Here is a 71,126-nt window from a genome sequence, read left to right on the forward strand (position 1 = left end):
TGGCCAAGGGAGGTGAATTTCAAAGGATGATGACAGTTCAAGGTACATCTGGGGTTCCAGAATCCCTTTCCATACCATCTACCTTGACCCACAAGGCATGGCTACAGGGACAACTGGTCATCCCAGAACCTCCTTCCCTTCTCCCCTCATTCAGTTTTGGACAAGAGACTAAAGATTCTTTGGGGAAGGGTTTGGGTAAAGTGGTTTTTGTTTTGTTTTGTTTTTCACGTCAGGGCTATACAGACACTGGCCAAATGTCCAGCTATTTTCGGGAAGGACAGCGTGGAGGCTCAGGGGGTGACTTCGTGGACCCTGAGGCCCTTCTGAGGGAAGGCAAGGCACAGATATCTCAAATCCCCTCCCCGCGTCTGGAGGACGCGGCCTCCAGTCCACGTCAGGCAGGGGGATTCTCTGGGGGTGTGAAGAGTCTGGAGAACTCAAGGAAGGAGGGAGGTGCCCAGGCCCCTGTAGTGTGAACCCTGACAGTCAGATTTTCTCCTTCTTCTAATACAAGTGCCTGACTCAGCTTTGATTGCTAACATCCACTTCAAACATGGCGATCTTGAGTAAACACGTTGCCAGCCACACAACTAGATGAAGAGCCAGGCCGCCTCCCCCAACCGAGGCTTCTTTCTTTTAGAGATCTTGATTGCTTTTGATAACTGACCATTTGGGCCACCTGCCTTTTTCCTCTTTCCTCGCTTTAAATTCCCACTCTTATGCTTTAAATTCACCAATAAAGAGTGAGCCCTCGAAATCCTAGGCCCTCACCCTCAACTTCCGTAAAAGCAGAACCCCAGTTCCGTGGGTTCTCTCTCTCTCTCCCCATGACCTCACTGTGTGGCCCCAGGTGTGCCAGTTATTTCCAGGTCCGATAAGTAAAAAAAAAAAGAAAAGTAATAAACGTTTCCCCCCAAGTTTCCTCATAGTTATTGCTGAAGCGCATTTTGCAATCATAATAAAAACCACAAGGGTTGGTCCAGCCTCAACACTGGTTGTTGATGGGCTGTGACAGGCACACAACAGCCCCCTGCAGGTCAGGGTACCATGTGCCACCACTTGAAGGTGAAGGGCTTCCTGCGTACGTTGGTGCCGCAGTGCACCTCCCCCAGAAATTTGTGGTAGGCGGAGATGTCATCCACGAAGTTGCAGCAGAGGCCCAGGGGCTCCAGCAGGGAGCGCACATGTGTCTCCAGGCAGCACACCTCCTCAACCTGGGGCCCAAATGGCTTGGGGATGCCCAGGTCCTTGCTGAGCACAATCATGTTCACCTGCAACAAGGAAGCGGGGGGCCACAGCTCCGTTTAGTGAGCACCTACTATGCCCCGCCCTGTTCTAAGCTCACTGAACCCTCCCAACAACCCTATGAAGTAGGATTGTGATTATCCCCATTTTACAGATGAGGAAACTGAGGCTCGGGGGGGCTAAGCAACTCATACATGGCAGAGCTGAGTGGAAAACGAGGCAACCCGCTCCTGTATTATGTGTATGTCCGTGCATGTGCATGCGGCTATATATGTACGCATCAGCGTGTGCATTGCATGCATGCGTGTATGTGTGTTTTCATGTGTGTACATGTGTGTATATATGTAGCTATGTGTGTGTGTATGTGTGTTCTAACCTCCTTCTATCACATAGAAGACTCTGCTCTATGATAACAAGAATCCCTCCTGTCTATAAAGACCTTTTTAATTTACAAGACACTCTCCAATCTGTTAAAGGATCGCCCAGGACCCCAGGGGGCAGCTAGAATAAGGATATCACCCCAGAAGGGAATGAGGCCCAGAGAGGGCGAGTGCCTGGGGTGGGTGGGAGGCCACACAGCAACTCAGCCGGGACTGGGACCCGGGCCTCCTGATTGGACAGCCTCAGCCGAGGGGTCCCTCTCGATCTGGCTGCCCCTGACTGGCCTGGATGAGGTTTGGGGTCCAGAGTGCCTCACCATGTTTGGGAAGAAGGCTCTGGCCTGGCGGTCCTCGTCCATCTTGAAGAGGGCAGGCAGGTCGATGATGTCCTGCTCCGTCAGCCCCAGCTCCTTCTTGAGGATGTCGCGGTTCCAGTCCAGGCAGCGCTGGGCGACGGGGAAGAAGGGAGGGCAGGCGAGTGAGGGGACACCCCTGCCACCTTTGTCAACCTCACCCCTGCCTGCAGGGCACCCGGCACTCCAGGGAGAGTGTCAACCTCACCCCGGCACTCCAGCACGCGCCGACCTCTCTGGTGCCCCTCCCACCAGTAATGGTAGTAATAAAGAGAACGAGAGAGAAGATTACAGAAATAATACTAGAAAATCACAGAAGTAACACTAGTGAGGGCTCATTTACTGAGCACCACCTACTACAAGCCAGACCCTGTGCTAAGCTCTTGCTATGCAGCATCTCATTGAATCCTTAGGCTGTCCCGTGTGGTGAGAATAACAGTGACAATGATTTTGATTAATAATAATTAAAACCAATATGTACAAGAACCCTAAGTGTACTGTTCTAAGTGCTTTACATACATTACTTATTTAAGCCTCAACCTCATGAGGTAGACACTATTATTAGCCCCTTATTAGAGACTCTACCCAAAATGTAGAGTCCTTAGTGAGTTGCCCAAGGTCCAACTGCCAAAACGAGGGGCCATGGTTTGACCTCAGATCTACTCAATGCCAAAAAATGTCCACGGAGGGGAGTTACAATAAAGTCAACTTTCAAACAGCCAGTGAGGCATTATGTGAACTGTGGGAAACTCTGCAGTTGCTTCTACAGCCTCCACTCCACCCCTCCCCCTGAAATGTAGCAGCCCGTTATTGGGTTGGGTTGACTACATCCTCCCCTCCTGGTGACAGCTAATTAGTGGACCCTTGCCCCTGCCTCTTTGCTCCAGTGATTGGTTCAAGGATGGGCAATAAACCAGGATTAAGGGAATCAGCATATGGAATTCCCCTGGCTACAATAATTGGTTCAGGTTGGCACAGTCAGAGTGAAATGCAAAGCTTTTGTTTAATTGTTGGGGGCACAGACCTCCCTCTTTGTGGATGGTGTGCTGGATGGATGTGAGACCTTGAACTGTTGCAGCTATCCTCCTGTCATGAGGGCACCTGCAGAGCCCAAGAAGTGCAGAGAAGTGGAGCTGGAGCCCTGATCAACCTGTGCCTGAAATCCATCCCACTGCTGGGCTTCCTACTCACATGAGTCAATTCAGCCATTTTAAAAAACCAGTTTGAGTTTTTAAATTTAAACTTGATACTCTAAATGTGCCCATGCAGGGCTTCCTCGGTGGCACAGTGGTTGAGAATCCACCTACCAATTCAGGGGACATGGGTTCGAGCCCTGGTCCGGGAAGATCCCCCATGCCACGGAGCAACTAAGCCCGTGCGCCACAACTACTGAGCCTGAGTGCCACAGCTACTGAAGCCCGTGCACCTAGAGCCCGTGCTCTGCAACGAGAGAAGCCACCGCAGTGAGAAGCCCACGCACCACAACGAAGAGTAGCCCCTGCTCGCCGCAGCTAGAGAAAGCCCGCACGCAGCAACGAAGACCCAACGCAGCTAAATAAATAAGTAAATAAATAAATAAATATGCCCATGCAAATAAAGAGAGATCTAATTCAACTAAATATGACCCTTTTGACTGGTATCTACTTCTGGATACAATCTTTGAGATTTAGGGACTCCAAAGGTGGGATTCATCCATAGATAGAAAACTTCAGGGATCTCTGATCCCCTAAAACAAATAAAAATTCATGGCCTGTGTTTACACATGAAATTTTCTGGAGAGCAGGTCTGTAGTTGTCATCATATTTTAATGAGTGTGGGTCTCCCCCAAATGCTGTGGGCTCTAGCCTTACAGAGCCCTTGGCTCTTTAGTACTGCCTGATACACCTTCCTTCCCAGGTCTCCTATCTGCTTCTAGCCTCCACTGACCTGCTTTGTCACCCCATTCAGCCTCCACTTTAGAGGCGTAAACCAGGAAGGCTGGACCGAATGCTTATTGAGGTCCTTCCCTCTGTCATGTGCCCTGAACCCTTGGCCATTCCCTATGGAAGCCCCGAGGATGTGACAGGTGCCATTGGTCATAGCCTTGTCCCTCCCACAGGCCCCTGCCTCGCCCTCACCTGGAAGTACTGGTTCTCCTGCACGAGGCTCTCGTTGGACAGAATCTTGTTGATGGTGATTCGCTTGCTGCTCATCCCGCCCAAGCCTGTGGGGGTCAGAGGACAGGGGACAGTCTAGCTTTAGGTGTCCAGCCTGGGCGCTCCCCTTTGCCAAGGCCCCCAGCTTCTGGGCTAACTCTTAGGATGAGGGAGAGGGGCTGGGACAGGCTGGGGCACAGGAGGGCAACCCCAGGGGTAACTCCTTTCCCCAGGGTTGGCCATGTCACCTGGGCCAGGGAAGGGATGGCAGCTGTCTTGCTCTCTCTCTGGCCAGAGGGTAGGGTGGCACAAGAAGCCTGCTTCTAAGGATGAGCAGCAGACCAGAGGGAGTGTGGCAGAAGCAGGATGCCAAGGGGTGTCACCCTTCCTGTCTTCCAGACCTGCCTCATGCTTGGCCCTTGTCCTGGTCTATGCCTGCATCTGCCTCCTATTCCATCAGGATGGCCCACGTGGCTTCTGGCTTGATTAGTGATACCTAATGCTCATGGAGCGCCTGCTATGTGGCAGGTAGTCTTCTAGATATTTACATGGATTAACTCAATAATCCTCCCCACATTTCTATAAGGTAGCTTCCAGCATTAAGGATGAAGAAATGGAGGCACAGAGAAGTTACAGGACTCGTCCAAGGTCTTACAGCTAGTGGCAGAGCCCGTAAGCAGACCAGGCAGTCTGATTCCAGAGCCTAAGCTATTAATTCTTTTTTTCCCTGCCCGATGCTGGTCCGCTGTGCTTCCTAGTCCTGTAGGTTGTTAGTGGCAAAGAGATCGGTGCCGTTGCACCCTGTACCTGAGCTGTCCCCACACCATCCCTTGGACCTATTTGTACAAAGATAATAGTTCCTATATCCTTATGGGTAGCTTTGAGGGGTTAATAGAGAAAGAAGCCTCCAGAAAGTCAAGACTCATGCCTGCCAATCTAAAAAAAATTTCCTATCGGTGGGAATTAAAAAATGACGGTGGTCTTAAGTTGGTCTTGTCCATCCCAGACACCAGTCACTATCAGGAACACTGCCTTTCGACATGGAGGGTGGTAATGTATGTAAGTATCAACCGGCCTTAGGGGTGCAGACTTTTGGGAGCAGGTGGATTAGAGACGCCAACCTGAAAGGTGTCAAAAGGGAATGTAGGAAGAGCACATAGGAAATTGTCATGGCCTCTCTAACCTGGCTCACCGTCTGTGCCCCATCAGCTTTGTCTCTTTCCATGATTAGTTTAAGAGCAAAGCTCATCCCAGTCTGTCTATCCCAGTTATGTGGACGTTAAATTAAGCAGATGATTTCTCACTCCGGGACTCACAGTGATGATGTCTGACTGTGCGTCACGTTTGTCGACTCCCACTTTTCTTCCCACCCCTCAAGTGCATTATGTATATTCTTTTCTACCTCCCTTTCGAAAACACAAGCTCCTTGAACACAGATTGCGTGTCAATTTTGAACCATTTAACTCTCCTTGGGGTCTGGTGCCATTTGAAGTATACACTAGGTCCCGAAGAAGCACTAGGCACTGCTGGTGGTCATAAGGGGCAGCGGGCAGCTCGATGGTCCCGTTGGCCACAGCGAGGGTCACAGAGGCCAGGGCTGCTTCCCACCACGGTGACCTCACAGCCCCAGAGCGGGCCGGATGTCCAGGAAGTGGAGCTGGGTGTTCAGGGACAAGGCACTCATCTGCCCTGTCCTCCCAAGGGTCTCTCTGGGGGCTCAGCTCCCTGCTCCCTGCCAAGGCCCTGAGGGCACTCACCTTTGAACATGATGGCCTCCCCATGGCCCTCCTTCTGCTTCTCTCGGAAGAGCTTGTAGCAGGCCGAGGTGCTGGCCATAAGCATCCGGAATTCCTGTGAGAGACCATTCAGAGGGCCAGTGTCAGCAGAGAGGAGGTGGCCAAGAAACGTGAAGAAGCCCCCGCTCTCAGCCCCTGGGGTCCCACCTGCATATCGTCTCAAGCCACTCTCTGCCGAGCAAAGGCCCCCTGGCAGGGTTTTCTCTATTTCAGAGGAATATTTCTCACCCTTCCTGCTATAGAAACTCCTCCACCTCAGCAACGCCATCGAGTCAAAGCTCAGAGTCAAAGGTGACCTTGGACAGAGAGGAAGAGCTTCTCCAAGTGGCCAAGAGGCCAGGCCATTTGCACCAAATTTCCAGGGTTTGAAGTTGCAGCTGTTTCTTTTCACTTCTTGGGAAATGAAAGAACCCCTTTCCAGAGCCCCAAGCCCATACCCCATTGCTCTCTAGAGCATTATGGCCAGTACAGTGGCCACCAGCCCTGTGGGATTATTGGACACTTGACTTGTGGCTGGTCTGACTTGAGATGTGCTAAGAGTAAAATACACACCTGATTCTGAACACTTATATAAAAAAGAATGTAAAATCTCTCATGAATAATTTTTATAATGACTACATGCTGAGGCGCTAATATTTTGGATTTATTGGGTTAAACATTTACCTGCCACAGCAACAACGTGCAAACCAGCTTCAGCCTACTTCCTTCTTCCTCTCTGCGGTTGTCTTCCTCTAGATACCCCTCTCTGTTGACAAGAGCTGGTAGTACAGGGGTTCTGCACTATCCTATTCACTCCAGTCTCAGGGGCCAGCTCACCTTTGTGCCTGGGATGGGGACGAATGTCATGAACTCATCTACATGGCCCACGGTCAGCCAGTCCGAGTAGAGCTCCACGGGTGCCTGCACCTGCTGGGCCTGCAGGAAGTCCCTCACCACCTTGGTCATCCTCCGACCACCAGACCTGGGGTGGGGTTGGGGAGGAGACAGTTCTTCAGAAGGTTGCCCACTGTGCCTGTCTCACCAGAGGGTCTGCAGGAGGAGTTCAGACTCTAGAATCTAGCCTGGACCCAGAATAGCATTGGCGGAAAAGTCATGGGAAGGAGCCTGAGTTGCAGAGACCCTGGCACAGGCAGAAAGGTGTTTGAGCCCAAGGGGAAAAAGGAGGAGTTAGCTGTAGCCATGGTCTGTGTGAAGAGCATAGAGCCCATTCTTTGGCCACTGAGGGTGTCAGTAGGTGTAAGAAGCCAGCTTCTCTGCTCAGGGATTCCTCATGGACTGCTGGAGGGGGCTAGGACACAGGCATGATTCCAAAATCTTCCCTAGCCTATGTAACTCTTCACTGTTAACTTCTCAACTTCAATCATTTCAAGTGACACCTCTTCCAGGAAGCCCTTCCTGACTTCCACACTCCCTGAGGTCTTCAATCTCCCCATTACCCTTATACTATAACCGCCAAACCTCACAGTGGTCAACAAATGCCTCTGTGATCTGGCCCCTGCCTGTCCCTCCTACCTCATCTTCCTCCCTTTCTCCTTGTTCTGTTTGCTCTAGCCACATGCTAAACTTGTTACCAAGGTTTTGTCCTTTCTGTTCCTTCTATCTGAAATGCTCCTTCCCTTTGATCTTCCCATGGCTGCTTCCTTCTCATCATCTGAGCCTCAATTCCAAAGTCACTTCCTCAAAACCACAAAAGCCAAAGTGCCCCTGCCTCATCACTCTTTATCATGTACCCTATTTTATCTTCTTCACTGCACCTATTAGCACTCAGAAGTATCTTATTTATTTGCTTAATTCCATGTTTATTGTCTATACTGCCTCCATCCTTAATGGAAAACTTCCTGAGAGCTGGGACTTTGTCTCTTTTGCTCACTGCTGTCTCCCTGAAGCCCAGAACAATACCTGGCACAGAGAAGACTCTCAATAGATATTTGTCTCTAAGAAGACCCCCCGTGATCTCCCCTAAGGGGGTTAGGGACCCCTCCTTGGGTTTCTCTGACTCTGTATCATTCTATCACTGTACACACCCTCTGTTTCATGTCTGTGATCTCCACCATCTCCTGGAAGGTGGGGGCTGGGCTTCATGTTTAGAACCCCATGTCTGACATAGGGCTTGGTGCTTGGCTGGTGCCTGGGAAATACCTGCTGAATGGATGAGTGACTGTTGAGTGGAGGGAGAAGGAGGGCAGGGTGAGCAAATGGTCACTGTCTGTGTCAGTGGCCTGCTGCAGAAGATAGAGAATCCCATGTGGCTTATAGGGACTTGGTGCCCAAATCCTGGCTGGTCCCACATGTGCAGGTTCCTGGCAGCCCTTTTGTGAAGTGAGGACCCACAGTACTCACTCTCTCCCCAGCAACTGCTCTAAGGAAGACTCTGCCTTCTCATCGACTGGTGGGTGACCTGGGGAGGGAGTGAAGGTGTTGCTGACAGGCCAGGGAGCCAGGGACTCAGGCTTTGGGGCAGAGCCATGTCTTCTCATGTGTCTTTTGTGAATGGGCACCCCCGAGGATTTGTTGGTGTGTTCCCACTGATCCTCTTTCGGTACTTCTTCTCTGAACTCCTTCATCCCTTCCCCACTTTCTTTATAATCCCATTATATTCCCTCCCATTTTGGGAAGAGAGTTATTTATTTAGTTTTGTATTAGGTCCTAATTCATACTAAGATGTAAAGGCTAACTTGGTTTTCTTTCCAAGAGTGTCTGTATCTTGTCAGAGAGTCATGGGAGAGGTTAATTCTCCCAGCCAATCCCTCCATGTATGAGCAACCCAGTCTGCTCCTAAAGGGAAACAATAACTCCCCCTGCCCCCCCCCCCCCCCCCCCCCACTGCCCGCAGGCCCACCCTGGCTTCTCTTACAGAGGAAAGCTGCTCCCGATGAGGATCCGGCCCAGGGGGTATGTCTTGCCATTCACGGTCACTGGCGGACTGACCTCTAGGTTCCCAAAGGAATCAAGGCTGGTGACAGGCTCAAAGAGGGGCTCCCGGGTCACGTAGCCAAAATCTGGGCCCTGGGCAAGAGACACCGTTGTTAGTCTCTTGCGGCCAGGAGCCCTTAGCCCCAACCCAGCCACCCTCTGATGACCACTTTTCACTACCTTTGGTCTGGCTCTGTGAGCACTTAGCTACTAGGGGGGTCACCCATGCTCTTCTTATTCCCACTGATGAGCAGGACCCTGGCATGGGGAGGCTGAGTTTGTGAGTATGTCAGTATGAGTGCGAGAATGAATGTGAATATACGAGTGTCTGTGTGTGTGTATACATCTGGGTCTCTGGGTGTGCCTCTATTTCTTAAACACAGAGACATATTGGTGATTTCTGGTTTGGTCCTCATTTTGTGCTATTGACATCCCCACTCATCTCTTAATGTGAGTAAGAAATGGACCTTTGCTGTTGTCAGCTATTGATATGGGGGCTGTTTGTTACTGCAGTCTTACCAAGTGAAAGCTGACCAATACATGCAGGAATGGCAAATATGTAACATATATACCATCCCAACCCATTCCCAGCTAACCCTATTTATTCATATTTATATCTGGAGCCCAGATATAGCCTCAGAATCCTTCTTAGCACAGAGCCCCAACAGACTGCAGTTACATGACATAACCCCAGTGACGCACCCTGAATTTTAAGTTTCCTTTCATGATTTTTTGGTAAAAAAGTAGGGATCTTGCTTGGGAGCTTGCACTGGGGCTGGAACTAAGCTTGTCTGACACAAATCCTTGCTAATAAAGACCAAAGAGTGAGAAGATGTGGCTTATCCTGGCCCAGCTTAGAGGCTCAGGAGACAGCTGTGCCCAGTAGGGTGAATGGCTGCAGCTTAGTGCTTTCTGGCCTATGAGCCCCAGATGGCAAGGTGAGACTCGCCAGAGGCTGGGGCAGCTGGGGCTTTACAGCCTCACATGGGCAGGCAGGCATGCAGCACAAAGTTGGGCTTGGCCCAGGCCTCCAGGAATAATGCAGTCTGGGGGCCTTGGTACTAGGCCAGCCTGGAACACTGAAGGCAGGTGGTGACCTGGGAAGAAAGAGTAAGAGAAGGATCTGAGAGGCCTTGGTTCTCCTGCCTGCTGGCTGGTTTGACTATCCCTCATGTTAGAGGAAGTGGACAGTCCTCACCGAGGACAGTGTCCAGGGCTGTGGAATGAGAACCAGAACAGCAGCTAATAATAGTCATTGTATCAGGAGCAGCACGGACGCCTTATATAATGCTTCCAATCTTCACAATAAGCCTGTGAGATGGATACTGTTTCTATCCCCATTTTACAGATGAGCAAACTGAGGCTTGAGGAGGTTAAGGTGTTTGCCCAAGGTCACATTGCTGCTAAGGGGTGGAACTGGGGCTCAAGGCCAGATCTGTCTGGCATTCCAGAGCTTTGTGCTCACACCACTGGCTGTGCCATCTCCCTGTGATGAAGGGACTAGGTTAGTGAATGTTCTCAAGAAGCAGGTGTGGACCTGGCAAAGGGTTGCCTCTGAGCAGCCCTGATGTCTCACAGGAGGCTGCCCTGTGTGTGACCTTGGCAAAGCCACCTGATCTACCCAGTCTCTGTTTTGTGTTCTGTTCAAGCCTCCCCCTGCCTGTTCAGGGTGGAAGGTGAGGACAAAGACGACTAATTTTGGTTCTGTCCTCATTCAGTTGGTTGTTGAGGGCATAAAAGGAGAGTGGTAATGACCTCTAGAATCGAGGGTGGGGGTCAGATTGCTTTTTAAAAAACTCATGAACTGAAAAAAATCACAGATTTAATGAGCTTTGAAGTTGGAACCATGCTTTTCAACAATTGCTTAACTATAATTTTCCTCTCTGAAACTTATTTTGCTGTAAGTTGGAGGTGGGGCAGTGTCAGGAGTCAGGCCTCTGTCTCCCATAGCTCTCATTTCCCATGAGAGGACTCTCCACGTTTTGGAAAAGCATCAGTTATCAGAGCAGGAAAGGATGTTAGAGATTACTATCCCAATTTACGCATTTTGCAGATGAGAAGATGGAGGCAACAGACGAATTTGCAGTAAACTGATTTGCCAGGGGTGCCCAAGGCCTCCCGACCACTCTGTCCTGTAAGAGTCCCAGGATTGTGCCCTCCCTCATCCCCCAAGGTGGTCCTCAGCATCTCACCAGGAGCTGCTTCACTGGGAAATCCTTCAGGTTTCCATCTCTGGGGGAGTCCAGAACCACAGGGAAGCCTTTGTGGGGGGCCTCGATGTAGCCAAACTCGATTTCATCCTGTGGGGACACCGGGAAGAGCTATCAGACGAGCCCAGGGGGCCACCAGCGAATACTAGCCAGCCTCCCCAATTCTCCCAAGCACGTGATGGCAGTGGTTTCTTACATTTCCCTCCTTAGATAGTCTCTGCGCACCCCCAGCATGTTTGTATTCATACTGACCCCATTTTAAAAAACATAACTGGTAACATCTATACACATTTTCCTGCAAGTAATACCTTAACTGGAAGTGCATTCTTTATTTATAGATTGGCTTCTTTTTAGCTGATGTATATAGTACTCCACAGAAAGGCTGTCCAATCATATGGTCACCCCCTTGCCCCGTGGATGGACATTTAGGTTGTTTTACAGTCTTCTGCTACCCTAAGAAGCTGCAGTGAATTACCCTGTACATTTCTGTCCCTGTGTACACGTGCATGTGTGATCTGAGGACAGAATTTGCATACGTGGAGCAGTTGGGCGCCAGGGCATTGACATTAAGCTACCTCTTCTTGCCTGAGCCCTGGACCACATCCTTCCCAGCTTGGAGTTCCTTACCTGGATCCAGCGATCTCCCCGGTTCATGTATTGGAAGCAGACCTTCAGTTCACAGTTGGTTTTCTCAACCAGGTTCTTCACCTCTTTCAGGAACAAGTAATTGTCCTTCATGCTGAGAAGTGTAGGAAGAGGGGGAGGCCAAGAGGGAGGGTGAGGAGGGATGAGGGCCAGCCCACTGAGGTGGCAACAGCAGATGGCATCTCTGGGCTGTGCTGGGCAGATGAGGCCACATCTGTGTTCAAAGGCACCTTTGCAAAGGCTACTGGAGTCAAGGGCCAAGCAAACTCATCCTCTCATGCAGTGTTTACCAAAGTCATGAACAAACAAAACGAGGAGGGGAATTCTCACCCTCACCTGCCCCAAAGCCTTACATCTCTGACTCCCCAGATTTCCAAGGAAGAGCTATGCCTAGTATGGAGGCAGAGGATGGGTCCAGGACAGCAGGGGTGTGTGACCAGGTGGTGTGGCCAGTATCATCTGCAGGCACTTCTTTCCCCTGCTGTAGCTGTCTAGCACATAATAGATGCTCAGTTAAAGAATTGCTGGATGAATAAGATGAGTTGAATATCCATTGTAGAGAAAGGTTCCTGACTACATGGTATGGGCCAAGAAGATATGGGAAAGAAATGCCAGCTATTACTATTATTTTTTTTTTTTGCGGTACGTGGGCCTCTCACTGTTGTGGACTCTCCCCCTGCAGAGCACAGGCTCCGGACGCGCAGGCCCAGCGGCCACGGCTCATGGGCCCAGCCGCTCCGAGGCATGTGGGATCCTCCCAGACCGGGGCACGAACCCGTATCCCCTGCATTGGCAGGCGGACTCCCAACCACTGCGCCACCAGGGAAGCCCGCTAGCTATTATTTTTTAGAGCACAAAAACTCTGTGCCAGGACCTTGGATGAATACTTTACCTGCTTCATCTCACTTAATCATCACAGTGACTCTGTGATGTGAGCGTCTCAGAGAAGCAGAGGCACAGAGAGGCCAAGTGAGTTGCTCAAGGTCACACAGCTGGTAAGTAACAGAGCATGATCTGAACTCAGGTCTATCTGCCCCTGAAGCCCCAGCTTTAGCCACTCTCTGCGCTGTGCCTAACGCTTACCAGCACACAAACACCGACAAAGGAGGCAGCGTGTTGGGGGTCATGATCCACGGAGCAATCCGGAACGTCACGGTGTCCGTGAAGATGGGTGTCAGGGGGATCTCCTGGGCGTGGGAGAGAAGAGGAGGGGATCAAAAAGTCTTGTCAGGGTGCTTTTCACTCCTGCCTAACAAAGTAGGCGAAACCAATAACAGTAGTACCTCAGGGAGCGCTTACGGTGTGCCAGGTCCTATTTGTATATGTGAGATTTCATTTCTGCCTTACAATAACCCCAGAGGGTAGATAGTATTATAATCCTTGTTTTATAGATGGGGAAACCAAGTCACATAGCTGTCCAAGGTCACATGGTTAGTAAGTGGTAGAGCCTGTATATAAGCCCGGGCAGTCTGGCTGCCGAGCCCGTACTCTCAACCACTGTCTGACCTCGCTGCATCAAAGTTCTCTTCCTGAAATTGGCTCACATGATGGCTGAACCAGCCCCGGCCTTCCTCTGTTTTTGCTCTGGGCACCTTGCCCTTTTCTATATGTGAGTGTTATAATGTTATTGGGGGAAATTTTGATATGTCCACATTGCTCTTTAAGGAAAGGTTCGGGAAGCTTGCCTGCAACTTGAAGGAAGATGAGATGATTCCTTTGCATGGCTGGCTTTGGAAAGCTACAGGAAACCGGGCCCCTGCCCTTGGTGGGGAGGATGGAGGTGGCCTTTCCTGTATGGGTCTGCCTTTTAAAAAAATTATTTATTTATTTTTATTTATTTATTTTTGGCCACACTGCATGGCATGCAGGATCTCAGTTCCCTGACCAGGGATCGAACCTGTGCACCCTGCAGTGGAAGCACAGAGCCCTAACCACTGGACCTCCAGGGAAGTCCCCCGGGGTCTGCATTTTGAGTGTCCGCTGGAGGGGGCCACTCTGAGAGACCCTGATGGCCAGGTTGCTCCAGGCACTGGGGGAGCAGGAGAAGCCCTCTCCCCACCCCCTCCTGTTAGCTCTGCTTTTCTTGCCTTTCCCTTTTCCCAACGACTTGAGGCTGCTTTGTGAATGAGATCTCACAAGCTTGTATGCTCACAGCCACCCTGGGAAGCAGCAATATTTGTCATTTCTGTTTTCCAGATGGGGCAACTAAGGCATAGGGAGTAAATTCACTTGCCCAGTGCCTCATGGGCTCAAACCTGGGCCATCTGACTCCAGAGCCCATAAATTCTAAGCCCTGGACCACGGGCTCATAAATCTAAGCGAGACCTAGCTTCACCTTTGGCAGAGCCCGTGGCCTCCTGCCTCAAAGCGGTCCGGGGATGAAACTGGGGAGCAAACCCTGTGTCTGAGAGGGCAACCAGGTCCCTCCCTATATCTGAACGAAGCTGGGTGGGCCTGAGGGGTAGGGGTCTGGGGCTGCAGTTTTTGATGAGAGGTCCTTGTGGGCAGGACACATCCTAGGCTGGGGGGTGGGGGGCTTCTCCTCGGGAGGGGAAGGTGCTCTCCTTCTCGTCCAGTTTCCCAAAACCAAGAGCAAAGGTGGGTGAGATGTCTGGCCACAGGGAGGAGACACGGCCTGCGATTGGGATTTGGGGTTCGGCCTGTGGTCAGAGTTGGTAGAACCCACAGCTAGGGTGTGGGACCAGGCAGGGAGGGAAGGCACATGTGTGTGGCCTACTTTGCTTCTTGCGCTAACCATTGGCACTCTGTGCCTCAGAACTAGGCCCGCTCTCTGCAGGGAGGAGGACAGACCAGGGACAGGCATGAGGTAAGAGAAAATCACCTGGAGAGAATCCGGGGGAGTAGATACAGTAAGGAGGAACCCCCAGAGCATAGCTCAGAGGACGCTGGCAGACACGTGTGGATGGTGGGGCATCCGGGTCTCCAAGCCTGGACCCCCTCCCCTTGGAGCTTTGAGGGGAGTAGAGCATACTGGGGACCCCCCTGGGAGTGGCCATCTAGAAGGAGCCCCACCTGGCCCACAGGGCAGCCCCTCCTGGTAGAGGCCCGGAGCCCTCACCTCAGCCATATACTCCAGCAGGCTGACGTGGATGGAGACCAGGCCCGAGAAGCCCTCGTCGGGAAAACGCAGGCCTTCTACAAAGAACAGCAGCTCGGCAGAGCCGCCCGTGTACTTGACCACGTGGTAGAGCTTCCGGCGGCCCAGGATGTGGATATAACGCTGGCCGAAAAACGGGTCTGGAGGGAGAAGGACCAAGGTCAGGCCCCACCCACAACCGTCCGTGGGGCGGGGTCACTGATGGGGGACGCGATGGAAGAGTAACCTGTCCTCTAGACACAGAGAGAAAAGCACGAGCAGAAAATGCCACCAGAAGGGCCGTGGCCTGGTCATCTTCCCAGCACTGCAGGGCCCCAGCCATGTGGCACTCAGCCAGACACCCTTCCTGGCTTCTGGCTTCCTTGCCTATAAAGTGAGCTAACTCTCCCAGGAAGGGGACACGAAATGATAGCAGCTGAGGACCGGGCAGCCAGTGATGTCAAGGAAGGGAATTATTGTTCCCATTTTACAGAGGAGGAAACAGTCCCAGAAATAAGAAATGGCTTGTCTGGAGTCACATAGCCAGTCACATAGCCAGTAAGTGGCTGAGCTGGGACTCAAATCCCTGTCTAGTTCTGAACCCTGACCTCTCCTCTCCTTTATATAAATAAAACACCAAAGTGTCCATTTGTGCCCCAAATTCTCCTCCATATAATGCAAGCCACATTGGTGTGTGGGTCTCTGGCTGCACGTTTTTGTGGCTGGTTTCTCCCACGCTCCTGCCCCACTGAAACCACCCAGCTCTTCACAGCGCTGTTCCCTCTGCTTGGAAGAGTTATCTCCCTCCTTCTTTCAGGCCTTCTGGGAATCACAGCCAGATCCCCCAGAGACCAAGCCAGGGGCTCTGTCTGGAGTTTCCGCAGCCCCCGTCCTTCCCCATCACAGCCTTTAAATGGACATGATCTCAGTGTTGGCTCTGAGAGACTGTCACCTGCATGGGGGCTGAGACAGGCCCGGTCCAGGGCAGGTTGTATTTAAAAATATCTACTGAATGAATCAATGGCTCCCATACCACTCCCCATGGGAGAATTTTCAGGCCAATTTAGAGCACATGTGTTGAATTACTACTCTGTGACCACATGGACACGGACCTCTGGGGGACACAGAGATGGGCAAGATGCAGCCCCTCTGTCTAGGAGCAGTGCTCAGCTGATGATAAGATGGCACAGATGTGGGAAGCGTCATAGTAGAGCTACCGGGTGAGAGAGCCTGTGGGGTTACTGGGGTGAGGAGGACAGGGGAAGGGAGGCGGGGTGGGAGGCGTTTGAGCAGAGAAAGGCAGCCTTTGAGATGCCCCTGAGGGCGGCAGAGGTGGGGTGCAGTGAGGAGAGGAGATACTTGCATTGCCCAAGGCATGGAGGTAGGACCCTATGCAGTTCCAGAAGGAGTTTCTTTATGCCCTGCAGAGCTGGAAGGGCAGAATCAGGCTCAGCTTAGTACTGTTGTCAACAACAATGGGTATGATTATTGACCAGTCACCTGAGGGCTAGAGCATGTAACTAGAACAGTCCTGGCATGAATAGGGCCCTTGATTAAAACTTGCAAAATGAACGGAGGAACCAGCAAAGCCCAGGCTCAGGATGGTTCCTCACGTAGGACAATGTGCTCAACTAGACCCTGGTTATACATCTCATTAAGGGTGGGTTACCTTATTGGTTATGACTTCCAGAGTCAGAGAGATGCGGGTTCAAGTACCTCTCTGGCTTACAAGCTGCAAAACCTCAGGGAATTCACTTAACCTCCCTGAGCCTCAGTTTACTCATCTGTTAAATGGGGGATAATAACACTTATGCCACAGGGTCCTTGCAAGATAAAATGACAGCATCAGCAATTGAGGTAAGCTCGGTAACCAAGGGTAACCATTGGTAACACAGCTAGGACTTGCTGGTATTACTACTATGAGAGCCCATGAATGTGTCAGCACACCCCTTACTGCAAGATTCATGACCTTTTCATTGAACGGCTTAGGAACGGAAGGCAAAGAAAAATACCTCACCTCACCTTCCCTTAGGTGGGCCCAAGAAATGAGGCATATAGACTCAGACACTGGGTGTCCCAAGGAACAGCTCAAGACAGAAGGTGAAGTCCTTCTCACTCAGAAAAGACAACATATGCCTGTGTCCCAATCACTAAGTAGATCCAGATGGCTCTGCATAATTAAAAAAATTCTCCCCCAGGCACCCAGGCCCTCCAATGTCCACCAGTCCCAGGCTGCACTTGAACTGGTGCTAGAAAAGAGATCCTCAGGCCTGGAAGCTGACTTGTCTTTGCAGAAAACTCCAAAACTTTCCCAGGGCTCTGGGCAGTTAGGTGGTGTGTGTGTGTGTGTGTGTGTGTGTGTGTGTGTGTGTGTGTGTGTGTGCTCCACCTGGGCCTGGGAGGGTGGGGGTCTGGCAGGGGAGCTGGGCCAGATGGAAGGATGCGTTCTTGCCCATCTGCATGCAGTTTTTTCCCCTCTATGGCCTGCAATTTACATGTGCCTCTCTTTCTAGTGTCTTGGGCCAGCTCTAGGTAGATTGATGACTTAGAGGGAACAATCCAGCCACTGTCCCGAGGAGCCTCCTTCCCCCATCCCCCGTCCCAGCTGGGTGCAGTCCTGCCTGAGTGCGGCCTCTCCCTGCAGGAGCCAACAATGACCCTCTATTGAGCAGCCCACGTGCCTTGGACTGGGCCCCGCCAGCCACCCTGACTTCTCCTTAGCCCCAGGCATCAGCCCCGCAGGCTGGCATGAGGCATAACCCTTCTGGTCACTTTGGAGCCATTCCACCTCCCAAGGAGACTCTTTGATAGTGTGGCCATCTGTCCTGGTTTGCCTGGGATTGAGGGGTTTCCTGGAACGAGGGATTTTTAGAGCTAAAACCAGGAAAATCCTGGGCAAACTGGGACAAGTCGGTCACTGCACCCTTGTAGGAAGAGGTCAGGTCCCAACTTTGGGATCCTGAGGCAGAATCTGAGGCTGGAGCACGGACACCTGGGTCCTCCTAACAGCACTGGAGACACCTGTCCACTGCAATCATTATATAGTAAGTCCCCTACATACGAACCTTCAAGTTGCGAAATTTCAAAGATGCGAACGTGCGTTCCATCAATATCCGGCGTAAGTGAAACTGCAGCTTGCCCTCGGATTGTGTTAGTTGGGCACCTAGGTTAACTTTGCCGGACTTAGGAACAAGTTGGACCTACGAACGCTCTCTTGGAACGGAACTCGTCCGTATGTAGGGGACTTACTGTAATTAATAATCATAATAATCACCCCCCGAAAGCAAGAGAGAGTGTCCCACGGGCTGGCTACTGAGTGCGGACACATGCTCCTTATCTAATCTCTATCACCAGCGGGAACTGTCAGGCCTCTCCTTAGCCCCACGTCACATCACAGAAGAGGAACCCAAGGCCTGGGCTGGTAAGTAGACTTGCCCAGATCCAGGATTTGAACCTTCTGGGCTCTAAAGCTCCCTCTCAGGGTCTCTCAGCCTCCAGCCCAGCCCCCTGCCCTTGGGGGACACAGGTGACACATGACATTCATGTAACACAACATATTCTTATCCACAGGTGTACATGGATTTTGATAAAACCCCAAAATGCCTGCACGGATGAAAAGGAAGAAGAGGAAACTGTACCACAGATGAATTATTTTTCATCCTGTTTAGCGTGGCACTGAGTATTCACCCAGGATTCCAATTCTGTGGGAGACTGACGATTCTGGGATCATCGCTGCATCAGTAACACCGCCCCTCCCCCCACATTGCAAGATGGCAGCCCAGATGAGACAGACTGGGGAACAGCATCTCAAAGCACCCACAGCAGTGGCTCCTCCTTTCCTTGTCTGCTCAGGACCCATCTCGATGGCAGTGAGGGAGAGGGATGTGATTAAGGGCCAGATCTCAATCCACTGTCATCAACAAAAAGATGCTCTAGATAATGTCCAGGTGTCACCAGCAGCAACAGGTTGAGGGTCACAATACGACACAGTGTGGTCGAGAAGCCGAGATCCTGCTTGTCCCCTTCCTGTCCGGCCGGCAGCCCCATCCCCCGTGGCAACCCTGGCCTGGACAGGGTAAGCATCAACGTTCCCGGCCCACTTAGGTGACGGAGCCGGCCTGACTCTGGGGACATTCCAACCTGCGTGAGGTCACTGCCCGAGCCCAGGGCGGATCAGGAGGTGGACTGGCTTCAGGTGGCAGCTGGGTCCACTGCTGTCCTGGCTAAATCCCTCCCTGAGGTGAGGGTGCAGGGCCACTGGGACCAAGTCCTCATGGCGACTGCTCTTAGTGGGCCTGGTCAGAGGAGGGCCCCAGAGCTAGGCTGGAGACCCTGGGCCCCCCAGAGAGCTGGGCATGCGGGGGAGGCCTCACCCTGCACCATAGTAAACGATTTTGTGGGGACAGCTTTTTAATACATAAATCAGACCTTGACAGTCACTTGCTTAAAACCTTCTAACGGCTTTCCAGTGCACTTGGAATAAAATGCAAGTCCTCTCTGCACGCGCTGGCCCCTGCCCAGTTCGCTGACCTTGACTCCAACACATCCCCCTCCTCCGGTCTTCTGTCTGTTCCTCCAATACTGGTTCCCTCCTCCGGGCTTTGTACATGTTGTTCCCTCTGCTTACAACACTCTTCCCTCAGCTCATGAACGGCTGGTTCTTTCTCATGGTTGCTTTGGTTCTTAACTCAAATGTCACCTGCTCGGAGAGGTGCCGGACCATCTAGGCTAGCGGTGCCTCGCCTCTGCCCCTGCCGTTTTCTACTGCTTGGTCTGTGTCATTTCCTCCAATTGTGCTTTCCGTTATGTTTCCTTCATTAGACCGTCTCCTTCCCGAGGGCAGGGTGTGATGGCAGAGTTCACCCAGGGATCCCGGCGCTGAGACCAGCACCTGGCACTGAGGGGGCTCGACATCGATTCACAGAAGGAACGAGACAGAGCAGGCAGCTGCGGGGATTAGCTCCATGGCGGAAGCACATTCCTGACTCACTGGGGACCCAGGAGGCCCTGTCCTTGGCAAGAGGACCAAGGGGTCCGCTCCTTGAAGGTGCCCACAGCATCATCACGGGCTCTTTAAAAGTCAGGGGCAGTTCTCATGTTCAGAAAGTCTGAGATGAGCAGAAAACACCTGGTGGGGGTGGGAGGGAGTGGGTACCTGCCTCAGGTATCCTGAAGGTGATGTGATTCTGGGAAAGATGGACCTCAAAAGCCCTTCCTCCCCTGGTTCACGTGGAACTCCTCGGGGTTCCACATAAATCTGTCTCTGCCAACTCCTTTGAGGGAGGAGAGATCTATTCCACGGGTCCTCTTGGCTTCACAGGACAACGGTGGTCCTGGTTACCATTACCAAGAAGCTGGCCCTCTCCAGTCACCTGCATCTGTGACTACTAAGGGGAGGGGTCTGGGGAGCCTTAGAGGGAGGAGCTGGGCCCCCGAGGGGTATCTCAGAGAGCACTGACTGGATGGGAACTGCAGGAGGGCCAGGCTGGGGACACTCACTCTCCACGTAGAACACGCCCACTTTGTCCGAGTCCGACATGGAAATGTAGAGAACGATCTCGTATCCGGTGGGGAGGTGGTCGGGCCCTTTGGTCCGCAGGATCATCTGGGACATGTCCTTGAGGTCTGAGGGGTGGATGCATGAGGAGGTTAGAATTAAGAGAATTGCGTTGGGGCGGGGTGGGGGCGTGGGGGAACTGGATGAAGGTGGTCAAAAGGTACACACTTCCAGTTGTAAGATAAATAAGTTACCAGGGATGTAATGTAAAACATGATTAATGTAATTAACATGGCTGTATGTTATATATGAAAGTTGTTGACAGTAAATCCTAAGAGTTCTTATCACAATTTTGTTTTTCTACTTCTTTAATTTTGTACCTATATGAGATGTTGGATGTTTACTAAACTTATTGTAATACTCACTTCATGATGTATGGAAATCAAATCATGCTGTATACCTTAAACTTAGACAGTGTTGTATGTCAATTACATCTTAACCAAAAAAACAAAGGAGAATTGTGGCTGGAATGTTGGCCTGTTACTTTTATAATCAGGACAAAGCAAACCCCAAACCTGTGTATTATGAAAAAGCATAAGAAGTAGTTGTTGTCTCCAACACTACAGATGACTTCCTATAACCTTTTGGGAGCTTCCTTCTGCTCCTTTTTCTACATATGTACAACTTCTTAAAAAACATGGTTCCAGGGACTTCCCTGGTGGTGCAGTGGTTGGGAGTCCGCCTGCCGATGCAGGGGACATGGGTTCGTGCCCCGGTCTGGGAAGATCCCACATGTTGCAGAGCAGCTAGGCCCGTGAGCCATGGCCGCTGGGCCTGCGTGTCCGGAGCCTGTGCTCCGCAACGGGAGAGGCCACAGCAGTGAGAGGCCTGCGTACCGCAAAAAAAAAAAAAAAAAAGAAAAAGAATCCGTCTGCCAATGCAGGGGACACGGGTTACAGCCCTGGTCCAGGAAGATACCACATACTGCAGAGCAACTAAGCCCGTGTGCCACAACTACTGAGCCTGAGCTCTAGAGCCTGTGAGCCACAACTACTGAACCCACGTGCCACAACTACTGAAGCCCACACTCCTAGAGCCCATGCTCCACAACAAGAGAAGCCACTGCAATGAGAAGCCCGCGCACCTCAACAAAGAGTAGCCCCTACTCACCACAACTAGAAAAAGCCCGTGCAGAGCAACAAAGACCCAATGCAGCCAAAAATAAATAAATAAAAGAATTTATAAAACAAAACAAAACAAACAAAAAAACTTTAAAACAAGAAAACATGGTTCCAATTGAACTATATCGATAGTTTTAGTGTCTGTTTTTAGCAGGAGTGGATACCTGAGTCCACCATCCTCAGGAGACCCAAGGTCACACCTGCCTCACCCTCGGCCCAGCCCAAGACTTATCATAAGTGCTTTCATTGCTCCTCCCTTCTCCCCACCCCAAGCTCAAGTGTGGATCCTGCGGTACCTTCCTTGCTGTAGACTTTCTCATCGCTGCAGTCCTCTCTGGGCAACCAGGGTGTGTCTCGGTCACAGTTCACCAGCAGGATGGCTCCCTGCCCCTCAGGGCCCCAGGTCCAGGATGCCTGCATTGCCGAGGAGAGAGGTCAGTGCTGTCTTCTCTATCTTCTGACAGATATTCTCAACCCCAGCACAGACCCCATAGGACACTGGAGAGACAGACCCAGGATAAGACTCTTGCAGCCACTACCCGGGAATGTAAATTGGTGCAGCCATTATGCAAAACAGTATGGAGGCTCCTCAAAAAACTAAAAATAGAGTTGCCATATGATCCAGCAATCCCATTCCTGGGCATATACCCAGACAAAACTATAATTCAAAAAGATACATGTACCTCTATGTTCACAGCAGCACAATAGCCAAGACATGGAAACAACCTAAATGTCCATTTGACAGATGAATGGATAAAGAAGATGTGGTATAAATAAATAAATAAACAAACATAATACACACACACACACACACACACACACACACACACACAATGGACTATTACTCAGCCATTAAAAAGAATGAAATAATGCCATTTGCAGTAACATGGATGGACCTAGAGATTATCATACTAAGTCAGAAAGAGAAAGACAAATACCACATGAGACCACTTATAGGTGGAATCTAAAATATGACGCAAATGAAGATATTTATGAAACAAAAAACAGATTCACAAATATAGAGAATACACTTGTGGTTGCCAAGGGGGAGGTGGGGTAGGGGAAGGAAGGAGTGGGAGTTTGGGGTTAGCAGATGTAAATTTGCAATATATAGGATGGATAAACAACAAGGTCCTACTGTATAGCACAGGGAACTATATTCAATATCCTAGGATAAACTATAAGGGAAAGGAATCTGAAAAAGAATATATACATGTATAACTGAGTCACTTTGCTGTACAGCAGAAATTAAACACAATATTGTATACTATACTTCAATAAAATTAAAAAAAATATTTATGGGATGAGTAAAGAATGTATGAAACTTCACTGGCCCAGATGGAGGAAGCCTGGGTAAGTTCAGACCCACAGGGACTGGGTGACTCCCCAGCTCCTCAGCGGAGGTTGGATGCCTCAGAGGCCTCAGTGGTGCCTACTGGCACGTAGCTTGGCCATGGACACAGAGAACATATGTGTGGGGCTGTCTTGTCCTCAGGAAGGCAGGGCTGGGGCAGAGCCCCCTGAGAAGCCTGGGGGAAGGGGCTCCCCTATAGGCCTGAGGACATGCAGAGAGTCTGCAGCTGGCTGCTAGGCCCCAGGCTTCTCAATGGGCTGTATTTATTTAGCTTTTTAAAGTATCCATCTCCATATAATTTAAACCAGACTTTACGTTGTTATTATAAAAGAAATGTATGGGGGCTTCCTTGGTGGCGCAGTGGTTGAGAGTCCGCCTGCCGATTCAGGGGACGCGGGTTCGTGCCCCGGTCCAGGAAGATCCCACATGCCGCAGAGCGGCTGGGCCCGTGAGCCATGGCCGCTGAGCCTGTGCGTCCAGAGCCTGCGCTCTGCAATGGGAGAGGCCACAACAGTGAGAGGCCCACGTACCGCAAAAAAAAAAAGTAATGTATGGCCATGGCAAAAATTTAAATGCCATACAAGGGCAGAAAATGGAAAAAAGAAGTCTGGATGTGCATACAGCAAAACCAGCAGAGCTTAAAAATGGGGTTGAGGAAAAAGTAGGAATCAACGACTTGGAGAACACAATGCTATCTGTCTGCACAAGTTAAAAATACACACACGCAAACCACACCGCATGTTTCGCAAGAATCACAAGAACAGAAAGTGATGTGTTAAAACCATTGAAGTGCTCCTTTGTAGGGGAGCAGAATGGGAGTGGGGAATGCAGGATCAAAGAGAATAAATGAATGAATGAATGAACAAATGAATGAATGATGAATGAACGAATAAATGAAAAACTAAGAACGGGAGAGGGGTTGTGCAGGCACCATTAAAGATGATGTGCCTTGAATTGGGAACGATTAATGCAATCTTCTGCTCCCCATGGTCCAAAAAAAAAAGGCAAAATAATAAGAGCAAATGCTTTGGCAGTACTTCCTCTGTGGCAGGACATTCATCCTTTCCACCAACTCTATGAACTGGGCGTCCCCATCCTGTGGATGGGAGCCACTGAGACTCGGGAACCTGCTCCATCGCTGTCCCTCTAAGGAGCTTGCTCCTTGGTGGGCTCTGCCATTGGAGTGTGTGTCTGGGAACCTGTCTCCTCATCTGTAAAATGACAGTCGTTGAAGCTTGCTGGGAGGACCACGGCTGCCTGCAGGACCCAGCCTGGGGCTCTGGCCCCGGAAGCCCCCCGTTCAGTCTGCCCTTGCAGCGAGGTACCTTTTTTGGGTTGTTCTTTTCCACCACGCCGTCCCGGTCTGCATCCACATCCAAGGAGATCTCTGGGGACAGACACATGGGTGAGTTGCTGAGCCTGCCAGACTGGGTGGGGCTGGGACAGGAGGAAGATTAGGGTGGGATTAGGGTTCAGCTCAGCCATTTGCTTGGTTCCCAGAAGGGGAGCGCCTTGCTGAGGGCATCTTAGCCAACCCCTACCTCAACACCCCCCACCGCAGGATGGAAACACGAGCAGATACCGTGCAGACTGCGCAGCTCTTGGAGGGGCTGCCAGGTGGGTCAGGGGTCTCTCACCCCTTTACTGTTCCTCAGTCAATTCTGGGTGGTGGATGGGATGAGCCTCACTGGACAGATTTGGGAGCCTCGGTTCAGAGAGGCCAAGTCACACGCGCAGGGGCACACAGGTCGCATTAGCAGAACTGAAGCACACACTGCGTCTGGTCTGAATCGAAGCCACTGCGTCTGGTCTGAATCGAAGCTCATATTTTGAAAACTTTCATAGGATTCCCTACCTGCCTTTCCTAGTCCGCCCTAGGCGTGTGTGCACACGTGCACGTGTGTGCGTTTCTCTCCCAGAACTCCTGGTGGTCTAGGGCCCACCTCTAAGGACTGAGGGTTTTACTTTGGGTGGGAAACTGGGTCTTCAATCCCTCTTGATCTGAGGGTGCCCAAGAGGCCAGACCACCAGATAGAGGATCCACTGCAGGGTCCCTGTTTATCCTTTCTCTTGGGGGAGGGACCTTCTCTATCCCTCGGGCTGCTGTGGGGACCGTGTGGGGCATTGAAATGAGCCCAAGGTTTAGTACCAGACGGTGCTGGGCTTCAACCTTGGTTCTCTGCTTATAAGCTGTGTGGCTTTGGGCAGGTTAGACAGCTTCTCTGAGCCCCAGTTTCTTTATCTGAAAAGTGGGGCCCTTTCCAGTTAGATGAGTTGCCCTAATTGCAACGGTGGGCACTACTGCCACTTCGAGCCGGATTTCTGTTGTCGTTGCTGTGGGAGCCGTCCTGTGCACTGTAGGGTGGTAAGCAGCATCCCTGGCCTCTGCCCCCTGGATGCCAGTAACTCCCCCCAGCTATGACGACCGAAATGTCTCCAGATATTGCCAAGTGTCCTTTGGAAGGCAACATGGCTCCCTGAGTTACAGACCGACGGGGCGGGGCAGGGGAGTTGTTGGGAAGGTGATGGGCATGACACATGAGATAAGCTGGGTCCAGGCCCCTGAACTGCCCCCAGTGGGCTCGGCCTCATGCTGAGCATGGCTTGGACCGAGGTAGGAGTTGGGTGGGAATGAATGGATTCCTGGGCAGTACCCTTGGCAGGCGTGCTTTCTCCCTGAAGAGGCAGAAACATCTCCTCTCTCTCTCCTAAGTCGGGGGATTATATTCGGGGCCTCCCTTTGCCCACAGCCCGATTCCCTCTTAACCCTGGTTGTGGCTCTTCTGGGTTTTGAAGGAGGTAGGAGCAGGGGGGCTTTAAGGGCACCTGGTCCTTGGAGAGGCAGCACTCCCACCTCTGCAGCCCCACTGTCAGGCGCTATAGGAAATAGTTAAATAAACTCTTCCCATTGATCCCATTCACGCAGCAAATCACTGTTGAGCCTCTACTGTGTTCCAGGCACCACACAAGTCGTGGGGACCAGTGGTGGGCAATCAGGGCCCCGTGCCTGCTCCCAGGAAGCCCCCAGTCCTATGAGATAAATATTGTTCCCATTTTGCAGGTGAGCAAACCCAGACTTGGAGACGTCACCTGTCAGCAAATTGGGCTGATGAGCTGGGAGGCTGGTGCAGGATAAGAATTCTAGGGAGAAAGCCAAGAAGGCGGCACCACCAGCTACTGTTAAAGAGGCTGATGTAAACTTGTAATATATAGGATGGATAAACAACAAGGTCCTGGAGGAACAATATTGATTTTGGCTCCCAGACCTTCATGAACTTTCCAGCGGGACACTCCCTAGGGAATGCTGCCTTTCGGGGAGGCTGGCTTCCTGAAGCTCCTGCCTGGGGACCGGCTGCATACCCAGCCTCCTCCAGGAATCACTCTTTGCTTTTCAAGATAACAATCTCTCCTGCGCGTATAGTTCTTTGTGGACGGTACAGCACTTCCCATGTGTGTTTTCCCTTCAATTGCCCCCCTCTCCACCCAGCCACCCGTACCATACAGATGAGGAAACAGAGGCACCCAGCAGGGCATTGACCATGAAGTCCCCAGAGAGTACAGAGCCAGGGGTCCCACTCGGGTCTCTGACTCCAGACTCCTGCCTTTGGCCGTTCCCTCCACTGTCTGAGGCTGATCTCTACCCTGGGCTGTTTCCAAAACCCAAGCCTGCCTTTCAAGACCAGGACTTGCTCCCCTGAAGTTCAGGGAAGTTGGCCACTTCCCCACCCCGGCAGCCGTGTGGCTTTGGTCTCTAGGCTGCAAGGTGGTTCCACATCACAGATCCTGTGGTCTGTGAAAGCAGTGGGGCACAGGAGAGAAATTGTGAAGCACTTCATTGTGCTTTACTTCATTATTTACTTTTTTTACTTTTTTGCATTTTTTTTTTTTGCATTTTTACTTTTTTACTTTTTTGCATTTACCTGTGCTGTGCAGGTTGTGGCATCTTAGTTCCCTGACCAGGGATTAAACCCAGGCCATGCAGTGAAAGCACCGAGCCCTAACCACTGGACTGCCAGGGAACTCCCCACTATGAATTTCTTAAATTAAAATTTTAAATCAATGTAATATTTGCACAGTGCAAAAAACAAAAAAAAATCAAAGAGTACCAAATAGCTTCTAAAAAAACCCAGGAGCTCCTTGTCCAGCCCGTCCCCTCACCTGCCTGAGGCAATCTCTATAATACCAGACAAGTTTCAGACAAGTTTCACTGACTTCCCATGATGAAATTCAGGCATTGCGTAATGGGGCTCCCTTATCGTCCACCTCCCGACCTCCCACGGTGCTTGACACGTTCTCTCTTACGACCCATGACCCAACTTCACAGTCAACTGAAATGGCTTCCTCTCCCCTCCACCATCCCTCAGAAACACCCTTAAGCTTTAAGCCATCCCTCAAGGACTTCTCCCCTTCAAAGCTTCCCCCAGTGTCCAATTTAACTAGATTCCAAGGGATGGTCTTTGTGGGGACGGGAGCAGGGCGGGCATGGTCTGCGCAGGGCTCTGGCCTCCCGGGATGGCTCTGTCTTCCCTGGGGGAGGAGGGAGAGGACATCTGTTTCAGGGCCTCTGGGGTCCAGACATTTCCCAGAGGCTCTGAATCCTACCTCAGCTCCCCATAATAGCCCCAAGGTGTCAGGTGGCACCTGGGGTATGGGGCAGATTAACTGGAAATGTCACTGGGATTGGGTTCAACGCAGTCTGCCCTGAGAATCAAAACACTGCCTCGGCTTCGACACAGAGGCATAAGAGTTTTGGCGGGCTGCCGGCCCCCATGGACAGTGGCAGGGTGCTGGGCCTTCTTGCCTAACAGGGCAGCTTGGGGAGGAAGGATTCTCTTCCCCAACAGCCAACTAGGGCAGTTATCCTCAGCTTTCCGGAGGGGATGCAAGGAATGAGGGCCTTAGGCTGATGCTAAAAATTCTCAAGGCTCCTGTACATGTACTGCTCTCATTGCCAGGACCACAGCAAAGAGGGTGAGATTATTCCTCCCTCCGAGATCCCTCCCCTCCCACTTTCCCCCTTAACCTGGAGGGCTTGGCAAATCAGCCCTAACTGGGGGCTCAGAGGCCCTCAGGGATCAATGAGCTCAAAACTCTCATTTTATAGCTGGGAAAAAGGAGGTCTAGGGAATTCCCTGGGGGGTCCAGTGATCAAGACTCTGCAGTTCCACTGCCGTGGGCCCGGGTTCAATCTCTCATTGGGGAACTAAGATCCTGCAAGCTGTGTGGTGCAGCCAGAAATAAAAAATGAGGTCTGGAGGGGGAGGGCAAATAACAGGTTTTTGGCAGGACTGGGACCAAGACCCACAGTCTGATTTGGCCAAGGGCATTATAGTTTCGCTCTCGAATCCCAGGAGGAAGACTGAGGCACAGGAAGGTTCCTCAGCTTCACCCACGCAGAGGGAAAATGGGCTGCCCCAAGAGGAAGGGAGGAAGGCAAAGAGCATCGACTGAGCACCTAGCCCACGCCAGGCCCTCGCGACGCGCCATCCCACTGAACCCTTGTAAACACTGTGCAAAAGTGCACCGTGAATCGCATTTTGCAGATGAGGAAACAGGCTCGGGGTGGTGGTCACAATGTGGCCGGACGAGGCAGAGCCAGAACACCGTCCACTCTGAAGTCAGGGATGTTTTTGGCTCAGCGTGGACTCAGCACAGAACTAGGGTGAGACAGACTCGGATACATCCTTGGGGGCAGCCCCACCATCCTGGGACATTCAGAGCGTTCCTGCCTCTGAGGTGCTGCCCCTGCATGATTACTCAGGGCATGGGGCTCAGGGGCTCCTGGGGTAGATGCCTGAGGGAATATGGGACCCGGAGGGGTCAGATAGACCACTGGGTCTCAAAAGAAACCCAGTTTTCACTAGGATTGCTGGTGGAACAGGAAACGCAAGTTCAATGGGGTGAGTTTTTCATAAAGCTTTATTTCTGCAATGTAAACGACTGTCTTTTGTTCTGAGATTACGCCCTGCCTACTCTTTAGGTGTTAAAATGTTAAAATGATGGTGATAATTGATGGTAAATGGTTTTATTCCTGTCTTTTCTTTCTGGCCAAGTGTCAAAATGGTCAGGTTTACTATTTTTTGGTTGGGGCGGCGGGAAGAGGGGACACTTCACTGACCCACGGAACCTAAATATCTGGAACTTGGGGCAGTTAAAGAAATCATTGTTCAGTGAGAGCACAGCCTCGGAACCCGGAAGGATGAGTCTGGCCATTCGTCACGTGCGTATTTGGTATCTTCCGGACTCTCGTGCCTGCAGCACCCTGACAGGCTTGCTCCGAGCACAAGCTCAGAGTCTCCTAGCAGAGCCCTGCCTCCTTACAGTGCACTGTTTGGCCGTCCATCCCGAGTCTGCCGTGCTTTAGGGTGGAAGTCTCGTTAGTGGTGTCGTCAGCCCCTGGACATCTCCCTTCTCTGCCAGGCCTCTGGCCACTGCCCTTCCTGCTAATGTCCTCAGGTGTCCTTGTCTCTGTGGGGTTAGGTTTCCTCAGGGACGGTCACCTGAGACAATCTGGGGGCACCGTGTGCCCGTGAGGTGGACACACGTGCCAGCCCTCAGCTGCGACTCGGGAGGCTTGGGTTTCATCTCCCAAGGCCCCCCGAGGTTGTCCTGAGGAACCCTCCACCCCCAAGGCCAGGTACTCACTCCCTCGGTGCGGAAAGAAGGGCAGGTGGCCAGCAGTGAAGCCTGTTTGGGAATAAGCTCAGAAGCAGGAGAGCACTGCTGTTGGGCCTGTTTCAGTGGCTAAAGACACAGGGCTGGAGAAGGAGGGGCTGGCTTGGGAACTAGTTGTTTTGTGGGGACAGTTCTGAGACCCCTGGAGGATGTGAGATAATTGAAATGGTGGGGTGTCCCACAAACCACTTTCAGGGTTTGTGGCCTCAGGTAAGTTTTTGTTCGTTTTATTTTTTTTAGGAGCCTTGATCTTTCTCATCTGTAAAATGGGGACAATACTAGTGTGTATTCTCAGAATAGATGTAAGAATAGATTGAGATCATGACAGTAAACCACTTAGTACTGGAGCCTGGCACACTGTAGGTGCTCAGTAAATGCCACCTCTTCACCAAAGTCCCGGACACAGAGCAGGTGTTCAGAAAATAGATATTGTTATTTTTAAAGCACTCAGCACACAGTTGACTCTCAGTAACTGGTAGTTCCCTCCCCCTGACATGTGGCCACTCTATCGATGTGAAACTGAAGCTGGATGGACAAAATGACCCACTGAAATGTCGCCCTGGCTTAAACATTATCTGATTTAAAATTTAAAAAACTAATATCTCCACTGCAGAGGGGTCGAGTGAATGAAGCTTCAGAAGACCACAACCAATGTGCCCTGGCATCCAGGGCAGGGGAGTGCATTGCAAATGGAAAGAACCCAGGGGGGGAATGATCCTGAGTTCTGGACCCAACCTGCCGCTGAGTTGCTGTGTGACTTTGAACTAGTTCCCTAACCTCTCTGGGCCTCAGTGTCCTTGTGAATCAAACGAAGGGCTTGGACTAGGTGAGTTAAGGACCCAGGCTGCATCTTTGTGTCCCTGGGCTGGGTCTGGGGAAGGCAAGTGTGTAGCTTGGATTGTTGAGGATAGCACAGGTTTTGTAGACAGGTCATTCCCCTCACTATGAGAGGCAAGTTCTTCTCCAGGCTGCAGGGGAGAGGCGGGAGAGGAACAGACTTTGCTCTTTCTCCTCCATGGCCCCCAGAGCCTGCGATGCGGACCCTGACATTGGGATGAGTCGCTGGCAGACCTAGGCATGCCCGCTCCTGCAGCATCCCCACCCCAGGACAGGAGGGCCTGGGCACGTGTGGCATCACTTTTCGGGCCTGCATTATTCAGAGGAAGCTCTGAGTGCCAGGTCAGCAGCACTGAAAACAGCCCAAGTGTCGCTGAGAAGAGCAGCAATGCCAGCCCCTGGGGAACAAAGGCACCCAGGCCATAGCCACGTCCACTCACCAATGGCCGTGAGGAAGAGCCCAGCCTGGTCGATGGGGGTGACCCCCTCCTCCTCATAGTAGTTGACGGTGACCTTGACAGGGAGGGGACACATTGGGAGGGAGAGAAGGGCAGAGATCACAGATCACAGGCAGGAAGATCTGCAATGACCACCTCCCTCCCTCACACCTCACAGCCTGTCAAGCTGACCCTCTCTAAACATCTGAACCCTCTCCTCCAGGAAGCACTCCTGGGTTGGTGGGCTGTTTTTCTCAGATTATCCAACTAGATATGGGACTACCCTTTCTCAGAGTGCATCCAGGGCGCCGACCTGCCCCCTGGTGCATTCTGCTGCTTGTGGGGGCCGCTCATCTGCCTTGGTGTGTGTCTAGCTGCCGCCAAGCAACGAGGGGGCTTAGGTTGCTCTTACTGGATAACGCTCAGCGCCATCACTGACATGGGGCACACAGTGAAGTTCATAATTAGAGAACTTAGGGAAGAGAGAGTCCGGTCTCGGATCCAGCACTTGGGTAAATCATTTTGCTGCGTGGGCGCTCAGCATCCCGTTTGATACACGATGAGACCAAGGATGTTTGTGGCTGTAACTTCCCGTGATTCCAATAGTTGGTCATTGAGCAGCACACGCTTTTAACCTGCCGTGAAGTCATCATTCTATGATCTAACAACAGGCCGTCTAATACCATAGCCACTAGCTGCGAATGTTTACTGAGCACTTGAAATGTAGCAAGTCCGAACTGAGATGTGCTACAGGTGTGAAACGCACAGCAGGTTTAGACTTGTGAAAAAAGAATGTAAGCTAGCTTGTTAATTTTTTTACATTGATATCATGTTGAAATGATAATATTTTGATGATGGAGTTAAGGAAAAAATATCAAAATTAAGTCCCCCTGTTTCTTTTTGCTCTTTTAATGTGGTTGTTAGAAAACATAAAATGACGCGTGTGGCCCTCATGCTGCTTCAATCAATAGCGCTGGTCCAGCCTGTCTTGATGCCAGCACCGTCGGTCCCCAGTTCCCGCGGCCCTCGCAGGGGCGCCTCCCCGGCCACGGTACCTTGTCGCTGCTGGCCTCGGCGCTCGCCTGGCTCATGGTGAGCCGCAGCGTGGTGCTGGGCGAGAGAGGCCAGCGCTGCTTGCCGTCGGCGGCCACCTCCTCAGGCTGCCTGTCGTGCACCACCTCCACCTGCACGCGCTCCGAGTGCTTCAGGCTGAAGGTCTGGGCCCCGGCTGGGGCCGCGCTGTAGGGAGAGAGGAGGGCGGTCACGGGGACCCCTGGGCAGGTGGGACAAGGGGCTTCAGGAGAAGACTCCTGGAGGGACGAGGCTGCAAGGACACTCCCAGGCTGCCTGGTCTCCCTACAGTACCAGGTGTACGGTAATCCCTGGTAGTGAAGAGGGCACTTGTTAAAACTACAGATTCCTTAAGTGGGGGAAGGGATAAATTAGGAATTAGGGATTAACCGCTACCCAGTACTATATGTAAAATAAATAAACAACAAGGACTTACTGTATAGCACAGGGAACTATATTCAATATCTTGCAATAAGCTACAATGGAAAAGAATCTGAAAAAGACTATATATACACATATATGTGTCCATATAACTGATATAACCGAATCACTTTGCTGTACACCTGAAACATAGTAAATTGACTATACTTTAATTTTTAAAAAAAATCACTGTATTCTAATGAAAACATCTTTTGGCCTAAAAAAAAAAATTACCGATTCCTTGGGCCAATCCTGTACCCACTGAGTCAGAATATTCCAGGGTGGGGCCTGGGGATCTGAATTCTTAACACGCTTCCTCGTGTTTCTGACAGGCAACCGGCTTGGGAGCCACCTGATACTGTATGGGTGGAGGTCTGAGGTTCAGACAGAGGAATGAGTTTGCTGCAAAGAGAGTGCCAGGCCTAGAACCCTGTCTCCCAACCCCTGTCCAGCGTCTGAGCTGAAGGCCAGGAGACCTCGGCTGATAGAGAGGAGGCAGGTGTCAAAGCGCTGGGTTTGCACAGAGAAGAAGCCTGGAACTCGGGTCTTCAAGGGGCAAGCGTGGGCTGGCTCTTTCACAAAGACCCCTACTTTTTGTCACAGCTTTCACAGCTTGGAATTCTCTCTGAGAGTCATTCCTTGGGGTTCTGGAGTGGTTTTCTATTGAAAGGGAAATAAGTTTGGAATTCTTGAAAAGCCATCAAGATTTCAGGGCAGAAAACTAACTGGTTTGAGCTGCTTGCTATGGACTGAATGTTTGAGTCTTCCCAAATTCAGACGCTGAAGCCCTAATCTGATTGTAGTTGCAGATAGGGCTTTAGAAGATAATTAAGGTTAAATGAAGTCATGAGAGTAAGGTCCTAATCTGATAGGATTGGTCATCTTGTAAGAAGAGGCAGAGGGAGGAGAGGGGGAGAGAGAGAGGGAGAGCCAGTGATCTCTTGTGCACCGAGGAAGGGCCATGTGAGCCCACAGCCAGAAGGCGGCTGGCTGCAAGCCAGGAAGAGAGTCCTCACCAGAACCCAACCATGCTGGTACCCTGATCTCAGACTTCCAGCCTCCAGAACTCTGAGAAATAAATTTTTGTTTTTAAGCCACTGATCCTGTGGCATTTTGTTTCTGTAGCTCAAGCAGATTAAGACACTGGCTTAAGGGGAGATAACAGGAAGGACAGGGAGATAACAGAGGAGGAAGGTACCCAGGGCTGACAGTTTTGCTAAATCTCCAGCCCCCCCCCCCCCCCCCCCCCCCGTCTGAAGGTTCCTAAAGACTGAAAAGGGCTCAGAGGGATTTAGGTGGATTCTCATGGGATTTGGGACTAAGATACAGGTACAAGTGTCTGCCTCAAAGGCACAACTGCTATTTTGAAGGTCTGGTGTTCCTGGGCTCCCGAAGAGTCCTCCACTGTGATCGGGCATCAGAATCATCAGGGGGTGATGTTTAAATCTTCACTGTTTTGAAGGCTACAGATCTGTGGATCCCATTCCCAGAGAGTTTGGCTGGCATGCCTGAGGGGCAGCTGAAGTTGTAAACAGTGACCAGGGTTGAATGAGAGCTTTAGGCCAGTGGTTCTCAAGGTTCAGGAGCAGTAGCAGTGGCAGCAAAAGCATTACCCGGAGGGCTTGTCGAAACATGGATTGCCTGGCCCCTTCTCAGCATTTCGGAAATTCAGTAGGTCTGGAGTGGGGCCTGAGAGTTTGCATTTCTACCACGTGTCCAGGAACTGCTGGTGCCGCTGGTCCAGGGGCCACACTTTGAGAACCACTGGTCTAGATGTGCAGCAACGCGCTCTGGTGCTTAGAGCCCTGGGATGAGACGGCCAAGGCCCTGAGTGTGAGTTTGCAGAGGCCCCCAGGCAGGGTCTCTTCGATCCAGGCCATAGACTGTGGGAGTTACTGGCAAAGACCACTGGTCTCGGGCATTGGAAGGAGAGACCACTGGGCAATGGTCAGGCAGCCTGTGTCCAGGGCTGGGAAAGGAGCTTGTAAAAGAAGCTCCAGAACCACTCTGTTTCTTGTCTGTCCCCTTCTAAACTCCTCAGCCCATCATGGGGACACTTGTTGGCTGTGGTCTGCTGCCCTCCATTCACATCCAGCATTAGGAGAGGCACAGAGTCTGGGTAGAAACCCTGGATTGGGAGCACATGTGCAAAAGATATGGGTTCAAGCCCAATTTTGCCGCTTACTTGCCGAGGGGGTCTTGAGTGTGTCCCTCGCTCCTTCTGAGTGCCCACTTGCCGACCCATAAGATGCAGGACGACCGCCCATCCCTCCTGTCTCTCATTCTTCGGCGGGGACGGGGGACGGGGTGCCTGCATTTTGCCTCATGGTGTTACCCCGGGTGTCTGTCTTCCTCTGGATTGTAAGCCCCCAAGGGCAGGGTCTGGTCTCCTCTAGGGCCTAGCACACGGCTGGCACATCACACATACTCAGCAAAGAGGGTGGAGCTGAGCAGGACAGAGGTGAACCTTTTAGAAGCTCCAGGCAGCAAATCCCAAAAGGAGGTGTGGGTACCCATGTGAGATGCTTTTAGGTGACACATGGATGCACAATTTAAAAGAAGACTTATGTATTTATTAAATGTATTATCTTTTATGGCAAGTGATAAAGGTTGGGCATTTATGGTAATCATATAAGAATTCCACTTAAAGTTATAACAAAAATAAGAGTTGGTTTAAAGAAAATTTTTAAGTTAATGGTACTAGAGGTAGAATATGCTTTTGGTAAAAATTACGGGAGTCTGGGCAGTTGTAGGCTCAGATCTAGGAAACATTCCCCTAGTGAGTAGTCCTGGGTTTGACCATCAACCTGCTGGTGGCCTTGGGCAAGGCGTTTCTCCTCTCTCAATTTCATCAAGTGTAAAATGAGAGAATGGGACCAGGTCAGAGGTGGCTGGAGTCTGGGGAGCACAGAGGGGGCAGGCCTGGACAAAGGGGTAGGGAGGAGGTGCTGAAAAGCTGGGGATCTCTCTGCCAGATCCCCACCCTCCCTTTAAGCAGAGTCACATTATTTCATCTTGTCTCATACAATGGGTTTCTGCATACAACTCTATTTAGAAAAAATTGCTTTATAAACTCACAGGGCAGGATAATCTTTAGGGCCTCGATTCTGACAATAGTGAGATATAAGTGATGCTTCCTGCCACCCTCATTCCTCTGAGCCAGTTAGAAACTAGAGGAGGCTGCAGAGGCTTGGGGGTTAATGCCCCACCCACACTGGAGCTCTGGGGACTCACACCCTCCCACCCCAGCACCAGTCCTGCTCTGAGTTGAGCAAACAACTATTCTTCCAGCGGCCCTGGCAGAAGCAACAAAGGCATCTATTGTCCCCCGTGGCTGTCCCCCCGTGGCTCCGGATGGCTGCCTCCCTCCCTCCCCAGGAAGAACCTCTCAGAATCCCCTGCAGAAACCCAAGAGCCAGGGACTGCCGCCACCTTGATTGTCCCTGGATGCTGCAGGGAGGGGCCTAGGAAGTTACAGAGGGAAGTAGAGCAGGGATGGTGGTGGCCATGACCTCCTGCTTATGGAAAAGAGGCTAAAGATATGTAGATGGAAGGACAGGCTAGGACCACATCTGCACTGCCCCCCATAGCCCAGGACCCAGGACGTGACCATGCTCAATATATATTCTGGGAATAAACGAATGAATGGACCCACCCTTCCTGGTTTCCCAAACTGTATTACCAGAGTGATTTAAAAAAAAAAAGAAATCAGGTTACCTGCCTGCTTGAAAATACTCAATGGCTCTTCAGTGTCTACCAAACAATAAATCCAAACTCTGTAGCCTGGTATTCGCCAGCGGCATTTAGCCACCGCATCTCAACTGGACTCCCTAGCCTCACTTCCTGCGACTCCTCCCACCCTCTCAACTCCCTGCATGGTTTCATCTCACCATGCATTTTGCATATGCTGCTCCTTCTACCTGTAGTGCTTTCCCCTGACTTCTCTGCCTGGCAACTGCCCATCCCTCTCTGACGACTCAATTGATTTGTCTCCATCCATGTTTATTTCCCCTTGTGGCAGTTTATCTCCTTGAAGGTAGAGATTGGCTTTTCTTTTTGTTCCAGCACCTGGCTTAGCATAGACACATGGTAAGTAAATGTTTGCTACAGGAAGGGCTGGAAGAGGGGACTTGCTTATGTGGTCATTCATTCACTCAACATGTATTTATTGAGCACTTACTATGTGCCAGGCGTATACTAGGTCCTGGGGGGTAGAGCAAAAAAGATAATATGTTCCCGGGGCCCATGGAGCAAATGTTCCACTGGAAGAGAAAGACTTCCGACGGATTACACAATTATGTGATTACAGCTGTGAAAATTGCTCTAAAGGAGACGTATGGGGTTCCATGAAGCCCTGGCCTGGAGGTCAAGAAAGGATTCCTGGAGGAAGTGGCACATTTGAGTTGAGGTTTAAATTTTACACTCTAAACGATAGTTAAGAATTAGTTAAATCAGTGGTTCTTAAATTCGAGTTGCATCGGCAACACCTGAAGAGCCTGTTAAAATACAGGTTGTTGGGCTACCCCCAGAGTTTCTGATTCAGCAGATGGGGTGGGTGGGGCCAGAGGAAACTGCATTTCTCTCCCCCCCCAACTTTACTGAGGAAAAACTGACAAATACAATTGTATGTATTTCAAGTGTATGACAGGATGACTTGATACACATATACAGTGGGAGCAAAGTGCGTTGCTAACAAGCTCCCAGGTGATGCTGCTGCTGCTGGTCTGGGGACCAGTGTGAGAACCGCTGAATTTGGACAAAGCGAAGAGAGGAAGAGGAGCAGGGACTTCCAGGCAGCAAGGACAGCCTGGGTGATGGCCTGAGGTGGAAGCTAGCCCAGCATGATCAACAAATTGGAAGGAGGTAAACGTGGCTGGAGTTTGGGAGCAAAGGGGAGGGCGAGGGGTGGGGGGAGAGGACCCAGATCATGGCAAGGAGCTGGCCATTCTCCTGCGGGCACCGAGGCTTCTGAGCAGGGGAGACGTGATCATTTCTGCACTGCAGACAGATCCACCAGGGTGCAGGGTGGGCAATGGATTCAGGAGTCAACCAAAGGAACATTGAGCAAGACTGGAAAGTAGTGTCAGATGTATTGATAGAAGAGGGACGTTCACTGTGCCTGGCCACGAGAATTCTGGGTGTTGTGACCTAATATCTGCTCAGCCCCACAAATGCTGTGTGGCCTCTAGGGAGCCAGTCAGCCTCTCTGGTCTTCGCTCAGTCAGTGGGGAGGGTCACCAGCTTGGCCTCGCAGGGCTGGGATGCTCACTCAGCCTGGGACTCGAGGGCAGTACGTGCCTGCTGCTCGCTGGCACCTGGCTCTCCCAGCTTGTTCGCCTGCCCTGGGCCTTGTTAACACCAGCGGGGCTTACTCCACAGTGAGCCCAGCTCCTGGCAGGCTGGGTTTAACACCCTGTCCTTGGGTCTTTGCAGGAATCTGAGGGGGTCTGTGGGTGCCAACCTGGCGTGCAACCCCATGGCGAGCACCCTCCAGGAGCCGCCTGGTGTGGTGGTGGCTGGAGGCCTGGGGTGGGTAGCTGGTCTGGACAGGGATGGGTGAAGACGGAACATGACTTTTGCCTTCAGCCAGCCTTCTTCTGTGCCTGGTAAGCTCAGCAGCCTCTCTCACTAGGCACTGGTGCCTCCAGCTGCCCAAGGTCCCTCTGCTGAGGGAAGAAACAATCTAATCTATGGTCACTCCCTCTGCAGACACCTTCAGTGACTCCCTCCTGCCTGCAGAACAAAGTTTAACACCTGAGCCTGGCATTCAAAGCCCCAGTTTAAATGTATCCGCCCTCTAGTCTGACACTCCAGGCTAGAGAAACTATGCCCTTTCTGCCCCCACGTGTCCCGACTTTCTTGCCAGGTACACTTGCTCCTGCATGGCCTGTCCTGGTCACACTGTGAACCCCTGTCCACCCTTCAGCTAGGTTGCCACCTCCTCCAGGAAGTCTTCCCTGATCCTATTATGATCCAGGACTCATCTCTCCCTCCCTTTGCTGGTGCTTCAAACAACACTTAACACTTGTTCAACATTTCTCTCCCATGAACGTTATAAACTTTCTGAGGCCATAGTTCATTATTATTTGTTTTAATAATATTATAATAAACCCAATACTAATTCCTGATAACCACTTACTGAGTATTATGTACCAGGCACTGTTTCATGCCCTTGGCCCACGTGACCTCAGTCCATCCTTTCGATAACCCCATGAGGCCTGTATTAATGTCATCCCATTTTACAGATGAGCGTGTTGAAGCCCCCAGAGGGCAAGCACCTGCTCTGAGTCTCAGGGACAGACTGAGATGGGCAGGGTGTGGGGTAAACTCAAGTGCTCTGAGCTCTGGTCCTGGTTGCTCCTTCCTGGGAGAGGATCCAGAGGTTACAGTCCTCCTTAAAGGTCCTTCAGGTAGGGACACCTGGCGGGGGAGGGGGACTGTCAGGCCTGGCTCGGGAGAGGATCAAATGAGAAGCCCCCTACTTATTTTGCACGTGGGGCTCAGAGGTCCAGAGAGGGGAGACCAAAGGCTGGCTTCCTGCCCTGGGCTCCTGGGTGAGTGACCAGCATAAGCAGGCTTGGGCCAGTCAAAGCTCCAGGCATGGGGTTGGGCCCGGCTGGGCAAGACAGAGCTGTCTCCGAAAACTGGCCTCCCCCAAAGTTGAACAGGTGTGCCTGTCCAGCTGGGGGTGGGCACTGGGGTGAGCCCCTGCCGCTGTGCTCAGGCCCTGTGGGTAGGGAGGCAAGGCTCTCAGGGACCCCAGCCGTGCAGGGGGCTGTGGGCTCGAACCACAGGGTGCCAGCTGCCCCTCAGGACCCTGCCGCTGCCCGGGAGCCAGCCTGATGCCCAGGTCCTGGAGCAGCTCCTGGCAGGGCTTCCTTTGTAGAGTCGAGGGCTCTGGGTGTTGTTCTAATTTATGGGGCCACCTGACCTGGCCTGAATGCCACCTGCTGTCATTCTCTCAGGAGCAAGTGCTGCTCTGGCCAAACTCGGCCACATGCCCTTGACCTTCCACCGGCCCGTCCAACGGTATCCATCACTTGAGGCCGGGGTTGGAGAGCCCAGTGGCAGGCCAACGATAGGCCAGTCCGCATGCATCCCTGGCCACAGCCATCCATCCATTCAGCCAGCCAAGGGGCCCTTCAGTGACTTGAGGGCAGGAAGCTCACAGGAAGAAGGAAGACAGTGAGTAGGGAGAGGACGCGCCTAAAACACGAGCCCTAGCAGGCGGCCCAGCAGGGCAGTCACGGGCCTGGTCTCCACACTACCGCCATTTACCAGCCATGCCATCTTGGACAAACATCCCTTACCTCAGTTTCCCCCAAAATAGCACCTAACTCATAAAGTTGTTGTGAAGTTTAAACACATGTAAATTATTAAGTACATGTGAGATGCGTGTGCCAGGTGCCCAGAAGGCTGCCTGGTACAGAATAAGTTAGCTAGTAATATTAAGTAAATAATAAGATCTGCAAAGACAAAAACAATAGTCATGAGGTAGGGAGTGACTGGGGCTTTGGGTCGGGCACTGCAAGATGGGGTGGAGTCAGGAAAGCTGCTTGGAGGAGGTCACGTGAGCTGAGACTTGCCAGGCTCGCAGAGGTCTGGGGGACAGTGTTCCAGGCAGAGGGAACAGCACCTGCAGAGGCCCTGAGGTGGGGATGAGGGGGGTGCATTCAAGGGCCAAGAGCATCCACAAAACCAACGTGGCCGGAGTGGAATGCGCGCAGGGGAGTCAGCAGGAGACGGGGCCTGGCACCCTAGGGGGAGGCACCAAGTCCTCGTTGCTTCAGACCGGACTGCTGACCCTCCCTGGCCTTTGCCTAAGGATACCTTCTAAAACACTCAGACCAACCAAGAGACAGAGAGAGGGGGTCTGAGCGAGCTGAGGGCGTGAGATGCGGAGGAATTGAGATTCGGCAGGCTCTCCTCCGAGGCAGGATATGTAACTGCCCCATGCCCTGTTTTGCCAGCATTTTGCTATGCTGACGTCTAGGAATTCCTGCCCTGGTACCACCTTTCCTATCTTCTGCCAGAGAGTGATGGGCAAGACCCTGCCGGGAGAAATGGCTGGTTAGCCTCTGCCTTAGGGTATCTCAGAGAAAGGGGCACAGGATCACCCCTACTTCCTACCTCATGGGCCCATGATGAGTCAGTGTAACCAGGAGAAAGCCCTGGAGAGGCAAGAGAGAGTTGATACCATCGTCTCTGCTCTGAAGCTCCTGCAGACCTCAGGGTACGGGTCCTGACCTCTCTCCACCAGGGAGAAGGGGACACCTGCCCAACTGAGAACTCTCACGCCCCAGGACAGACGCATGAACCAGGGAGGGACAGGAGAAGCTGTCTGCACAGCCTAGTCTGCGGGGGAGTTGGGCAGAGCGCCATCACCCCATTAATTTACTCCGAGGATGCCCCTTCTCCAATCCCTCCAGGCTTGGGCGGTGTCCGGCCGAGGTGAGTGGGGAGGGTGAAACCGACATGGGGGTGCCGCTCACTCAATGTCCTCTCTCCAGAATCAGATGGGGACTCAGGCCAGCCCCAGTGGAGAAACGGCTGCCAGCTAAAGGGACCATCAGGGGAGATTGTGCGGGGACAAGGCGTACATGTGCCAGACCTAAGATAAGTACACTTCGGGGTGGTAGAAGGAAACAGCAAGTATCTTCAACAGTGATGGCCAAGGAAATCTCTAGGAAAAAAATCCTACTTCCTTTTTTCTGCGCATCTATTTATAGCTTGCCAGAACTCAGAATGTGGCTGGGTCAGGTCATCATCCCCAAAGGACCAGTTTTGCTGGGAGAGGGAGGGTGACTCTTAGGGCCTGCTGAGGAAGGGGCAGGCGAGGCCCCTGCTGTGTGTCTGGAGGGGAAGGAAGTCGTGTGTACATCTCAGGAAAGGCGGCCCAGAGCCCTTGGGAAAAGGGGTGGGTGTTGAGATCTCTTCACTTGCCTCTGTGACTCAGGAGTGAGGGGTCAAGACACTACTCCCTCACTAACTAGGCCCAGGGTCCACCAGACCTTGTCCCTTGGCGTCTCCTTGGAGATTGGAGCCCCTGGGGCATCATGTGGGGTCTTGGGTCAGGACCTTGTGTCTGGATGGGGAAGGGCTCAGTGGGAAGTGGAGGGTCAGTTGGAAGTGGGTGAAGTCTCCGGGGGCAGTGGGCTCATGGCCTGGGTGGAGGGTGGGAGGGACACATGCTGAGAGGTGCACCCAGTTCAACCTGCTAGTTTTAGGGTCACACAGGCTGGAGTGGAGATTCAGAGCCTGAGTTCTGATCCACACGGAACTAGACCTGAGTCCTGTGTGACATCAGGCAAATGGCTTCACCTCTCTGAGCCTCACTTTCCTCATCTACAAAATAGGATGATCCTAGCACAGCCTCCAAGGTCTGTGGAGAGGAAGAGAGGAGATAATGCATTTGGTCTGTAAGTGCTCACTAATATCTCCTGCTATTAATACTGACAGTCGCTCTTACCACTACAGGTATCAGGAGTAACAATGGCCCAGTCTCCTTAGTTTCAGAAGGGGCCTCTGTCCACTAGACCAGTGGTTCTCAACTGGAGGTGACTTGGCCCACCAGGGACTGCTGGCATTGTCACGACTGGGGAGTTGCTACTGGCACCCAGGGGTTAGAAGCCAGGGATGCTGCTAAACATCCTACAATGCACAGGACAGCCCCTGGCGACAAAGAATTATCCAGCCCCAAATGAGGTAGTGCCGAGGTTAAGAAGCTCTGCTCTAGACCTGCGCTGTTCAGCACATACAGTGGCCACCAGCTACCTGTGGCTATCGAGCGCCTGAAATGCGGTTAGTCCGCATACAAGTGGGCTGTAAATATAAAACACACATTGAATTTCAAACACTTAGCAGGACAAAGAGGATGTAAACTAGCTCATTAATAATTTTTATATTGATTACATACTGAAATGCTAATATTTGGGATATATTAGGTTAAATAAAATATATATTATTATAACTAAGTTTACCTGCTTATTTTAACCTTAAAAATGTGGCTACTAGAAAATTAAAAATTACACATGTGGCTCTATTTGTGGCTTGCACTCTATTTCCGCTGGACAGCGCTGGTCTAGACTGTACTGCTTCTCTTGGGGGTGGCGGAGAGTCTTAGGTGAAGTGCAGGTGGGAGGTGAGGGTCGCTGGGGCTGCGGCTGGTTTCTTGAGAAAGGACAAAGGGGATCGTCACATGTCTGCCCCCTGCCAGAGTCCACATCTCCCCTGCTCCCTGCCTCTACGCGGGATGGGCCTCTCTCTGCCAGGACAGAGGGCGGGCAGGGGGCCTGAGCCTGAACCCCTTCTTTATTCCCCACCCCTCAATGGAGGCACCATGCCAGCCTTTCAGGCTGCACTAAAAGTGCCGCAGTGAACAAACAGGCGGGTATGGTGACAGCTGAGGCTTAGAGACCTGAGCGTCCTGGCTCCCGTTCCACTCCCTGGCAGTGCCTAGTTCGGACTTGGGGAGTGGACAAGGGAGGGGAGCGCTCCCAGGCCACTGAGGCCTGGACCACACTCCAGTTTTGTGTTATGACCTTTAGAAACCACCCCTGAGGTTTACATGTGGACAACTGAAGCCAGGGGCCAATGAGTGGAGAGGGTCCCTGGTCTGCACGGTGATCAGGCCCTTTGCTCTCAGGGAAGACCAGTGCCTGATGAGGAAGAGGCTAGAGACAGGCCAGCAGGGCCGCCAGGGCCACTGGAGGCGACAGAGACAATGGGTTGGGGAGGATGTGTGGGAAGACACAGGGATGGGGTTTGGTGGGGGGGCCTGAGAGAGGCAGGGCACTCCAGATGACAGAATGATTTGGGAGCAGTAAGCCACTTTGGCACTTCCAGCTTAGCTCAAGGCACAGAGAGGTTCAGGGGACTTGCCCAAGGGTATCAGCATGGGGTCCCCACCCCTGGGTCCTGCATGCTCCCTCCTCTCAGCACTGACCCCTCCCACGCCAGCAGTGGGGAACATTTCAAATGCTTGGAACAGAGGGCTGCAGGATCCCACCCTGGACTCTCCACCCCTTCATTCACACCAGCCACACCTTCGCCAGACCTGCCCCATGCATGGTGGGGAGACGGGTCATTGCACTTGGGTAGCAGGGGATCCCTGACTTCAATTCCCTCAGCCCAGGTCCTGCTGTCTCAGAAATCCTGCACCCCACCAGGGTTCGTGGACAGGAGAACAGGGCCGGGGGAACAGCATCCTGAACAGGAGAGCGCCTCTGACAAAGACTCCACCTCACACCCTCGTCCCCGACCCCAGCGTGAAGTCAGGGGAAGGCATCTGGGGACAGGGAGCTCATGGCCAGTGCCTGGCGACAGGCAACCACCAGCAGCCCCCACAGGGCGAAGCTGGAGCCTAGGCAACCCCTAGGGCCAGATTCCGCCCTTGGGCAGCTCCCCTCTGGCCCTGCCCCAGCCCCTGGCAAATCCTGGAGGAAGCTGAGCGGAACTGGGAGTGGAGGGAGGGGCTGGGCTGAGGCGGGTGGTGAGCCAGGAGGGTCTGAGGGCGTAAGGGAGGTGCTGAGGGGAGAGCGGGGAAGGGAAAGAGGAGAGGATGCTGGGGAAGCTGAGTGGGTGCTGAGGTCATCCTGGGAGAGGGGCTGGAGAGGTGGGAAGACTCTGGTGAAAGGTCTGGCTCCTGGAAAGGAGTAGTAAGGGTGCTGGGGCTGTGTCAGGGTGTCTGGGAGGGTCTCCGGATTCCGGGGAGGCTGACACAAAGTTTGGGGGCTGTCAGGTTTCTGGGCAAGGTTCTTAGGATTTCTGGGCGCGGGGGCGTCGGATGAGGGACGACTCGGGCTGGAGGCAGGCTGTCCGTGTCCCCGAGTCTGGCGAGGGTCTCAGGATTTCTTGGGCCCAGATTTCGGGCCGAGCCCGGAGTCGGAGGGGGTCTTGGGCCGGCGCGGAGGCCCGGCTCACCTGTAGACATCGGTCCAGAGGTACGTGCCCAGCACGTACACCGCCTCCACGCGGCTCCCGTACTGCAGCCGCACCGTCCGCTCGCGCAGCATCTTCCCCGTAGTGCCTGGCCCCGTGCCAGTCCTCTCTCTTCTGGGTCTGCCTGGAGCACCTGCCGCAGGTAACCCCTCCAGCAGTCCGTAAGCGCCGCGGCCCCCCGGCTCCGCCTTTATCCTGCCGCCGGTGGGCGGAGCGGCCCGTCGGCCTCCTCTCGCAGTGGGCTGTGGGCCCGTCCGTCAAGCGTGGCCACGCCCCCCACAACTCTTCCCGCGGGGCCCCACCCCCAGGCCCTCCAGCCCTCCCCCCACCCCCAGGCCTCCCAGCCCTGCCCCTCCCCCTCCCAGGCCCACCCCAACCTTCCCCCCCACCATGGTCTGGGTGATGTCAGCAGTTGCCAATTTCCTACTTTCACTGGTTGATTTGCTCATTCTTTCATTCAACATACTTTCAGTGGGCCCCCAGCTGGCCGGCGCCGGGACACAGGGCCAGCCGCCCCTCCGGGCGCCCCCCGGCCCTGCGGGGCAGATAATGCAAATGCGGAGTTGTCATAGGGGCGGGGACAGGAGGCGGTGGCTCAGAACGAGTGGATGCGCTGAACCAGCCCAGGGTCCCGGACCTGAGCCTTCTTAAAGGAGGGGTTTGCAAACTAAGGGGAAAGGAGGAGAGGGAGCTTCCTGACCAAACCGGAAAGCCAGATGCAGCCTGCCCCCCTCCCCCTTAGCCCCCCAACAATCAGATCAGTATTACAGAGGGCAAGTGGGGAGAGGGGTGGGAGTAGGGAACTCAACAGCCTGCAGGGCCAGAATGCCAAGCCAAGGCACTGGTGGGTGGCGACGGGAGCCTTGGCATGGCTTCCTCAGCGAGGAATGGTTGCCGGTGGAAGTGAAGGAGGCCATCTGGCTGCCCTGGATGGAGGTGCCCCTGGGCAGGGTCCATGAAGACCCCTGCTGGGCTGCTGAGGGTACTGGAGAGAAGGGGATTGATCTGACCCCTGTTGGTGGACTGAAATATTGATGTTCCAGTGGAGGGATAGTGAGGGGGCACCGTTCTGGCCTGGGCCACTGGGCAAAGGACGGTGCCCCTGCAGAGGTCAGTTCGTGTCTTGTGGAGGCTGAGGTTCAGAATGACACCCAGTGGGAGCCTGAAGCAGCCCCCACCGAATCCCAGACCCTTCCAGCTCTGAAGCCAAGCCAGGGCCTGTTCAGATAATTCACATAAGACTGAGTGGTCCTTGGTAGAAGGGGCAGGAACTGACGTGTTCCTGACAGGGCAGAGGTTCTAAGAAGGACGTGGCAGGCTGGAGGGGATGCGTGTTTAGGAAGGGGGTATGTCTGCTAGGGGGATGGGAACCCTGGGACGGGGTGCGTCTGAATAAGAGGGTCGGGGCTCACAAGGGCTCAAGGCTGAGACACACCCAGACTCCTGACCTCAGCGGCCTCCTCGAGGCAGCCCAAATTAGGAGATAGCCAAGACCCCAGCTGTTCCTGGGTAGCCAGCACCTAGGAGGAATGTAGGTGGGGAAGGAGGAAGGCCTGAATCGGGCTAAGGGGGCATCTGTCCTCAAGGTGCACAGACCCAGGGAGATGCTGGTAGCTTTTGATAGGCTCCCGCGGCCGCTGAGTGCACCGTCCAATCAGGAGGCAGGGTGACCACCTGCCAAAGAGGTAAAAAACTTGTACAGCTCAGAGCTGACTTCGAGGCCTCCGAGGTGGGCGCTTGTCCCGGCATCCCTCTACCAGAATTACTTTTGAGCCCCTACTGTGTGGCAGATACGGGGCGTATGCCAGGGTCCCCACCTTCCTGGACATCATAGAACACAGCACCCTCATTTCACCCACTGGGGCCCAGGGTGGGGGAAGAAGCACCGCACCCGGACCCGGGCCTGGGCAGGTCATCCCAGGAGCAGGGGAGTGATAACATCAGGCAGAGGTGGTGATTGCCAGGAAAGAGTGAATAACAGTGGGCCCTTAATGCGTTCTTTCTGCGTGCCAGGTGCTGTTCCAGCGGCACTTTTCATGCATTGGAATTAGATCATTATACCCTCCCAATAACCCCACCACTTTACAGATGAAGAAAGCGAGCCGCAAAAAGGTTCAAGAATTCGCCCTCAGTCTGGTCTCATAGCGCCTAAGAGCGGCAGAGCCAGGATAGGAACTTGCAGGGGTGCGGTGGGAGGGTTGGGGGTGGATGGCAGGGGCAAAGCAGGTAAGAGCCGGGAAGGAATGTTGTCTCTTAACTGGCAGAAGACGAATCCCAAGTTTTAATCCCAGCCCCGCCTTTGTGGAACCTTGGATAATTCACCCAGCCTGCCATTTGGAGCCCCATTTTCCTCATCTGTGAATGAAGTGATCTCTCCGCCCAGATGTAAGGATGACATGACATGAGACGATGTACAGAAAACACTAGCACAGTCTGGCACAGGCGAGCGCTCAAGAAATGAAACTCCCTCTTCTTAAAAAAAAAAAAAATCCCACCCAGGCCCGGCTGACACAAGCTCCAAGGCTCCTGTCCCTGGCTCGGGGCCTGCAGTGTTGGGTCACGGCGCCTGGTTGGTGGGATGGGAGCCTCCGGGTGCCCAAGGGTTTAAAATAGCTGAAGTGGTCACAGCTGTTGGTGGATTCGGGGCCGGAGGTCTCAGCCATCACGGCTGCTCCCCTGGGACCCAGAAGAGCCACGAGGCACCTCATTGTGCCTTTTGGGGAAGGTCAGCAAAGGGCAGGCTTAGCTTGGGCCAGTTCTGGCACCGACCTGCACCTCACACCCCCAATTCAGTCTGGCTCCCGCCAAGCAAGTGGCCGGAGAAGCTGGGCTGGGAGAAGCTCGTCTGAGCTGTCTCTCGCTGTGCCAGGCCTTGAGGGGACCGGGGAGATGACCCAGATAATTCACGGGCCTGCCTTGTGCTCAAGTTCACTGATGGCATCATACATGCAAGAATTTAAAAAGGAAGAAATACACAAGTAATACCTGATCATTTTCTTTTTTTTTGGCCTCTCCGCTTGGCTGGTGAGATCTTAGTTCCCCGACCAGGGATCACACCTGTGCCCCCTGCAGTGGAAGCACAGAGTCCTAACCACTGGACCGCCAGGGAACTCCTCTACCTGATCATTTTGGAAAAATAATTTTAAAAAAGGTCTCCCATGACCCCAGGGCTAGAGATGAGCATCGTGATCACTTTGGCATGTGATCTCACAGGGCCCACGCAGAGGCAGTCGGACGCTGCTGTGGGTGACTGCGCTAAGTGAGTCCTAGGCTGGGCCAAGAGCTGCTCTAAGGGCTTCACATCTCTTAGCTCATTTAATCCTCCCAATAACCCTAAGAGCTGGGAGCTATTATTATCCCCAATTTGCACAGAGACATCGACCAGCCTGGCGGTGAAGAGCATGCATGCATGACCTTTGGACTTGGCAAACCTGAGGTCAAGTCCAGCTCAGCCCCTCAGTAGCTTGGGGACCTCTCTGGGCCTCGGTTTCTACCTCTGTATAGGAGATACTAGCAATACCCAGCCCACAGGGTTGTAAGGAATAACCAGCTGATACACAGCAAAACGCTTAGTGCATTAGGACTACAGACTCAAGTCCTAGTAGATGGAAATTATTTTCTATGCCTGTATATAGTTAACTTTTTGTAAAAATAGGCTTCTGACTGTACGTGCTATTTGATATCACACTTTAAAGGCCTCTGCAATGTGTCACAAGCATACATTCATACCCCTTCATGACGTCCAGAACTTCAGAGTCTGCAAATCAAAGCAAGGTTCTAATTAGCCGAGGAGACTCAGAGAGAGAGACAGGGACGGTGCAAGGTCCTCCAGCCAGATAGCAAATGAAGGAACCCAGGGCACACAGTGGACATTATTCAGTGAACCACTGTGTGCCAGGCTGTACCGGGTACCAGGTGGTCTGAGATGTGAAAACAGGCAGCCATAGTACAGCTGTGGCCTCGAGGGAGTGGGAGGGCAGGAACAGGGAGGTGCCCTGTGATCACCTTTAGGCCCCCCCGAAGCCACCCAAGCTGTGTCTAAGATCCTCAAATACAGAAGCTCTGGAGGGGCCACTGAGCCAGGGCCCTGGGGCCCAGAGGAGGGGAAGCAGGGCTAGCATGCCAAATAAGGGGATGGAGCTGGGTGTCCAAGGTGAGACCAGGAGGGTGGGCTGGACATAGGGAGGGGAAGATGAAAGAGTGTTCCTGACAGAGGGAAGTACACATGCAAGGCTTGGTGAGTTCCATCTGGCCAGGGCCGGGGATGGGGAGAGTCTGGCCTGGCCATGGCCATGTCACACAATGCCTTATTGTATAGGTCATGAAGAGGACTTTTGGCTTTATCTTAAGGTCACAGGAAAGCCTAGGAAGGACCTTGAAACATGGCAATGATATGATGGTGCTTTAGGCAAATCACTCTGGCTGCCATGTGGAGCTGAATTCGACAGGAATTTTGACAGGAGGCCAGAGTGGTAAGGTGATGGGGCCTGGGTCATCACCCCCAAGGCAGCTACTCTGTGCCCAGGGACCTCCTCTCCCCCCAACTCTGCCCTCAAGAGCAGCTCCCCATACTCTGGGCCTTTCCTTTGTCCCTCACATCCCCTTTTCCCCAGCAAAGCCCACTCTCTCAGCCCACTCCTTTGCAAGGGTTCCCTGGCCAGCCAGTGAAGGATGGGCTCTGGTATGGGGCATTAATTTTGCTCCTGTTCCTGCCCTTGGTCCTGCCAGATATTCCACTCAGGAGGAGGGCAGAGCTGGGGTGTTACATTGTTATATTTATGCAGTGACTGGAGCCAGGCCGTTATTCAGCCGCTAATACCATAGGTATTCAGAATGAGGGCCGTGTGTCCTGCTCTATACTCACCCCTCAAATCCTTCCGGGGCTCTTGTCACCTACAGAAATTTATTTTAAGGAACTGCTTCGTGCCATTGTTCGGGTTAGCAATGCTGAAGTTTGCAGAGTAGGCCAGCAGGCTGGCTGGAATTTGGGAAGAGTTGATGCTGCAGTCTTGAGTCTGAAATTTGCAGGCCGGAAACTCAGGCAGGGTTTCTATGATGTATTCTTGAGGCAGAATTTCTTCTTCTGGAAACCTCAGTCTTTGCTCTTGAGACCCATCCACACTATGGGGGGGCGGGGGGCGGTGACTTGCTTTACACAACGTCTATTGATTTATTTTATTTTATTTTTTTGGCCATGCCAGGCGGCCTGTGGGATCTTAGTTCCCCAACCAGGGATTGAACCCAGGCCCTCAGCAGTGAAAGCTCTGTGCCCTAACCACTGGACCACCAGGGAATTCCCAAAGTCTATTAATTTAAATGTTAATAACATCTAAATAAAAAATACCTTCATAGGGCTTCCCTGGTGGCGCAGCGGTTGAGAGTCCTCCTGCCGACGAAGGGTACCCAGGTTTGTGCCCCGGTCCGGAAGGATCCCACATGCCGCGGAGCGGCTTGGCCCGTGAGTCATGGCCGCTGAGCCTGCGCGTCCGTGAGCCTGTGCTCCGCAACGGGAGAGGCCACAACAGTGAGAGGCCCGCGTACCACAAAAAAATAAAAGCAAAAAACCCAAAACCTTCATAGCAACACCTAGTCTGGTGTCTGACTAAAACAACTGGGGAGGCAGAGCCAAGTCGATCTGACACTTAAAAGTAGCCTTCATGGTGCCAGAAAGGGGGCTAACGCTCTGATGCACGAGGTCATCATTACGGAGCACTGACTTCTTACCAGGCGTTCTTTTTTTTATTATTCAAGTATAGTTGATTTACAATGTTGTGCTAATTTCTGCTGTACAGCGAAGTGATTCAGTTATACGTATATATACATTCTTTTTAAAATATCCTTTTCCTTTATGGTTTATCACAGGATACTGAATATAGTTCCCTGTGCTATACAGTAGGACCTTGCTGTTTACCCATTCCATATATAATTGTTTACATCTGCTAACCCCAACCTCCCACTCCATTCCTCTCCCAGCCCCTCCCCCTTGGCAACCACCAGTCTGTTCTCTATGTCTGTGAGTTTGTTTCTGTTTCATAGATAGGCTCATTTGTGTCATATTTTAGATTCCACATACAAGTGATCTCATATGGTATTTGTCTTTCTCTTTCTGACTTACTTCACTTAGTATGATAATCTCTAGTTGCAACCACGTTGCCACAGATGGCATTATTTCATCCATTTTCATGGCTGAGTAGTATTCCACTGTATATAGGTACCACATCTTCTTTATCCACTCATCTGTCAATGGACATTTAGGCTGCTTCCATGTCTTGGCTGTTGTGAATAGTGCTGCTATGAACACAGGGGTGCATGTACCTTTTTGAATTATGGTTTTGTCTGAGTATATGGTCAGGAGTGGGATTGCTGGATCATATGGTAATTCTATTTTTAGTTTTCTGAGGACCCTCCATACTGTTCTCCATAGTGGCTACACCAACATACATTCCCACCAACAGTGTAGGCGGGTTCCCTTTTCTCCACACCCTCTCCAGCATTTGTTATTTGTAGACTTTTTAATGATGGCCGTTCTGACCGCGGTGAGGTGATACCTCATCGTAGCTTTGATTTGCATGTCTCTAATGAGTAGTGATGTCGAGCATCTTTTTCATGTGCCTATGCTTGCCAGGCATTCTTGCTGCAACCCCAGAGGCACCCTCACTTTACATTCCAAAGGGTAAATTGACTTGCCCATCATCCTATCATAGTCACTGAGATTCAAACCCAGCTCAGTGGGAGGACAGAACTTGGATTCTTAATCCCTCCACGTCCCTAAAGCAGAGCTACGAATGTGGACCTTGAATAAGATGTGATGGGTCAAACCTCTGAAGAGCTGCCATGGGGCCGGATTAAGCTGACTGGTCTGTGTAGACCTGTGCTGTCCAACATGGTAGGTAGTTGTTGCCACCTGGGGCTACTGAGCGCTTGAAATGTGGCTAGTCCAAATTTAGATGCACTGGAAGTGTAAAATACACAGATTTCAAAGACTTAGTGTGCAAAAAATAAAATAAAATAAAAAAGATAATCAAAAATATATTGACTACCTATTGAAATGATAATATTCTGGATGTATTGGGTTACATAAAAATATTATTCAAATTAATTTCACCTATTTCTTTTAATTAAAAAAATGTGGCTACTAGAAAATTGAAAACTACATGTGAAATTGTGCGCTTGTGGCTTGTATTATATTTCTATTGGCGGTGCTGGTCCAGACTCTTCTAAACTGTTAGGCAGGAACTGTGGCCACCTTGTTTGTGATCACCCCTCCTGGGTTGAGCCTTGGTGCCTGGGCATAGTACATACATATTTGGTGGAGAGAGTGGAATTGCTCTGGAGTTCCCAGAGGGCATCAGTGAGGTCTGTGACAAGAAGATACAGAAAAGGAAATGTGGTGGAGGATGGAAGAGGTTAGTGACCACAAGGTGGCGCCAGATCCCCGTTTTAGAAGCAGGGAGGAGAGAGGTTTTTTTTTTCACCTGAGAAAAGGTACCAGCCAGCGTGAATCTGAGAGATCAAGGATGCCTCCTGTCTCTGTCCAGCCTCACTCAGCTCCTTCCTTTAGCTTTTGGAACCCTCTCCCCCACAGGCTTTTGGGGTCAGGGTTTCAGGGACTCTGTGTGAGGTCCAGTCCCTTAAAGTAGGGTCCCCTCCCTGGACAGAGGGGCAACTGAGGCCCAGAGAAGGGGGAGTGAGGCCTGAAGAGGGGCAGTGACCTGCCCAAGCCTATTGGTAGCAGAGCCAGGTCCTTTGAGCCTCATCCTTTATGGCTGTCCTGTTGCCTTAATGCCTTGGCCCCTTGAGCCTGGGTCGTTGATGCACTCTAACAAGCTCAATAAATAATCACTGAGTGTGTGCCAGGCATTGGGCCGGGCAGGAGAAGGTGTGTGATCTATAAGACACGTGTGCACACATACACACACATACCCTTTTATAAGAATGCTTCTTAGGCATTTATAACTACCTGGGCGTAGGTGCTATAATTATTCTTGTTATACCCCACGAGATGGTTAAATTCTCCATCTCTAGAAGAAGACTCTTAGATTTAAACCCCAGCTCTGACACTTGCTAGTTTTGAGACCTCGGACAAGCCATTTTACTTGAGTCTTGATTTTCTCATCTGTGTAATGGGGTAACAATGACCCCTACTTCCCAGGTTGTCATAAGATTAAATGAGATAGTACATATAAAGGGCCAGGCACGTAGAAAGTGCTTGATTCATCTTGCCTGTGGTTTTAATAGTCGTCAGTCAAGGCCTCTGCTGACCAGTGCTACAGCAAAAGCATCAGCTAAGTTCCATGGAGGGAATGCACTGACAGCTTAATAAGCGTTCCCCGGGAAGAAGATCCTGTGGCAGGAATTCAGTGCAAGTTGTTTGTTTGAGAGGCAGTGCCAGGAAACACCAGTAAGGGAGCGAGGAATTATGGCGGTAAAGGTTAGGGAATAAAGCGATTTACCTTGGTGGGCAACTGCTGCTTGTGGAGCACTAACTCAGTTATCCCAGCGAGGGGCGAGGGAGCTGGGGTGTTCATCCTCCATCCTCCAACTGTACCATGGGTGGAGGGCTGCGCCTGGGTGGGGGCTGGGGTAATTCCCCAGCACTCCTGGTTTGTTGTCTGCTCAAAGAGAAAGCCTTCAGGCAGAGATACAGGTGCTGCTGGAAGTCTGGCTGGTATGCACAGCCTCTGCTTCAAGAGAGAAGGGAGAAGTTAATTCAAGTTGAGGAAAGAAGGGAAGGCTTTATGGAAGAGGTGGCCTTTGAACGCACCTTTGAAGGTTGGGTAGGAGTTTGACAAGCAGAGATGAGGGAAGGGTATTCCTGGCAGGAGGCAGAGCACAGCCAAGGAAAGGAAATGTGGAGGGGCAGGGTAAATTGTGGGGGGATATTTTGGGGGCAAAGCCAGGAAAACAGTCCCGGGATAAGCCATGGAGCCCTCAATTGCCAGGCCAGAGAGCATTCTGGCTGGATTCTTTGGGCAGTAGGGAGCCATGGAAAGTAGGATCTCTTTCTGCTGCAGGTGAGGGTAGGTGGGAGGGACTTCTGAGAGCAGGTGGGAGGCTGTACTCCAAGTGACAAGTGATGAGAGCCCAGATGGGACAGTGGAACTGACCTTAGGGGCAAACTGGAGAGCGGAGCACAGGCTCCGGACGCGCAGGCTCAGTGGCCATGACTCCCGGGCCCAGCCGCTCCGCGGCATGTGGGATCTTCCCGGACCGGGGCACGAATCCGTGTCCCCTGCATCGGCAGGCGGACTCTCAACCACTGCGCCACCAGGGAAGCCCTTGGAGCCCTTTCTTTCCTTCTGCTGGGTAGAAACCTCAGTTGAGCTCCTTTCTGAGTGGCTGTCAATGGCTGTGCCATATGCCCAGCTTCCAGCAGGGGGCACCAATGACACAAGGAACCCTCAGCCTCAGCGCTCAAAGAAGGAAGAAAGAAGGGGCTCGTTCTGTTAGTTAATTAGACGGATTCCATTCTTTAGGGGGAAGTTTGCGGTGACACAGCCAGGATAACCCTGGAGTTGGGCAGCGTGGATTTGAATTCTAGTGCTGGTCTACCTTTCTGTGTCTTCACCTTTCCATGTTGCCACCTGTAAAATGCGGATGATTGAAAGTATCTTCTTCACATGATTGTTAAAACGATGAAATGAGATAAAGCACATAAAGCCCCTGGTACATAGTAGGTGCTGCTGTTACTGGTGGGCAGGGTCTGGATACAGCATTACCTATGAGGACTGAAGCCAGGAGGCTGGTTGTCTGTAGAAGGTGACATGAGCAGTCCAGAGACCCTGGGCCTCGCCAGAGAGTGCACAGTCCATCTGGACAGTCTGGCGACCCCTGCGAGGACCTCAGATCACTGGGAAAGTGGGAGCAGGTGACCTGATTTTAATTTCCACAGCTATTGTTACATGAGTGTCAATGTGAGTTTTTGGTGTCCTTGAGGGTGGCTTTTCTGAGTAGAAAAAAGTATTCGGACTCTCCTTTGGTTTTCAAAAATTGTTAATTTAGGATGTTCAATTTATTATATTTATAAATTCAACAATCTCACTTTAGTCTTTGAGTTAGCTTAAAAATCTTCTTTTACGAATATAGCAACTTTTAAAATAATTTTAAGGGGGCATTGGATGAATGTTTTTTCTATAATCTTGGTTAATTAAACAGGCTTAAACATCTTAAACTACACTTATACATTTAATATACTCAGTTTCTTTTTAAAATACTTGCTTTAATGACAAAACTCTCTCAAGCACTTAAATAGATCTTAGAAATCTAATAATTATATTTATAAATATGGTGAATTTAAATTCTTATAACTATTTTAATACTGTTGACAAATTTAGTAAGACTTTGACTTAAAAATCACAAGTCTAAATCAATCAATGATTTGTTTATGCATTTTAAATTAGAAACTTAAGGCTGATCTGTTATTCCCATAGAGCACATTCTTTTAAATATTACAAATACTTAAAATTCCAAACATATGCCCATTATTTTTTTTAACACAAACATGTAACTACTATATGTTCGATTCTCTTAAATTTTTTTTTTTTACTCAATTCTTTTCATGCTTAAGAGAGGTGGGCTCACTGAGTCAAGGATTTTACCACCTCAAGCAAATTTTGGGGTTGACTTCCCAAGCCATTTTGGGGTGATCATCTCCTCTAAGATTCCCTAACGTCCACAGAAACCTCAGGCTTAGACTTAGGTTTTTGCCCATGACCTTGATGGGACTTGAGTCCCCCTTATCATCACTTGAAAAGTATCTCCCATCATCTAAAAAGGGAGTGGTTGTGTAGCCTGGCTCTTGTGAGTTCAGTTTACATATTCCCCATTTCTCAAGTCAGATTTGAGGCTCAGTGTCTGGGTTTGGGTTTGGGTTCAACTGATGGATTTACTCCTTGATTCTATTCTGAGCTCCGTTCAGAGACTTCCTTTTGGGGCCACCCTGTTACAGGTGTCTAAATCACACCCAGCTGAATCTCTCTGCTTTTGCCTGGCTCCTCAGGACAATTCTAAGGTTTTTATAGGGATAATGAGTCTACTCTTAGAAGCCAGGATACGGCTGAAGAAATTGGAAGTGGGTGGGATCTTCCTCCTTATTCAGGTCCATCCCCCCCCCCATCATCCTGGCTAACGTAGACCCCGCCCCATCACTCTCTATCACAAAAATCGCCCTAGCTTAGTTTCCTCAGATTGTTTGTTACCAGCTGAAAATACCTTATGTAGGCAAAAAAACACAGTTAAATCTGAATTTCAGATAAATGATGGATAATTATCCCAGGTTCCAAGTATTGCTTGGGACATGGAAAATGATTTGGTGTTTACCCGAAATTCAAATTTAACTGGGTGTCCTGTAGTTTATCTGGCAGCCCTACTTATTTGTGTTGATAATTGTCTGTCCTCCACCCTCTCCCTGCGAGCCTGGAGGGGTCATTCCCTCTGTCTTGTTCACTGCTGTGCTCCTGGTCCCAGGACAGGATCCAACTCATGGTAGGTGCTCAATGAATGAGTGAGTGAATGCAGGAGCTGACAGAGGTACCATAACCGAGCAGAACCCTGCCACATCCCCCGCCTCTTTTTTGTAGAAAAGCTTTAGCCTCCTAGGCCTTCCCTGAGGTCCAAAGAGCAAGTTTAATCAGAGAAATGAAAAAACGCAGAAGCAAAGGAAAACAGCCAAGCAAGGCAAAATAATAGTTTAACCATAAAACAAAGCAAGGATCTTTAGTCCCTCCTTATGGGCTATAGATAATATTCTGAGACACGTCCTTTGAGCTGTTTTGCAGATACTGAAACCCCCACCAGGTGGAAGAGGTTAATTGTATGCTGACCACTTAGACCCCAGACTGGCTGGAACTAGAAGGTTGATGACGCTGACTCCCGATTATGTGACCACCAACCAATCAGAAGAACGTCCATGAGCTGACTGTGACCCCGCAACTCTCTCCCTCACCCTGTCTTTAAAACCCCTTCTCTGAAATCCACTGGGGAGTTCGGGTCTTTTGAGAATTAGCTACCTGTACTCCTTGCTTGGCACCTGCAATAAACACTGCCCTTTCCTTCACTGCAACCAGTGTCAGTAGATTGGCTTTACTGTGAATGGGCGAGGGAACCCAAGTTTGGTTTGGTAACAGTATCAGTTCAGGCTGGCCAGGTGGGGAGAGCCAGGACCAAGTGGGGGGCGAGTGCTGGAGGGGGGCAGGTTTGACTTTTCCCAACAGCAGTTCCACACCTCAGGGTGTGACTGAGGGGCCATGACATTCCATCTGCTCCACCATCGCGAGGCTGGGAGATGGTACCTAGAGCAGGGCTGAGTGCATCCCGCACCCTGAGGAGGAGCTCAGTCACCCTCTAGTCCCACTCTGGGTGTGGCCTCTGTGTGCCCAAGAGAGAAGACAGGAGTCACACATGTGGCCTGCAGGAGTGTCCTCTCTCCTGGGGCCAGGTGGGTGACCCTCCTGCCCTCACAAGCCATGGGCTCTAAGGTGGAGCCCTGGGGTCCCCATGGGGCTGGGACGCATGGCTCCTGGCTGGGGTGGTCAGGCCTGGATTAAGAGGGGCCTGTGAGGGGTCGAAGCCTCAGCCTCTGCCCCCATTAACCAGACTCCACGTGCACAGATGAGCTGATGCTCACCCAGGCCAGCCCAGACGCACACGTGCATGCATACACACACACACACACACACACACACACACACACACGATCTCTCTTCACTCCCACACCGAGGTCTCACACACGAGCTGCTGCTTCAGTCCCATGAACCCTGTAAGTAATAGCTCCCAGAAGCCTCCTATGCCCCTCCCTGGGACCAGCACCCCTCTTGGAGGGCATGTCTCATCCTGAGCATCAAGGAGGGGTGGGGAGCCTGCCCCCTCCCTGGCAGTGAACTCCTGGCGTTCAGGGACCTCTGATTCCTCTCTGTCCCCAGTGCCTGGCACAGGGCTTGGAAACACTCAGGAACCAGTTAATGAGGGTGAGATCAGAGACCTTGTCCCCGTGTAGCAGCCGGATTAATCACTGCACACCCGCTTCATGCCAGGCACCACGTTGCGCTCTTTACAGGTATGAACTCACCGAGTGTTCTCACTGCGGTGGCTGCTGCTCACCCTCACATCCCTGAGGAGGAAACTGAGGCACAGAGAGCTTAAGTGATGTCCGTGGTGAATTTACCCGAGCCCTGTGAGCCTGCCAAACGGTGAAGGTTAAGAAATGCCACCACCCTTGTGTTTCAGGAAATGGTTTACTGTGCAGGGCCCCGCCTCGCCCGTATGACTTACCTAAGACTCACGGACGCTCCCCCCGCTTCCCCGTGACAAGGCCAGACACAGACCCTCCAAACTCCTATTCTTTGCCCAATAAATGAGCCGTTCGTTCTCACTGATCAATCAGAACAAAATGCTTGTTAACCAGACTTAAGCTTCTTTCCTTCATCCAGGCCCCTGAACTGTAGCCCCCTGGAGGCAGCCGACAGCCCCACTGCAACCACCAGAACAGGGTAGAACGTTCTCTGATCTACCTTCCCAGCACGCACCCTTTCATCCCACTTTCCCACTCCTGATCCTTCTAGCTCTGTTTACTCCTCTTTTTGCACACTTCTTGAGAGGCTTGCAGAATTTACACTCAGAGCATTCTCCCTGGTGCCGTAGCTCCCTGCCACCCCTATCGCAATAGTGCCTTCCCTGCGAGCGTCCTCTTGAATGAATTCTCTCCTTGCTCAGTCTGGATTTCTTGGGTTTTACTGGACATAACTTATCCAAGGTCACACAGCTAGCAAGTGGCAGAGTCAGGGCTCAGACCCAGGCCTTCTGTTCCAGAAGCTCTGCTAACATGCCTGTTGCGGCCCTCTACACCCTACACACCTCCACGACTGCACGCAAACACAGGTGCAACATGCGTAAGAAAGGCGCATCTCCAGGCTCGCAGGCTCGCACCTGTGCTCATGCCCCCACCACCAGTGCCCCCATCCTCAAGGCAAGGCTCATCCTCACACAGGTGTGCACGTCCCCCCCCACCACGTGCACATGCGCACACCCTCACTCCCTCTCCCAGCCTTCCAGGCACAGCAGGCTCACGGTCTTGGTGCCTGGAAAGGAAGCTGAGTCTGAAGAAAAGCTTGTGGCCGGCTCTGACCGTGACCCCACTCTCCCTTCATCCCTCCTCTGCCTGCCGGGATCTCCTGATCCCCCCACCCCCGTGCTCTCCCAGGGTGTCAGACAGGCTGCAGAGGCCACTGGTCCCTCAGCGGTTTCGATTCAGGCCCCTGGGGGGAGGGAGCCGGAGTGTGTGGTTAATGAGTGTGGGTTCCAGCCCCCAGGATCCAGCCGGCAGTGTGGAAAGAGGGCCTGGCTAGAACCGCATAGACTCAGGCATTGCTCCCTATCCCACCCCATCCAGAGAGCAGTAGGTTTGCATCCGGGTTTGAATTTTTGCTCTGCTGCCTGCCAGCTGGGTGGCCTTGGACTAGTTATTTAACCTCTCTGAGCCTCAGTGTTTTCATCTGTTGCATGAGGACAATTAAAAAGACAAGCTACTGTTTATTGAGCACTTACTATGTGCCAGACATTGGGCCAACGACCTTAAATGGATTAATTAATTTAATCCTCCCAGCAACCTGCCAGTGTAGATTTTAGTTTGAATCACGTGAAATTGCCATTTTTATAGGTCAAAAATAGTCAAGTGCTGACAAATTATTTAGTTTAGCCTCTTATCACCATCCCTGTGTTACAGATGAGGAAACAGACTCAGAGAGGCTGTGGCCTGCCCAATGTCACACAGCCATGAAGTAGCAGAGCTGGGATTTGGACCCAGGTCCCCCTGGCTCTCCTGCTACACTTTTAATCTCAATGCCGGGCCTTGGTGAGGACCAAACCAAACCATGTCAAGTGTTGAGCACAGCACCAGGCACACAGTACGTGCTCAATAAATGTACTCTTCCTTTCCTTGCTTGCCAGGGTGAGTCCTCTCAGAGCTAAAACCTTAACCCCCTACCAGGCTAGATGACTGACTCCCCCATTTCTCCCCCAGCCCCTCCCTCTGACCTGTCATCCATTTCAATGCTGGGGTGAAATCACACGCTGGCCTCGCCCCACACTTGACCCTCATCCTCCACCATCATCTAAGTGGGTCCTGGCAAAGGCAAGCCGCCCTCTTGCAGGGAGTCTTCTTGGATGGGCACCTCCCTGCCAGGTGCCCACCCCGCTTCCTGGGCTCAGGTTCAACACCATGTTCAATTAGTTCTGCAAGTGCTCACGGAGGCCATGTATCTGGAGCACTCAACAAGGGCCCTGGAGCCAGAGCACCCCCCGAGTTCCTCAGCTAATGTATGTGCCCAGCACTGGGATCAGTGTTTCCTGTGTTCTCTAATTTCACTCCTACAACAACCCTTTGCGTGGAGTGGGGGGGAGTACCTTTATTCTTCCCATCTTGCAGATGGGAGACTGAGGCTCTGATAATTAAAGTGACTTGTAGTCTTGAGGTAAACCTGAGGATAGAGGAGGGCTGTGACCTCCGCCCAGGGAAATGAAGGGGCACATCCTGGTGGACACTTGGAGAGACCCTTGAGCGGCTAGACTGTCAACAGGGAGAGGTAGGGAGGTGAGAAAAGAGGGGAAGGGCAAGCTGGGCCGAGGATACCACATGATCAAGGCTTGGACGTTTTAATGTTTTTTATTTTTAACAACTTAGCACCCTAAGGTTCCCTAATCCTAACATTTTACTGGTCTAAGGTCATATATTTCTTCCATTCTAAGCTTTTATTAACCCAAAAGTTTAGAAACTTGGAGGTTCTATAATTCAGGGCTCCCCAAACCCTGGGTCCGCGGCCTGTTGGAACTGGGCGGCACAGCAGGAGGTGAGCGGCCGCCGAGCGATGGAAGCTTCATCTGCTACTCCCCATCACTTGCTTTACTGTCTGAACCAATCTCTCCTCCCCTGCTCCCGTCCGTGGAAAAATTGTCTTCCACAAACCGGTCCCTGGTGCCAAAAAGTTGGGGACCGTTGCTATAATTCACACATGCTGAGGAGCCTTTGTGTCTCAGATCCGGTAATTTGCAGATTCTATGATTAATTTCAGGAAGATGCTGGGTATGTGGGTGGGGAAGGCAGGGACAAATCTGGTACATAAGCATCACTCCCCCCACCCCCTTGCACCCGCCTTCCTCAAGTGTCAACTTCCCCAGGGCTGGGTACAGAAAAGGAATCAGGAAATACTTACAGAATGATTGATGTTTGGGCAAGAAAGGACAGGGCTGGCTTGGGGGTGTGAATGGGGGCCGGGGATGGTTCTTGGCCAGGTACAGGGCTCGTGTTGGCACAGTTAGGAGGAAAGGGTCAAGTGCATTTGTTGGAAGCCCACGTAAAGTTGTGGATAAAAGGGTGAGCATCTGAGCCTGTATATGAAATGGGAACTATGCCAACATTGGCTTGCAATGGAGTCAGTCTTGCAGTCCAGCCCCAAGGCTGCTGTGAGGCCAGGATAAACCAAAATGGGGGTTGGCCAATCTCTTTCGTATAGATGGCCAGATAGTAAATATTTTAGGCGCTGTGGACCAAGACACAGTGTGTTCTTTTAGCACAGATATACTGTCATTGTGGGATAAGCACAATACATTTCCATCTAATTAGATTAAAAAAAGAATACACGCTCCACTGCACCTTTAAAGTGCACCATTTGCCCATCAACGGATGAATGGATTAAAACATGTGACATGGGGCTTCCCTGGTGGCGCAGTGGTTGAGAATCTGCCTGCCAATGCAGGGGACACGGGTTCGAGCCCTGGTCTGGGAAGATCCCACGTGCCGCGGAGCAACTAGGCCCGTGAGCCACAATTACTGAGCCTGCGCGTCTGGAGCCTGTGCTCCGCAACAAGAGAGGCCGCGATAGTGAGAGGCCTGCGCACCGCGATGAAGAGTGGCCCCCACTTGCCGCAACTAGAGAAAGCCCTCGCACAGAAACGAAGATCCAACACGGCCATAAATAAAATTAAAAAAAAAAAAAAAGAATGATCCATGCTTTAAAAAATAAAAATTAAAAAAAAAGTGTTTAAAAAATACAAAACAAAACATGTGACACATACATACAACGGAATATTATTCAGCCTTAAAAAGAAGGGGATTCTGACACATGCTACAACATGAATGGATCTTTTTTATTATTATTACTTTTTTAATAGGTCTTTATTGGAGTATAATTGCTTCACAGTGCTGTTAGTTTCCACTGCACAACAAAGTGTATCAGCCACATGCATACACATGTCCCCATATCCCCTCCCTCTTGCATCTCCCTCCCACCCTCCCTATCCCACCCCTCTAGGTCATCGCAAAGCACTGAGCTGATCTCCCTGTGCTATGCGGCTGCTTCCCACTAGCTATCTGTTTTACATTCGGTAGTGCATATATGTCCATGCCACTCTCACTTTGCCCCAGCTTCCCCCTTCCGCTCCGTGTCCTCAAGTCCATTCTCTATGTCTTTATTCCTGCCCTGCAACTAGGTTCATCCGTATCTTTTTTTTTTTTTTAGATTCCATATATATGTGCTAGTATATGGTATTTGTTTTTCTGACTTACTTCACTCTGTATGACAGACTCTAGGTCCATCCACCTCACTACAAATAACTCAATTTCTTTTTTTTTATGGCTGAGTAATATTCCATTGTATATATGTACCACATCTTCTTTATCCATTCATCTGTCGATGGACACTTAGGTTGTTTCCATGTCCTGGCTATTGTAAATAGTGCTGCAATGAACATTGTGGTACATGAGTCTTTTTTTTTTTTTTTTAACATCTTTATTGGAGTATAATGCTTTACAATGGTGACATGACTTCTTTTGAATTATGGTTTTCTCAGGGTATATGCCCAGTAGTGGGATTGCTGGGTCATATGGCAATTCTATTTTTAGTTTTTTAAGGAAGCTCCATACTGTTCTCCACAGTGGCTGTATCAATTTACATTCCCACCAAGAGTGCAAGAGGGTTCCCTTTTCACCACCCCCTTTCCAGCATTTATTGTTTCTAGATTTTTTGATAATGGCCATTCTGACCGATGTGAGGTGATACCTCATTGTAGTTTTGATTTGCATTTCTCTAATAATTAGTGATGTTGAGCAACTTTTCATGTGCCTCTTGGCCATCTGTATGTCTTCTTTGGTGAAATGTCTATTTAGATCTTCGGCCCATTTTTTAATTGAACTGTTTGTTTTTTGATGTTGAGCTCCATGAGCTGTTTGTATATTTTGGAGATTAATCCTTTATCCATTGTTTTATTTGAAAATATTTTCTCCCATTCTGAGGGTTGTTGTTTTGTCTTGTTTATGGTTTCCTTTGCTGTGCAAAAGCTTTGAAGTTTAATTAGGTCCCATTTGTTTATTTTTGTTTTTATTTCCATTATTCTAGGAGGTGGGTCGAAAAAGATCTTGCTGTGGTTTATGTCAAAGAGTGTTTTTCCTATGTTTTCCTCTAAGAGTTTTATAGTGTCTGGCCTTACATTTAGGTCTTTAATCCATTTGGAGTTTATTTTTGTATATGGTGTTACATAGTGTTCTAATTTCATTCTTTTATATGCAGCTGTCCAGCTTTCCCAGCACCACTTATTGAAGAGACTGTCTTTTCTCCATTGTATGTTCTTGCCTCCTTTGTCACAGATTAGTTGACCATATGTATGTGGGTTTATCTCTGGGCTTTCTATCCTGTACCATTGATCTATATTTCTGTTTTTGTGCCAGTACCATACTTTTTTTTTTTTTAAACACTGTCTTCTCAACAGAAAATAATAAAATATTCAGGATAAGCTACTTCTGGAAGACAATGTGCGATTCTTACTTTTCAAAACTTAAACTGTGGATTAAATGCTTTTTAAAGTTTTTTTTGAATTTTATTTTATTTATTTTTTTATACAGCAGGTTCTTATTAGTCAGCAATTTTATACACATCAGTGTATACATGTCAATCCCAATTGCCCAATTCATCCCACCCCCACCCCCACCCCCCGCCACTTTCCCCCCTTGGTGTCCATACGTTTGTTCTCTACATCTGTGTCTCAGTTTCATACTGTCTTGATTACTGTAGCTTTGTAGTATAATTTGAAGTCGGGGGGCCTGATTCCTCCAGCTCCGTTTTTCTTTCTCAAGATTGTTTTGGCTATTTGGGGTCTTTTGTGTTTCCATACGAATTGTAAAATTTTTTGTTCTAATTCTGTGAAGAATACCATTGGTAATTTGACAGGGATTGCATTGACTCTGTAGATTGCTTTGTGTAGTATAGTCATTTTCACAATACTGATTCTTCCAATCCAAGAACATGGTATATTTCTCCAACTGTTTATGTCATCTTTGATTTCTTTCATCAGTGTTCTATAGTTTTCTGAGTACAAATCTTTCGCCTCCTTAGGTAGGTTTATTCCTAGGTATTTTATTCTTTTTGTTGCGATGGTAAATGGGATTGTTTCCTTAATTTCTCTTTCTGATTTTTTGTCATCAGTGTATAGGAATGTCAGAGATTTCTGTGCATTAATTTTGTATCCTGCAACCTTAACCAAATTCATTGATTAGCTCTAGTAGTTTTCTGGTAGCATCTTTAGGATTCTCTATGTATAGTATCATGTCATCTGCAAACAGTGACAGTTTTACTTCTTTTCCAATTTGTATTCCTTTTACTTCTTTTTCTTCTCTGATTGCCATGGCTAGGACTTCCAAAACTATGTTGAATAATAGTGGCGAGAGTGGACATCCTTGTCTTGTTCCTGATCTTAGAGGAAATGCTTTCAGTTTTTCACCATTGATTATGATGTTTGCTGTGGGTTTGTCATATATGGCCTTTATTATGTTGACGTAGTGGATGGGTCTTGAGAACATTAAACTAAGTGAAAGAAGCCAGTCACAAAAAGTACTTAGACAAATTCATAGAGACAGAAAGTAGAATGGTGGTTGCTGGGGGCTGGGGGGAGGGGAGTGGGGAGTTATAGTTTAATGGGTGCAGAGTTTCAGTTCTGCAAGATGAAGAGTTCTGGAGATGGATGGGGGTGATGGCTGCACAGCAATGTGAACTTACTTAATACCACTGAACTGTACACTTAACGATGGTTACGATGGTAAATTTTATACTTTGTGTATTTTACCACAATAAAAAAGTACAACATTCATTGTCCACTTTTCTTGTTTTGACATGATGGATGCGCACTGGTAATAAAAACATAAAAGGCTGCACTATGGTGATATGCATGCTGTCAGCTGGGCCACTAATTTGTTGAGCTCTGAGTAGCCAGGCAAAGTGATGAGAGGATAAGTCTGTGTCGTAACTACTCAACTCTGTATTGCAGGGTGAAAGTGCCGTGGACAGAATGTAACAAATGGGCGTGGTTGTGTTCCAGTGAAACTTTATTTATGGACATGGAAACTGAGTTTCACTTAATTTTTTTTTTTAAATTAAGGTTTTATTTATTTATTATTTATTTATTTTTTTGGCCACGTTGGGTCTTCGTTGCTGCTCACAGGCTTTCTCTAGTTGCGGCGAGCAGGGGCTACTCTTCCTTGCGGTGCGTGGCCTTCTCATTGCGGTAGCTTCTCTCGTTGCGGAGCAGAGGCTCTAGGCGCGTGGGCTTCAGTAGTTGTGGCACTCAGGCTCAATAGTTGTGGCTTGCAGGCTCTAGAGCACAGGCTCAGTAGTTGTGGCGCACGGGCTTAGTTGCTCCGTGGCATGTGGGATCTTCCTGGACCAGGGCTCGAACCCGTGTCCCCTGCATTGGCCGGTGGATTCTTAACCACTGTGCCACCGGGGAAGTTAAGTTTATTTAATTTTCACGTGTCATGGAATATTCTTCTTTTGATCCCCTGCCCCTGCAACCAGTTAAAACCATTCTTAGCTCATGGGTTGAAGAAAAATGATCAGTGGGCCAGATTTGGCCTGTGAGCGGTAGTTTGCCAAGCCCTGGGAACATCAGACAAACCCAAACTAAGAAGCATTCTATGAACAAAATTGCCTGGATTCTTCAAAAATGTCAGTGTCATGAAGCACAAAGAAAGTCTGAGAAACTGCTCCAGATTAAGGGACACCAAAAACATATGATGACTGCATGTGATACATGACCTTGAGTTTTCTTTAGCTGAAATGGATGTTATTTTGACAGTTGGTGAAATCCCAATGAGATCCATGGGTTAGAGTGTTGTATCAATGCTAATTTCCTGATTTTGATAACTATTGTGGTTATGGAAGAGAATTCCATACTTACAGGAAATACACACTTAAGGATTTATGGTAAAAGGACATCATGCCTGCAACTTACTACTAAGTGGTTTGGGAAAATAAACAAATATTAATATATAAACTATAAACAAATATATAGTGTATAAATATATATAAACTATAAATAAATAGAGAGAGAACACTAATGTAGTAAGATGTTACTATTTGGGGACTCTGGTTGATCTAGATGCAGGGCATCTGCAAATTCTTTGTTTTATTCTTGCAACTTTTCTGTAAATCTGAAATTATGTCAAAAAAAATTTTAGGACAAAGAAGAGGATTGAGCATTCTCTTCTATTTTATGTATCTACAGATAGCTATTGAGAAACTCCTTCCAAAAAAGATACCATTTATCGTTCTCACCAACAGTGGATGAAAGCGCCTTTCCCCCCCATCTATACTACTACCTAATCTTTTGAATCTTTTTTTTTTTTTTTGCGGTACGCGGGCCTCTCACTGTTGCGGCCTCTTCCGCTGCGGAGCACAGGCTCCGGACGCGCAGGCTCAGCGGCCATGGCTCACGGGCCCAGCTGCTCCATGGCATGTGGGATCTTCCTGGACCGGGGCACGAACCCGTGTCCCCTGCATCGGCAGGCGGACTCTCAACCACTGCGCCACCAGGGAAGCCCCTGAATCATTGTGATAAATTAAAAATATATCTCATTTGTATTATTGGTCATTTCTTTTGTTATAGTTGAGGCTGGGCACATTTTTCTTTGTGTACTGGCCATCTATATTTTTTTCTTTTGCGTAACTAGGAAGCGAAGGGGGCCTGGGACCCTGGGCCCTTTTAACATTTGGACGAGGAGCAGAGGAGTGGGGAGAGCTGAGACAGCGTGGTATATTGTCGATGCCAAGGAAAGAAGGTGCTTCAAGAGGGAGGGAGGCCAACCTTGTCCAAGGCTGCTGAGAGGGCCAGTAAGATGAAGACAGAGGGGTGACCAGTGGGTTTGGTGGCATGGGGGCAGTCTTAGTGGTGTGTTGGATGGACGCCCAATTATAGTAGGTGGAGGGGAGAATGGGAGATGATGTTTTGAAGAGACAGAATGTGCCAACTCTTTCAAGAATGTTGCTATGAAGGGGAGCAGAGAGATGGGGTGGGAGCTGGAGGGGGAGGTGAGGTCAAGGGAGGGTGACACTTTCTGTGTTTGCTTATGGGGATGATTCAGAAAAGAAAGAGAAACTGGTGATGCAGGAGACAGCAGAGATAACAGGAGGAACGACCTGTTTCAAAAGAAGAGAGGGGGGACTTCCCTGGTGGCATAGTGGTCAGGATTCCAGGCTTTCACTGCCGTGGCCTGGGTTCAATCCCTGGTCAGGGAACTGATCCTGCAAGCTGCGTGGCATGGCCAAAAAGAAAAATAAGAGAGGGGACGTTACCTTCTCAGGTGACCTCCCCCAGCCCCTGGTGTCAATTCCATCTAGACCCCAGTGACTACCAATTGCAGGCTCTCTCTTTTCACCCTAACTGCCCCTCCGAACTCCAGCTGCATCCATATACCTGCCTGCTCAGTATCTTTCTATGGATGGTCAATGGGCACTCCAGCCTACCCTGGCCAAAAAAGAACTTAACTATTCTGGGCCTCAGTTTTCCTCATCTGTAAATTGGGGATGATGACCAAATTCATAGGGTGTTTGCGAGGATTATATGAGAGAATCTATGTAGAGCAGCGTTTCCAACCAGGAGTGATTTTACCCCAGGGGATGTTAGGCAATGTCTGGAGACATTTTTGGTTGTCTGACTGAGTGTGTGCGTGTGTGTGTGCATGTATGTGCGCTACGGGCATTTAGTGGGCACAGGCCAGGGATGTTGCTAAACATCCTACAGTGTTCAAGTCAGCCCCATGACAAAGAATTACCTGGCCTCAAACCCCTGATGTAAAGCACGCCAGGCACAGAGGAAAAGCTCAACAAATGTTAGCTAATACTATTATTGCCCACCCCCAGGGAGAATCACGTAATTATTTATTTACTTATTGCCTCGCAGCTTGCGGGACCTTGGTTCCCAGACCAGGGATGGAATCCAGCCCCAGCAGTGAAAGCTCTGAGTCCTAACCACTGGACCACCAGGGAATTCCCTGATTTATACTTTAAAAAATTAATTTTCACACTGAAACATGCACCATATTTCAGATATCTTCTAAATCTCGAAAGGTTATATTAGCACAGGCACAGCATTAATGATGACACTTTCTTCCACTTTGAAAAACTAAAAATAGTTAAAATTAGAGTTCTAGGAAGCCCAGTAATTTTACCTTTTTGGTCTTTCCACTGGTGGCTGTCACCAGGTGACATAGGGAAATAGGGAAATCCAGAGCCACTCAATACACTTACTGAGCTTGCAAAATCAGGGATGTCATCCATTTGTATTTCTTGTAAAATAAGAATGTATTTCTGTAGAGTAACTAACTGGTTAATTTTACTTGTAGGCCAGGAAATAAAATGAATAAACAAAAATAAAACAAAATTAAATTAAAAAATAAAATATAAAACTTCTGGGGACTTCCCTGGCCATCCAGTGGTTAAGACTGTGCGCTTCCACTGCAGGAGGCATGGGTTTGATCCCTGGTTGGGGAACTAAGATCCAAACTTCTGTCCAAACCAGCTCCTGCCACCCGCCCCCTGCCCCCGCTTCTGCCATTTTTCCCATCCAAGAAAAATACCGCCACCTACCCCAGGCAAAATATATACAGTATCCTTGATTCCTCTTTCCCCCTCATCCCCAAATCCAGTCCGTTATCAGCAAATCCTGTCAATTTCTCCCCCAAACATCCTGAATCCTTACCACCCTCACCTCCAGACATTCACCTGATTCCGAGTCCTCGTCACTTCTCCCCTGGACTGACATGGGCGCCACCTAACTGTGCTCCCTGCTTCCCCTCTGGCCCCACTTTGGTCAGCTTCCCACACAGCAGCCAAAGTGATTAAAAAAAAAGCATGCAACCAGATGGTGTCCTTCTCCTGCTTCTGATGGTTTCCCCCCTCCCTCATATCTGAACTCTCCCTCCAGCTTACTGAGCCCTGCACATTTGACCCCTCCTGTACTCTACACTCCCCTCATTGCCCACTTCTCTCTGGCCACATGGGCCTTCTTTTGGCGTCCTGAACATTGAGCTCATTCCTACTTAGAGACCTTGTACTACCTCACTGGTCCCTCCTCTGGAGTGTTTTTGTCATTCAGATATCAGCACTTTCTTTTTTTTTAAACCATTAAAAAAAATTGAAGTATAGTTAATTTACAATGTGTTAGTGTCGTGTATACAGCAAGGTGATTCAGTTATACATACATGCATACATATATATGTATACATATATATTCTTTTTCAGATTATTTTCCATTATAGTTTATTACAAGATATTGAACATGGTTCCCTGTGCTATACAGTAGGTCCTTGTTATTTATCTATTCTATATGTTGTAATGTGTATATGTTAATCCCAAACTCCTAATTTCTCTCTCCCCCCACCCTGCTGTCCCCTTTGGTAACCATAAGTAGTTTGTTTTCTATGTCTGTGAGTCTATTTCTGTTTGTTTGGGTTTTTCTGACCATGCTGCACAGCATGTGGGATCTTAGTCTCCCCACCAGGGATCAAATCCATGCCCTCTGCAGTGGAAGCACGAAGTCCTAACTGGACCGCCAGGGAATTCCCAGTCTGTTTCTGTTTTGTAAATAAGTTCATTTATATCATGTTTTTAAGATTCTACATATAAATGATACCATATGATATGTCTTTCTCTGTCTGACTTCCCTTAGTATGATAATCTCTAGGTCCATCCATATTGCTGCAAATGGCATTATTTCATTCTTTTTTATGGCGGAGTAGTACTCCATTGTGTATATATACCACATCTTCTTTATCCATTCATTTGTTGATGGAAGCAAACTTTTGTTGCTTCCATGTCTTGGCTATTGTAAATAGCTCAGCACCTTTTTGAGAGATCTTTCCTGACCATCCCAACTAGAGTAGCTCCATCACCTTCATCATATCACCGTATTTTTTTTTTAACCAAAGCTTAAAAAAAAATTTTGTTTTTGGCCGCGCCACGCAGTATGTAGGATCTTAGTTCCCGACCAGAGATCAAACCCGCGCCTCCTGCAGTGGAAGGGCAGAGTCTTAAGCACTGGACCTCCAGGGAAGTCCCCATAACACCGTATTTTACTTTGCTACATAGTACTTACCACTGCCTACTGTATGAGAGATATATGTTTATTTGTACCTTATTGCTTGTCTCCTTCTCACTAGGTTATTCCATGAGAGCAGGGACCTTGTCTTGTTTACTACGCACCTCCAATGTCTTGAACAGTGCTTGGCATGCAGTAGCTGCTCAATGAATAATTGTTGAAATGATCTGAAATCACGAGGCTTGCCTGTTTGTGACTTTTATCTATTTTTTCTACTGAGTTATTATTTTTATCTATTTGTAACGGCTTTTTGCTTATTAAAGATATTAGCACTTTGTTTTTTTTGATTTCTTGAAAGGCATTTGTTGGAACAAATGGTGCAAACTTTTGACTATGGTAGCATGAGTATGTAGCTCCTACCACCTGGATTAACTGCTCCAGCCTCAGAATAGAAACAGTGAAAAAACACGAATGGACACTCAGGGTTGGTCAACTCTTATGCAGCATTAAAGGGAGGGAACACTCCCCCTCCTTGGAATGTTGGGGAACTCGGACACCCAGATCCTTGCCCTGACTTAGCTGGTGGCATGAGCAGGTGACTTCCTGGCATGCCTCTTTACCTGAGCTGAGTTACTTGCAAATTGGGGATAATGATACTTGTCCCCGTCTCATCAGCTTGGGGTATTGTAAACTTTTCAGGTGGCGGGGTTTGCGGTTGGATCAACAGACCCACAAATATTTAGTGAGTTCGCGCTCTGTGCCAAGGCCCTGACGGAGTGAGACATAGTCTGCCTTCAAGGAGTTTGCAGTTCAGAGAGAGAGACAAGTGTGCAAATCACTACAAGGGCCAGCAGAAATGATAAGTGTGTGCACAGTGCACAGACATCATACCCAGGAAGAAGTGGGTGACTGCTTAGAGGGAGAGCGAGGAAGCCTTCCCAAAGGAGACGATAGGTGAATAGAGTTTCAAGGAATGAATAAGAGTTCCTCAGGCAGACAAGGGGGCAGAGCAGTCAGAGTAGAGGGAACGGCACGTGTAAAGGCTTGGAGGTATGCAACAACACGATGGATATGGAAAAGCTACAATTCTGTGGGATTCCTCCCTGGCTCCTACTTCCTACTTCTTTCCTTTCGCAACTTTGGTCTGAGCCAATGTGGTCTTGGGGGGCAGGTGGACGATGTATGATTGCAGGAGTGCTAAGCCTCCCTGGGGAGGGTTGGGAAGCAGCCCTGCTAGGAGTTGCTGCATTGGGGATCAGGTCTTTAGGGGGCTTGCTAAGTCTCCTTCCTCTCACCACCAGGAAAAAGGCAGCAGGAGGCTGCCCTGTGGCTCTCTGGCTTGGCCCAGCGGTCTTACCCATCATGATGGAGGATCCTGTCCAGGAGCAGACAAATCACAAGGCTGGGGGCTCTGGGAGAAATGGAAGATATTGGCTGAACTGGCAGAGCTGGGCAGAACGTGAGCTGCCTTAGTCGTGGGAAGGCAAAATATTTCATCTGCTCTGGCACTTCTATCCTTGGTGTTTGGTGGCTGTTGGGAGTTACGTAGCTGAGGCTGAGATGTGTTTCAGCAGGAACACACACTGG

The 71,126-nt window shown here is 50.5% G+C and overlaps 1 protein-coding gene across 1 annotated transcript; it reads right to left on the bottom strand.

Annotated features, from left to right (window-relative positions):
• Positions 1-1,037: 1,037 nt before the first annotated feature.
• Positions 1,038-44,260, bottom strand: PADI2 (peptidyl arginine deiminase 2). The gene is made up of 16 exons (XM_065872347.1): positions 44,169-44,260; positions 31,811-31,994; positions 30,759-30,831; positions 24,132-24,193; positions 21,749-21,866; positions 20,274-20,399; positions 14,757-14,935; positions 12,761-12,864; positions 11,660-11,771; positions 11,015-11,122; positions 8,764-8,915; positions 6,726-6,870; positions 5,871-5,964; positions 4,096-4,181; positions 1,943-2,071; positions 1,038-1,271 (listed from the first exon to the last, which is right to left on the bottom strand). The coding sequence occupies exons 1-16, from the start codon at positions 44,258-44,260 to the stop codon at positions 1,038-1,040; spliced, it is 1,998 nt and encodes a 665-aa protein (XP_065728419.1).
• Positions 44,261-71,126: the final 26,866 nt, after the last annotated feature.

This window comes from Phocoena phocoena, chromosome 1, assembly GCF_963924675.1.
Source record: "Phocoena phocoena chromosome 1, mPhoPho1.1, whole genome shotgun sequence".
NCBI lineage: Eukaryota > Metazoa > Chordata > Mammalia > Artiodactyla > Phocoenidae > Phocoena > Phocoena phocoena.

Excerpts from the sequence above, each read along its gene's own strand:
- PADI2 (XM_065872347.1), bottom strand. The coding sequence starts at position 44,260 with ATGCTGCGCGAGCGGACGGTGCGGCTGCAGTACGGGAGCCGCGTGGAG. Across the intron at positions 30,832-31,810 it reads CCGAGGCCAGCAGCGACAAG|GTCACCGTCAACTACTATGA; the intron begins GTACCGTGGCCG and ends CTCCCTGTCAAG. Across the intron at positions 6,871-8,763 it reads ATCGGGAGCAGCTTTCCTCT|GTCTGGTGGTCGGAGGATGA; the intron begins GTAAGAGAAGCC and ends ACCCCACCCCAG.